The 72089-nt window shown below is 45.0% G+C and overlaps 2 protein-coding genes and 1 pseudogene across 2 annotated transcripts; 2 read left to right on the forward strand and 1 right to left on the reverse strand.

Moving 5' to 3' along the window:
• Positions 1–913: 913 nt before the first annotated feature.
• Positions 914–2335, forward strand: LOC123144874 (phosphoenolpyruvate carboxylase kinase 1). Its single transcript, XM_044564124.1, has 2 exons — positions 914–1781; positions 1900–2335. The coding sequence occupies exons 1-2, from the start codon at positions 965–967 to the stop codon at positions 1953–1955; spliced, it is 873 nt and encodes a 290-aa protein (XP_044420059.1). The 5' UTR covers positions 914–964; the 3' UTR covers positions 1956–2335.
• Positions 2336–23185: 20850 nt separating this feature from the next.
• LOC123144876 (adenosine kinase 2) lies at positions 23186–28626 on the reverse strand. Its single transcript, XM_044564125.1, has 13 exons — positions 28330–28626; positions 27715–27768; positions 27574–27620; positions 27444–27475; positions 27258–27359; positions 27078–27145; positions 26265–26341; positions 25365–25462; positions 25223–25293; positions 24947–25013; positions 24749–24871; positions 24291–24351; positions 23186–23509 (listed from the first exon to the last, which is right to left on the reverse strand). The coding sequence occupies exons 1-13, from the start codon at positions 28419–28421 to the stop codon at positions 23367–23369; spliced, it is 1035 nt and encodes a 344-aa protein (XP_044420060.1). The 5' UTR covers positions 28422–28626; the 3' UTR covers positions 23186–23366.
• Positions 28627–44850: 16224 nt separating this feature from the next.
• On the forward strand, positions 44851–47912 carry LOC123142602 (probable serine/threonine-protein kinase WNK9; annotated as a pseudogene).
• The last annotated feature ends 24177 nt before the right edge of the window (positions 47913–72089 follow it).

A 72089-nucleotide genomic window follows, 5' to 3' on the forward strand; every position in this document is an offset into this window, starting at 1 on the left:
CAGTTGCCACTCAAACACGTACTGTACACCTGTAGAAGCATCAGCACTAGATAACCTCGCCATTAAGCGAGAGTGGCCCGCAATCAACAGATGTTGAGGGCGATGTTTGACGGTATCCATAATCCATGTCCTCTTTTCCAGTTTTTTTCTCTCCAAGAAAATCCTGCTATAAGGAATCCTTGCCTCGCTCCAACCAATGCCTATGGCTACCAGTATTGCACGCACCCCAGTGCACACTCTACGAACTTGAGTTCCATCCCTGCCCCCAGTTCATAAGGAATATTCGTTCTCTTATTTTTCCAGAAAACCCCACAGTAGAAGCTGAAAATAAAATGAGCAGCATCCTGTATTTTTTTTTGTCCTTGGCTTATAACTTTAGGTTTCTTTATTTTGCTTTTCAAAAGGAAGATGTCCTAGTAACTCAATTTTCTTAACGACTATCCACTGCATCTTTTAGCTCAGTGCACTAAAATAATTTTATCGATTTTTTCCTTTCCTAGGTTGATGTTGGTAAAAATTAAAACGTACTATCTCTGTTTATTTTTATAAGACGTTTTAGACTTTCAGACACTGTTCAAAACAATACAAATCAAACTGTCTGAATGTCTTATAAAAACAAACGGAGGGAGTATTTAACTTTACAACTGGTCTCATTATGTTTTACTATAAATATGCTTTCACTGATTCATTGTTGCTTATATGCTCCACACCTAATTCTCCCTTTTCGGAATGTTTGTTTTGAGGAAAAGATTTATTGCATCCTAAAAGAAATTCTTGTTTTTTTTAGCCCGAACGCCCTGCTGACCTGGTAGAGGGTAAAAACGGGAAGAGGAGCAAATGCGGTGTCCCGGACAGGCAGGATCCGAATATTCCGCTCGCCCGTAGGTTGGCCCGTGTCGTTAAATAGGCCACCCCCTCCGTCCAATGGGGCTAACCCGAAATTCACAGGAAAAATCACTGAACTATGAGTGCAGACCTAAACCGAGACTACGAGATTGGCGAGGAGATCGGGCGCGGGCGGTTCGGCGTCGTCCACCGCTGCACGTCGCGCTCCACCGGCGAGGCCTTCGCCGTCAAGTCCGTGGACCGCGCCAACCTCGCCGACGACCTCGACCGGGAGCTGGCGGAGATCGAGCCCAAGCTGGCCCAGCTCGCCGGCGCGGGGAACCCGGGCGTCGTGCAGGTGCACGCCGTCTACGAGGACGACACGTGGACCCACATGGTCATGGACCTCTGCTCCGGCCCGGACCTGCTCGACTGGGTCCGCCTCCGCCGCGGCGCGCCCGTGCCGGAGCCCGTCGCCGCGGACATCATCGCGCAGCTCGCCCAGGCGCTCGCGCTCTGCCACCGTCGCGGGGTGGCCCACCGCGACGTGAAGCCTGACAACGTCGTCCTGGACGTCGACGACGACGGTGAAAACAGCTCCCCGCGCGCGCGGCTCGCGGACTTCGGGTCGGCCGCGTGGATCGGCGCCGACGGCGGCCGCGCCGAGGGCCTCGTGGGCACCCCACACTACGTCGCGCCCGAGGTTGTTTCCGGCGGCCACTACGGCGAGAAGGCGGACGTGTGGAGCGCGGGCGTGGTGATGTACGTGCTGCTCTCCGGCGGAGCGCTCCCCTTCGGCGGCGAGACGGCGAAGGACGTGCTCTCGGCCGTGATGCGGGGCAGCGTTAGGTTCCCCCCGAGGCTGTTCTCCGGCGTGTCTCCGGCCGCCAAGGACCTCATGAGGCGGATGATGTGCCGCGACGAGTGGCGACGCTTCTCCGCCGAGCAAGTTCTCCGTAAGCACGCGCTAATCCCTACCACATCTTTGTCTTTGAACCGGAAAAATCATGTCCTCCCCAGTTTTCATCCGAGATTAGATCCAGGAATTAACATTTGGTCGTGTTTGTAATGCAGGCCACCCGTGGATCGTGAGCGGCGGAGGAGCCCGGGCGATGGAGCAGCCAACCTGAACAGCCACCGGATCCGAGACACGCCAGAGCAGATCGAGGCAGATTTAGACCATGCCGCCCGTGGGACCCCGGCTCCGCAGAGAAGTAGAAATAGTCGGCGATCGAGACGCACCGGCCGACGCTGTCAATACGGTTTTTGTACACAAGGCCGCGCAGATACATACGGTAGTACGTATCGCGCTACGGCAGTAGATCGAGTGAATCTTAGAAGAAGAGCAGTAGCAGCTCCTCTTGGACCTGTTTTTGTCCAGCTTTATCCTTTGTTGTGTGCGATGCTGCATGTCATGATGGATGATGCAGCAGGAGTTTTTGTATATATTCTAGCGTGCGTACGTCTTGTACAAACTAATGGAGTTGGAATAATATAAGATGATCTATAAGCCTAGCTTGTGCTTTGCTTCCCTTTTAATTCAAGCTTGCAATGTGCCTCTCGGCCGTCCCCCGCCGTATCGAGGATATTCTAACAGCTTTAGGTAACACTCCACTCGCTAAGTCTCAAGTTGCAACGAAATCTTCAGTCAGCTGTCATACAAGTTTCTCCTTATTCAAATAGGAGTAATAAACAAGGAGAAACAATCGAAGAGCTGCTAAGACAGCCCTGGTTATGTACTCCCTCCTTTCGTAAATATATAAGTCTTTCTAGAGATTTTAACGTGTGAGTATGACATGGCTCGGGGAGGACACATGATGTACTAGGGTAGGAGCAGAGAAAGACCATGGAAATTGTATAACCCGCTCCTCTGCAGCCTCAAACTCTTTGGATCAAGCTCGAGTGTCTATTTCCCAAGCAACAATAAACTCAAAAGGAGCAGTACAACTGCAACTCTCTCTTGTATCCAGACCAGACCTTCGACGGCCCGGCGAAAATGACCTGACATCCGACTGATGAGAAACCATCCTTTGCCCTGCCTTTTCTTCCGTTCCACGACTCTCCCTCTCGCTGCAAGTACGCGCTGTACGTACGAGTGGTACAACGTCAGGAGTGGGGTATGCCGACCTGTCACGCATCTGGGAGCCTCGCTGCCTCCGCCGGACGATGAGCATATTCGCCGGCTTATTCCCACCCCGGCCCTGCCGCGTACTCGGACAGCTGTCGCAGCCCGCGGTTTCTTCGCCGTGATGCTACCTTCGTCCGCAAGCGAACCGGAATCCAGTGGAGGTGGATGTGGAGCCGGCCGGGCGGCAGCGAAGCGCACGCGGTACGGCCGAACGTGGCCGGGTCGTACGGGCCGGGCCCAACGTGGGCGCCTCCGCCTCGCACGCCTTGACTTTGCTATAAGCGGTTGGGGGAGTAACGTGATAGGCTCTCCGCCTTATTCGATCTCTCCCCTCCTCTCTCCGATGGCCTTGGCGTGTAGGGCGGGGATTCATTTGGCGCTTCCTCTATCGGGTTTCCGTTTGTTAGTACTATGAGCGACCTTCTAGAATGCGTGTCCAATAATTTAGGTAGGTCAGTGCTATGCGCTCATAGGAATGAAGAGATGACCGGACCAACTTGATTGACCGGCAGCGGGCATGGGACCGGACCAACTCGTTCGGCCTCAGCACAGCGGCTGGCGCTATTTCGGACCATCGCCCGACCCTTTTTAGGCTCTGGGGCCGATCTAGGCCCCTGTCACGTCGCCAGGGGTCGGCCACAAGACGTTTAAATTCAAACTTCACGTTTCTCGCTACCAAAAAAGTCACAAGTCCGGCGATCAGCGTCACAAGTCCGGCATCACCATGCCACAGTTCGACGATCAAATGACATAAAAGTTCGATGTTCAAAAGGAAGGATGCGTAGGCAATTCATCAAACGGAGGTGCCGTCCAGCGGCGCGTCCAGTTGCGTCGGACTTGCGGGAATCAGCGTGCGTAGGCTGGTCGGCGTCGGCGAGGCTTCTGTGCTTGACGTCGCTCGGGCTTGGCGGTGTCGGCTTTCTAGGAACCAGGGTATCCGGACTTGCCTGCCTGTGGCCCACGGCACTCCATCCGCGGCCTGGTACGGCCACCTTCAGCATCGACAACGCAAGACCCTCGTGAGGGGCCAAGCCTCGCGAGGCGGACGACGCCAAGACCTCCAGAGGGAGTGGCCTCACTAGGCTGGCTCCTGAGGAGCGGAGATTCCTATGCAGGCGCCCACCTCGTGAGGTTAAGGTGACGCAACCCATGACAACCAAGGCCAGGCGGGCGCCAGCGGGCGCAGTATAGCAGGTTTCCTCTTCGGTGCAAAGAAGGCAAGCACAGTCGCAGAGTCCCGAGGAATCAGCCAAAGGTTTCCATTTCCGTGCTACAAGACCAAGAAATGGCAGGACGGGGGTCATCGCCGAGCCCACCATGACGTCACGACCAGAAGCTTTGCAGCGAAGACCACCTTTCGTCAGGATAAGATGTACTATTTGTCTATCTTCAAAATTGGCCGTTGTGGGATCTCTCCCCGCCTTCATTTTGGGGAAGAGGACCAAGGCCACTATAAATATAGGTTAGTCACCACCATAGATGGGGATCGAGCCATCCGAACCCTCACCAGCCCATACCAACACAAGAACAGGCCTCCTGAGGTTGTTCTTCCTTTGTACTAGTTCATCCTCAGCCCACCTCGAAGCTAATCCACCACAAAGCAGAAGTAGGGTCTTACACCGTGATGACCCACAAGTATAGGGGATCGCAACAGTTTTCGAGGGTAGAGTATTCAACCCAAATTTATAGATTCGACACAAGGGAAGCCAAAAAATATTTGAAGGTATTACCAGCTGTGTTGTCAATTCAACCACACCTGGAGATTAATTATCTGCAGCAAAGTGATCAGTAACAAAGTAATATGATAGTTTTGATAATAGTGACAGCAGTAACAGTGATAGCAGTAGTAGTAACTTAGCAAGAACAATATAAGATAAATTCGTAGGCATTAGATCGGTAATTTGTTGGATGATATTCATCATGAGATAGTTATAATCTAGGGCGATACGGCACTAGCTCCAGTTCGTCAATATAATGTAGGCATTTATTCCGTAAATAGTCATATGTGCTTATGGAAATAACTTGCATGACATCTTTTGTCCTACCCTCCCGTGGCAGCGGGGTCCTATTGGATACTAAGGGATATTAAGGCCTCCTTTTAATAAAGAACCGGAACAAAGCATTAACACATAGTGAATACATGAACTCCTCAAACTACGGTCATCACCGGGAGTGGTCCCGACTATTGTCACTGCGGGGTTGCCGGATCATAACACGTAGTAGGTGACTATAACTTGCAAGATCGGATCTAGATCATGAATATAATGGTGATAACATAAACGGTTCAGATCCAAATTCATGGCACCCGGGCCCAAAGTGACAAACATTAAGCATGGCAAAGTCATAGCAACATCAATCTTAGAACATAGTGGATACTAGGGCTCAAGCCCTAACAAAACTAACTCGATTACATGATGAATCTCATCCAACTCCTCACCGACCAGCGAGCCTACGAAGGAATTACTCATTTCTGGTGGGGAGCATCATGGAATTGGCGATGGAGAAGGGTTGGTGATGACGAAGAACGAAAATCCCCTCTCCGGAGCCCCAAACGGGCTCCAGATCTGGCCTCCCGATGAAGAACAGGAGGTGACGGCGGCTCCGTCTCGTGGATCGCGATAATTCTTTCTCCCTGATTTTTTTCTGAAAAAGAAGGATTTTATGGCGTCGGTTTCAAGGTCTGCGGGGCCACCAGGTGGGGACAACCCACCTGGGCGCGCCAGGAGGGGGCGCGCCCTGGTGGGTTGTGCCCACCCAGGTGCCCCCCTCCGGTGGATCTTTGCTCCAGAAATTCTTATTTATTGTATAAAAAATCCTCACAAAGTTTCGTTCCATTCCAAGAACTTTTATTTCTGCACAAAAACAACACAATGGTAGTTCTGCTGAAAACAGCGTCAGTTCGGGGTTAGTTTCATTCAAATCATGCAAATTAGAGTCCAAAACAGGAGGAAAAGTGTTAGGAAAAGTAGATACGTCGGAAACGTATCAACTCCCCCAAGCTTAAACATTTGCTTCTCCTCAAGCAATTCAGTTGATAAACTGAAAGTGAAAAAGAAAAACTTTTATGAACTCTTTTGCTCTTGTTTGCATAAATAAGCTTAAACAGCAACCAGGTTTTCAGCCAACATTATAACTAACCATGCCGACAATAACTTTTAAAGATTATATTAACTCATATCAATGACATAATCAGCTAGCGAGCAATAATAAGATATCTCAGACAACAACATGTTGTCAAACAACCATGATATAATATGACAATAGTGGTATCTCGCTAGCCCTTTCTGAGACCGTAAAACATAAATGCAGAGCACCTCCAAAGTTCATCCAGCGACTAAACATTGTAATTCATGGTAGAAAAGATCCAGTCATGATGCACCCAACATTAGCTACACACAATGCATAAGCATGACAACAGTGCTCTCAGGTTCTGGCGCTTATTTTAGAAGGTGATGACACAACATAAAAGTAAATAGATAGTACCTTCGTAGAGGGAGGCAGTGATCTGCAGAGGTGCCAGAGCTCAAGTTTTTAAAACAGAGGTAAATGATATTTTGAGACATGCACCCTTCTCGTTTACTTCACGACCATCAGTTATCAACATCTTCCATGCTAAGCACGCTAGTGGCAGTTCCCAAGCGATTAAAGTAAAGGCTTTGACTCCATTGGGAGTTTTTGTTTGATTATTTGTAAGCTTTTTCTGTTTGCAATTTGGGACTGGGCATCCCTATTACCGCCCTTTTCTCGTGTGATGGCGAGTGAATAAACACTCTACCTGAGAATAACCCGCTTAGCATGGAAGATACCGACCACCTCCTGTCGTTCCATGAACGATCCAGGCACACAAAAAAGATATTTATTAGAAGTTTTTAGAGGTGGCACATGCAAATTTACTTAGCACGGCAGGGTAATACCGTATATAGGTAGGTATGGTGGACTCATCTGGAATAACTTGGGTTCAAGGTTTTTGATGTACAACAGAATTCTCACTTAGTACAGGCGAAGGCTAGCAAATAGATTGAGAAGCGGCCAGCTAGAGAGCAACAACGGTCATGAACATGCATTATGCATAAGTAACATTAGACACCAACATGAGTAGGATATGAACACCATGAACATAAATATCATAGAGGCTATGTTGGTTTTGATTCAACTACATGCATGAACATGTGCCAAGTCAAGCTACTCGAACATTCAGAGGAGGATACCATATCATCATACTACATCACAATCATTTTAACGCAATGTTGATATCCAAGATAAATCATTATCCACTCCTAACTACTTATGCATGGCATGAGAATCTATAATCTCTAATTGTCATTGCAAACATGTTTAATTATAATGGGCTGAATCATGGATACTAGGTTAAACATATTTACACAAACAGAACAAGTCGAGTTCATACCCGTTTCTCTCCGCCGCGGCCAATTCATCGAATATCATCATTATTACCTTTCACTTGCACGAACGAACGATGTGAAAATAATAATAGTGCAAGAGTGCCATGGACTAAGCTGGAATCTGCAAACATTTTATTCAAAAGGAGAAGACAAGGTAAAATGGGATCTTTATTAGATCAACAGTTATTCATGTGAGAGCCACTCAACATTTTCATCGTGGTCTTCTCCTCGGTGCAACTCGAATAAAAAGAAAAGAAGTTCAGAGAAACACACTGATTTTTTTTGGAGTTTTTGGTTTTCCTGAACAAGCAAATAAAAGGGAAAAGCAAAAACGAGAAAAACTATTTACACGGGAAAGCTCCCAACAAGCAAAAGAAGAAAAAGGAAATCTTTTTGGGTTTTTTTAAGTACTACAACTAAGCATGCATAAAAAGTAAACTAACTACAACTTTTTTTTTTGTTTTTATAAAGTTTTTCAAACACACAAGAAGAAAGCGAGAAAATTAATCTGAGCATGGATGATACAATGAAAAAGTGTGAATACGGACAAATGAAAATAAGTGAGCATGAATGTAATGTCGGTGAGAAACCCGTACTCCCCCAAGCTTAGGATTTTGGCCTAACTTAGTAAAAAGTTAGTAGCCTGGATGGTAGTTGGGGTACTAAGGAGCAGGCATCCACTCATCCCACTGCTAGGGGTCTTCCTCTGCTACAACCTGGTTGTTTTGGTAGGCGATGATGTCCGCAGACATAATCCTATATCTGCCCCTAGCAACAGGATCAAACAAAGCAGGAGCAGGCAATGGAATAATATCACGAGTCCTCACACTAAAAACCAGGTTATATGGAATAGGGATGCCAGGAGAGTTGTTATCAGTGAAATGGTGGTGATCCATGGCTGCGTGATCTAGGTAAACTTTGGTAAGAGGGTGATCATGAAGGCGTATCTCAATATTGAAGTGAGCCGCCAAACGAGTAGCGAAAATCCCACCATGTATTTTACCCTTGGACTTATTAATGTGGAGGCGACGAGCCACAATAGCTCCCAAGTTATAAGTGTTGTCACCCTCTAGTGCACGACGTAAAATAGCAAGGTCTGGTGAACTGAGTGCACCCACCTTCTCTCTAGCAAGCAAGCATTTTGCAATGAAAAGAGCAAAGTAATGAACAACAGGAAAATGCAAGCCAGTGGTAGTGATAGCTGACACCCATCTCTCATCTCCCACTGTCAAGGTGCGATAAAAGGCCTCAAACTCTGTCGGCCTAGTCTCGGCTAAGCTCCCGTTAGAAGGGATCATGCATATGTTACAAAATTCAGTAAGTGGTATCTGACGGGTTTCAACATATAAGTTAAACTGCACCTTAGGAGGATTATTCCTAGAAAGGAAATTAAAACTTTGAACAAAGATGTTTGTGAGGAGATGATACTGTTCACATTCATTTGCAATGAAGTCGGTGAGGCCGGCATTGGCAGCATATTGTGTGAACTCCTGAAGGATTCCAGCCTCTTCCATGAACTGGGTATGCGGCCATTCGCACGGCCGTACCTCTGCCAACCTCCGAGGATGGAGATCACTGTCAGACGACTCCCCAATAACACCCTTGGAGTTCTTCTTAGAAGCAAACTTCCTAAAGATATTCATCCTTTTCCTATGAACAAAATTCTGAAATTTTAGGTCATAAATTTTTCTCAACAAAACTTCACAAAATTGATAGCAACTACTCATAGGGATACATAGAGGCCATAGCAAGCATTCAAACTACTTAGAACTCTAAGAATTCAACATGCAAGCTCATCTACAGCAGCACCAAGAGTAGCTAATTATTCAAAATATAAACCACTAAAACAAAAACTAATTGGACAAACGGTGGAGTCACATACCAAGCAACAATCCCTCGAAATAGTTTCGGAAACGGAGCTTCGAGCAAAGAGATAGAAATCCGCGGGTTTGAGAGCAAGAACACATGAGAGAGAGCAATGGAGAATTTTTTCTGGAGGTAAGTGATGATGTGGTGTAAAGAGATAAATGAGGGGGCCCACGTGGGGACCACAACCCACCAGGGCGCGCATGGGGGTCCTGGCGCGCCCAGGTGGGTTGCGCCCACCTGGTGCACCTCCCTCTGATATTATTTGCACCAGAAATTCTTAAATATTCAGAAAATATCGTATTAAATTTTTAGAGCATTCTGAAAACTTTTATTTTTGGGTCATTTTTTATTGCACGGGAAATTCAGAAAACAGACAAAACATGGCATTTTATTTTATTTAACTAATAAAAACAGAAAACAAAAAGTAGGGACATAAGGTAGTGCTTACTAAATTCATCAATTGCATACCGCTAAAAAATGATCTATTAATAAGGTTGATCAAGTCTTATTTACAACCACTTTCGATTAGCATGAAACCGAAGAACTATCGTAAATCACTAAGTTACCTCAACGGGGATATGAATGTCCCAAACAATAAGCATTTCATATTTCTTTTGGACAGTAGGTAGAGGTATTTGAAAACTTCCAATAGTGATTGTCGGAGATTTTTCAATACATTAATACCATTCACTTGGAATTGTTTCTTCGGAAAGTGCACTCTATGCTCATTACCATTGATATGAAAAGTGACCTTGCTTTTATTGCAACCAATAACATCCCCTGCAGTGTTCAAGAAGGGTCTACCAAGGATAATTGACATGTTGTTGTCCTCGGGCATCTCAAGTATAACAAAGTTAGTCAAAATAGTAACATTAGCAACAACAACGGGCACATCCTCACAGATACCGATAGGTATGGCAGTTGATTTGTCAGCCATTTGCAAAGATATTTCAGTAGGTGTGAGTTTATTCAAGTCAAGTCATTTATATAAAGAGAAAGGCATGACACTAACACCAGCTCCTAAATCACACAAAGCAGTTTTGACATAATTGTTTTTGATAGAGCAAGGTATAATTGGTATTCCCAGATCTCCAAGTTTTTTAGGTACTCCATCTTTAAAAGTATAATTAGCAAGCATAGTGGAGATTTTAGCTTCCGATATCTTTCTCTTATTGGTGATGATGTCTTTCATGTAGTTTGCATAAGGAGGCATTTTCAAGATATCAGTCAAGCGAGTACGCAAAAAGACTGGCCTCAGCATTTTAGCAAAGCGTTCAAATTCTTCGTCATCTTTCTTTTTAGTTGACTTGGGTGGAAAAGGCATAGGTTTTTGAACCCACAGTTCTCTTTCTTTACCATGTTTTCTAGCCACAAAGTCACTTTTATCATACTTTTTATTCTTAGGTTGTGGGTTATCAAGATCAACAGGTGGTTCTATCTCAACATCATTGTCTGGTTCTTTATTATTTGTTTGAGCATCTTCATGAACCTCATCATTATCTTTTTAATTATCAGAAAGTGAGTGTTCATTACCAGACTGAGTTTCAGCATCAGAGATAGAAGTTCCATTATCATTATCAGGAGGTTTTTCTATTTCAGGTTCACTAGAAGCATGCAAAGTCATATCATTTTTCTTCTTCTTTTTTCTTTCTAGAAGGACTAGGTGCATCAGTGTTAACTCTTTGTGAATCTTTTTCTATTCTTTTTGGGTGTCCCTCGGGATAAAGTGGTTCCTGAGTCATTTTACCTCCTCTAGTTGCAACTCTAACAGCAAAGTCATGTATATTACTCATTTCATTTCATCAAGCAATTCTCTTTGAGATTTAGCAACTTGTTCTAACTGAGTTTGAACCATAGAAGCATACTTTCCAACACCTCTAACATCATTTGAGATTCTAAATAACAAGTCACTCAAGCGAGCAAGCATATCAGAATTATATTTCAGTTGTTTCATAACATTTGCATTGAAGTGATCTTGTTTTCTAATGTAGTTTTCAAACTCATAAAGGCATTCACTAGGGTGCATATTGTGAGGATTGTCATTATCATTGAACTTCATTAGAGAATTTACCTCTACCACCTTAGGCAGTGGTGGTGTATTAAGCCCATGTATTTCTTCAATATGAGGTAATTTTTAACATCCTCAGCTTTAATACCTTTTTCCTTCATAGATTTGTTTGCCTCTTGCATATCTTCAGGACTGAGATATAATATACCCCTCTTCTTTGGAGTGGGCTTAGGCGGTGGTTTAGGAAGAGTCCAATCATCATAATTTTTCAATATGTTATTCAATAATTCTTCGGCTTGTCCAACAGTTCGTTCCCTAAAAACACAACCAGCACAACTGTCTAGGAAATCCCTAGAAGCATCGGTTAGTCTATTATAGAAGATATCAAGTATTTCATTTTTCTTAAGAGGGTGATCAGGCAAAGAATTAAGTAGCTGGCAAAGCCTCCCCCAAGCTTGTGGGAGACTCTCTTCTTTAGTTTGCACAAAGTTAAATATTTCATGTAAGGCAGCTTGTTTCTTATGAGCAGGAAAATATTTTTTAGAGAAGTAATAGATCATATCCTGTGGACTACGCACATAACCGGAAGCAAGAGTATTGTACCAAGCTTTAGCATCACCCTTTAATGAGAAAGGAAATAATTTGAGAATAAAGTAATAGCGAGTTTTCTCATCATGAGTAAAAAGGGTGGCTATGTCATTCAACTTAGTAAGATGAGCCACAACTATTTCAGTTTCATAACCATGCAAAGGATCAGATTCAACCAAAGTAATTAACTTTGGGTCGGCAGAGAATTCATAATCCTTATCATCAATAAATATCGGTGAAGTAGCAAACTTAGGATCATATTTCATTCTAGTATTCAGAGATTTTTCTTTATACTTGCATAATAATTTCTCTAGATCATCTCTATCCTTACAACCAAGAATATCTCTAGTTGTTTCCTCATTCATAACATAACCTTCCGGTACCTTAGGCAATTCATATCTAGGAAGGCTAGTTCTAGCAGGTGTTTCAGGAGTTTCAGTTTCAAGCTCATCATCAGATCCAACAACATCATGTTGTATTACTCTAGCAATTTGTTCATCAAGAAATTCACCAAGTGGCACATCATCATTATCAAGCAAGGTACTAGCATCATCATAAGTATTATCCATAGCAGAAGTAGCATCATCAATAACTTGCGACATATCAGAATTGATAGCATGTGGTGGTGTTGCAAGTTTACTTATAACAGAAGGTGAATCTAAAGCAGAACTGGATGGCAGTTCCTTACCTCCCCTCGTCTTAGAGGGATAAATCTTAGTCTTAGCATCCTTCAGATTCTTCATAGTGATAAATTGATAATAATCCCAAGTGACTCAACAAATATAGCTATGCACCCTGGCAACGGCGCCAGAAAAAGGTCTTGATAACCCACAAGTATAGGGGATCACAATAGTTTTCGAGGGTAGAGTATTCAATCCAAATTTATAGATTCGACACAAGGGGAGCCAAAGAATATTTAAAGGTATTAGCAGCTGAGTTGTCAATTCAGCCACACCTGGAGATTAATTATCTGCAGCAAAGTGATCAGTAACAAAGTAATATGATAGTTTTGATAATAGTGACAACAGTAACAATAACGGCAACAGTGATAGCAGCAGTAGTAGTAACTTAGCAAGAACAATATAAGATAAATTCGTAGGCATTGGATCGGTAATTTGCTGGATGATATTCATCATGAGACAGTTATAACCTAGGGCGATACGACACTAGCTCCAGTTCGTCAATATATGTAGGCATGTATTCCATAAATAGTCATACGTGCTTATGGAAATAACTTGCATGACATCTTTTGTCCTACCCTCCCGTGGCAGCGGGGTCCTATTGGAAACTAAGGGATATTAAGGCCTCCTTTTAATAGAGAACCGGAACAAAGCATTAACACATAGTGAATACATGAACTCCTCAAACTACGGTCATCACCGGGAGTGGTCCCGACTATTGTCACTCCGAGGTTGCCGGATCATAACACATAGTAGGTGACTATAACTTGCAAGATCGAATCTAGAACATGGATATAATGGTGATAACATAAACGGTTCAGATCTGAATACATGGCACCCGGGCCCAAAGTGACAAGCCCCTGAAAGGGCATGCCCTCGCATCATGGAGGTCTACCGCGAACACATTGAGCTAAGTCACCCTAACCACACCCAGTAGCAGCACGGACATCACGACATAATATAAAAATAACGAGCATATCATAATGGCGCAAGTGCCATGGTTCATTACACGCCCCAACAGGGCCCTCTACTCTTTTTTGATGCAGGAGAAAGGAAGAAACAAAAGCAAGCCGCGCGACCACAACAGCCCCCGAGGCCCGGCTCCAGCGGCAATCGAGCTCAGTCGAAGTCTTCCTCTTGTTTCACTGGGGTGCGCCGGCGATGCAGCTCATCGCCCTCCCCGGTCCGAGCCCAGCGGCGTGGCGGCTCGTCGTAGTCGCGATCGCTCGTGCTCTGCCCAGGAGAGGAGCCCCCGCTGCTGGAGGCGGCGCGGCCGTTGCCAAGGGCAAGCTCACCGCCAGCGACGGCGCCATCGTCGTCGTCCTCGTTGTCGCTGTCGCTCTACGGGCAGCACCCCAGGCATCGGCCGCCTTCCCCAAAGACCCTGAAGTAGAGGGTCGCGACGCCGTCGTACCTGAAGTGGAGGGTGCACCTCCCATGCAGGCCGCGCGCGCGGGCAAACGGCTGCCACCCGCGGTTCAGGAACACATTGCCAGCGGCGGTGATCTCAACATCCACCCATGAGGCCTTGCTACAGCAGTTGTCGGCCTGCAGCCAGAGGCCACCAGGCCCTCCGGTCGGCAGCGCGCTCGCGAAGGAACGCGGAAGCTGGAACCAGATGCCCGCTGGCCTCTCCGACCACATGACGAATTCCGGAGGCACGTCGGCTGAGTGGGAGTGCGATCGTGGCGGCCGAATGATCATCGCGCGCCTTCCCCTGTCGCCAAGGTCGCCCCGTCCGCGGCAGCCCCTGCCGCGGGAAGAAGCTCCGCCACGACCGCTGGAGGAGCGCGCCCGCGCCCCCGAGGGTCCGCCGCCGGGGTCGTCGCGTGCTTTCGGGGCCGCCCGCGGCCTCTCTTGGGCGGAGGTGAACCTGGCCCCTCCTTGGGGGCCTTCCCCTTCTCCGCCGCGGAAAACCTCCTCACCGGAGCCATGGATGCTTCTACGAGACGGCAAGATAGGAAGGAAGAAGAACGAGCAAGCAGCGGGAAGATGGACATGAGCAGCCCCCCCCTCCCCATTTATAGCCAGAAGGAGGCCAACCGCCGGCCTCCATGATCCGCAGTAATGATGATCTTTTTTGCATGCAGCAGGCTGTTGTCAAGTCGAACGGTTGCCGAGGCCGCGTGGGGAAGTGGAGACACCCATGTCCCATCAAGCGCCACGCGTCGACCGGGTCCGCATGCGGTTGGGGCCCGCGGCACTTCGCCCTTGCCCTTTGGCTTCGCCTTGAAACCAAGTCCGAGCGCGCCTTGGGCCCGGGGCTACTGCCGGCGTTCTAGGAAGCAGGGTACCCAGACTTCCTGCCTGCGGCCCACGGCGTGGCTCCATCAGCGGCCTGGTACGGCCACCTTCAGCATCGACAACACAAGACCCTCGCGAGGGGGCCAAACCTCGCGAGGCGGACGACCCCAAGACCTCCAGAGGGAGTGGCCTCCCTAGGCTGGCTCCTGAGGAGCGGAGATTCATATGCAGGCGCCCACCTCGTGAGGTTAAGGTGAGGCAAGCCATGACGACCAAGGCCAGGCGGGCGCCAACGGGCGCAGTACAGCAGGTTTCCTCTTCGGTGCTAAGGAGGCAAGCGCAGGCGCCCGAGGAATTAGCCAAAGGTTTCCATTTCCGTGCTACAAGACCAAGACTGCCAGGACGGCAGGACGGAGGTCATCACCGAGCCCACCACGACGTCACGACCAGATGCTTTGCAAGCGAAGACCACCTTTCGTCAGCATAAGGTGTACTATTTGTCTCCCTTCAAAATTGGTCGTTGTGGGATCCCTTCCCGCCTTAATTTTGGGGGAAGAGGACCAAGGCCACTATAAACATAGGTTAGCCACCACCATAGAAGGGGATCGAGCCATCCGAACCCTCACCAGCCCATATCAACAGAAGAACAGGCCTCCTGAGGCTGTTCTTCCTCTCTACTAGTTCATCATCAGCCCACCTCGAGGCTAATCCACCACAAAGCAGGAGTAGGGTCTTACACCGCAAGGTGGCCCGAACCTAGGTAAACGGCCGTGTCTCTTTCCTTTCCCGTTCATCGAGCTAGGCCGTGAGAGAAACGAGTTGAGTTCTTCGCACGCACCCTAGAGTTTGAATCTTTCTTGGGTCTGCGGAGCCCTGAATCCGATAGGCGGCAGCGTTGGGGTCAGAGTGGGAGTTGGCGTCGCCGTCGATGTCATCTGGTTCAGGATGAGGCCACGCTCCGCCAGGTACCACGCCTTGACCTGCTCATCCATCGTTGCCATGTCCACCCCCCATCAGGAAAGCCAGGTCGGTGTTCCCCTTCTTCGCGGCGACATTGGTCCGAAGCAGGTCGAGCTTGACGGCGTTGTTCGTCATCAACACCGACCATCGCGCCTCGGTTTTCTCTTCCCTCTGGGCGGCTCGGGTCTTGGCATCGGTGATGCAATGCTCGATGGACTCTTGCAAACGCGCGGTAGCCGGCTCGGCGTGTGTCGCCTACTTGGCCCGTTTGTTGTCGTCCGGGCGCCCGTCGGCCGCGCCCGGCGTCGGCGTGTCCGGCTTGTACGTCTCCTTGGCCTTGGAGAGGGTGCGCCGGACTTCCACCCACTTCTCGCACTTCTCGATCCGGGAGAACACGTGGAGGTACTTGAAATCTTGGTCGGTGTCGCTGTCCTGCTGAAACATGGCGAACATCTGAACCATCTGCGCCGAGGAACAAGTGTCGACGGCGCACACACACGGTGAAAATGAGCAAGAGACCGGCGGCATACCTGACCCTCGATGTTGGCGCCGCTCTCCGGGCGAGCCGCGATCTCCTCAACGATCCCATGCCATTTGTTGCACGCCGTTTGGATGAGCCCCCAATGGTTCGCCATGGCCTTCGAGCCGCGCTGCATGTGGACGCCGGTGAAGTACGGGTCGACCAGTTTGCGCTCATCGAACTCCGACTTGACGCGCTCCCAGTACGTGTCGGCGCTCTGGTTCGTGCCGATGATCGGGTCGAGGCAGACGATCTTCCATGCTTCGACGAGGCACTCGTCTTCTTTGGACGTCCACTTGACGTGCGGCTCGCCAGTCCTGGCTGCACGCTTCTTTTTCCCTCTCCTCACTGGAGCAGGCGCCGGCTCCTCCTCCTCCTCCTCTTCTGGCTCCTCCTCGCCGTAGTCTAGCTCGTCGTACATGTCGTCATCCAGGTCCATTGTATCTTCTTGGGCATTGAACTCGGGGGAGGCGGCGACGGTGGCCAAGCCGGTCGTGATGATGTCGTCCATGTCAGCCTCCGTCGCGTCGGGGTTGCCGAGATGCGACGATGAGCCTTGTGAGAAGAGCCCGCCATGGCACAAAGGCGGCGTCGTGGAGGATGCGTAAGCCGGTGGGGAGTAGGTGTACGGGGGTACTGGACGCCGGCGAACGCGGGCGAGGGCGTGCGCTGCGCGGGGTGGCCATGTGGAAAGGTGATGTTGGGGTTGAACCCGCCGTGCGCGTCACCGTCGGCGTAGCCAGGCGAGGTCGTGCAGCCCCAGGGAGACGCCGAGAAGCCAGCCGGCGACCCGACGCTCTGCTGGCTCCAGGGAGCGTGTGGGCCGTGGCCACAGGGCGTATTCATCATCCCCGCGTGAGACGCCTCTACCTGTTCCACCGCATGATCCGCCTGCTCCGCCACGGCAGCCGCCGCCCTGTCTCGGGCCTTCTTGGCGTTGAGCCTGTTCTGTCGGTCGGTGGTGACAGCCTCCCGGCGCTGAACCTCCGCCTTCCAGTCGGCGTTTGACATGCCCGAGGGTTTGGACGGCGGCGCCCTCTGCTTCGATTGGGCAGCGTTGGCATCAGTAGCGGCGCGAGGGGCGGCGTACTTCTTCGGCGGCATGGCGGCCGGATGGAGGGGAGATGGAGGAGAATGGCGGGAGAAGGCGGGGGAAGGGGAGATGGAGGGAAACGGAGGGGGGAAAGCGGGAGGATCGGCGGGAAAAGGTCTTTCTCTCGCCGACAGAGCGGACCCACACGCCTTTTCGCTTCGGCCGGCGCCCCTAGGCATCCCCCGGGGGCTTGTGTTCGGCTCGGGTTCGCCGGTTGTTATTTCGGACCAAACCGACGATAAACGAGATCCTGAGGGCGCGATTGGGCCGATTTTTGGGCGCCGGCGCTAAAAAATGGCCTGGGGGTCTGTTGGGGGCGCGGATGGAGATGCTGTTACTGAGCTAAACCTGGTCGGGCCTCGGCCCGCGGGCCGGGCCTCTTCCTTAAACGGCAAAAACGCAGGCCCGGGCCCGGCCCGACCCGTGCTTCGGGCTCAAATCCTAGGCGTGAGCCCGGCCCGTGGACTAGGTCGGGCCGGGTCAGGTCGGGCCGACCGGGCAGGGCTGCCCATGGCCAGGACTACTCGCGTGCTTGGCTGCCCAAGCCGGGATCCTCAAGCCCATTAGGGCGCGGACGGCCTCCTGCAGGGTTTCTCTCTATGCAGACGATGTTGGCATTTTCGCCAACCCATTCAAAGATGAGATCGACGCAATCGCTAAGATCCTTGCCTGTTTTGAGGATGCATCGGGCCTCATCACAAATGTCAGCAAAACTGAGGTGTTCCCCATTCGCTGCCAAGACATCGATCTCTCGGCAATCCTCTCAGCCTTCCCGGCCAAGCTGGCCTCATTCCCCGGCCGATACCTTGATCTCCCACTGCATACCAGGCGGCTCAGAAGGGTTGACCTCCAACCTCTTCTAGACAAGGCCATGGGCAGGTTGCCGGGCTGGAAGGGGAAGAACCTGGCGCGACTGGGCAGGGTCTCCCTTGCAAAGTCCGTGCTATGCGCCATCGCAAATCATCACCTCACGGCTTTCGCGCTTCCCGCTTGGGCAATCCAGAAGCTCGGTAAGATCACTCGTAACTTCATCTGGTGTGGGAAGACTCAGAAAACGCATCTGGCAGACACTCTCTGGTCGACTGGAAGACTGTCTGCCGGCCTAAGCCCATAGGGGGTATGGGAATCACGGACCTCGAGAGATTTGGTTGGGCGCTCCAACTTCGCTGGCCTTGGCTTATGTGGACTGATCCTGGCCGCCAATGGGTGGGCTCTGCGGTGCCCTGCGATGGCACGGATATGGCGCTCTTCAGGGCTTCTACCACCATCTCCTTGGGCAATGGGAGAAAATCCTTATTCTGGCATGACGACTGGACAGGACGGGGTCCCCTGTCTCGGGCCTTCCCGGAGCTGTACAAAATTGCCACCAGGAAGAGGAGAACTATGATGAAGGAGCTCCAGGAGGAGAACTGGATCAGATCGGTGGCCCGTCTTTCATCGCATGCCCACCTACAGGAGTTCATTGCCCTCGCATCAGCTATCTCTCAGGTTGTGTTGAACCCGTACCAGGAGGACTCCATCACTTGGCGATGGACCCCCAATGGCATATACTCTGCTGCTTCGGCCTACGCGGCCCAGTTCCCTGCATCCTACCCCAGGTTCTCCCCAACCAAGATTTGGGAGGCACACGCTGAGCCAAAATGCAAGTTCTTCGCCTGGCTTGTGCTCCATAGAAAAATCCTCACGGCCGACATGCTTGCCATTCGTGGATGGCCGCACGACCCTCGCTGCCCCCTTTGCCTGGGGGCACCGGAGACGGCCACTCATCTCTGCAAGGACTGCCCGTTTGCTGCCGCAGTTTGGTCTCACGTCCAGGTGTGGACGGGAGAGGACTCTGGGGCCACGCCCACGTTGCCCCCTTCGATGGGGATTTCGGACTGGTGGGATTCGTTCACCACCAATTTGCCCAAGGATGACAGAAGAAGGCGTAGCGGGCGTTTTCTTTACACCATCTGGAACATCTGGAAGGAGCGAAACCGACGCATCTTCAATGGAACTCGCCTCACGCACCTAGATGTAGCAGCTATTGCCTTCGACGACATCAAGCAAAGGACTTTGGCCTTTGGCCGCGCACAAGTGGCAGCCGGTATCGGTTTATTAGTGCCATCGTGCTGTTTTTTTCTAGGGGTTTTTGTCCGGTTTCTCTAAAAAAACCGGATCTCTGCTGTACATAAACTATCTTCTTCGTATATGAAACGGCAGTGCTCCTGCCGGATCCTCAAAAAGAACCTGGCCTGACCTAACCTTCTCGATGATAATTTGAGACTATCAATTTCAAGAGTAATTAGATATACGCTGAAGGCCCCTTACAGTTAATCTAATGAGTTCTGTTCTAAAAAGAGGTTTTCAAAAATAAAATCTAATGAGTTCTATTCTGGGGCTAGTTGCGCCGCTAGTTAGGTCAACATGGAGAGCATACAAAATTGACCATGGCTTCGCTCATCGGTACCACTACTGGTACAGATGGCTTAATTTAAGATCCAAGAGTGGTTTTTTAAGTAACAAAGTGTTGAATTCATGTGCTTAGTAGAACTACGAGAGACTGCATGTTACCATGGTCGCCTTGGAATACGGGATTCTCTGGACGGCTGGTTTTTCTATTCTTAGAACTCACTTTGTATAAATTAATTAGTGTACCCATCTCTTTCACAAAACAGGCAGCTTTCAACGGAAGTATACAAATTGAAGCCTGATATGTCCAAATTAAAGCTGGCTTGACGTATCAATTCGATATGTTGTTTTTTCAAATGATGTGTGATCGTACATCTACGCAGGCACATCAATTATATACGTGGGGGACATGATTGAAGAACAATCCAGCTAGTGGACTAGTCAGTCATCAACTTCATTTCTTCAAGGAGAAGCCATGAAAAAGAGTATTATGATTGATTTGATTGAGCAACCTCTCATTAGAAAACAATGGCAGTTTTACGGTCTTTCAGTTAGCCAGAATGCTAGATGACCACAAACAACCTATATATTATGTCTTGTGGACACAATATAGACGATGCCAAACATAATATTTTGCGAGAAATAATTTGGACTAGATATATGTGCAGGACATCAAACACATCATCACTTTAAACTATCAAGGGAGTCAGGTTATATTTCAAGTCGACATCCTTAGCCATTTAATTAACATCTTTTCATCCTTTGTGCATGTACGTATCTCATATGAAGTATCAAGTATTGTTCCGAAGGGTTGTTTTGGCTCTGGTGAGCATATGCTTCTGGATGAACAGTAAATAAATTTATAAAAACTGGGTTTTTTATGGATGTTCATGTTAGTCTAACAAAGCGTGTTTGACAATTTTCACGCGAAACGAGGTAGCAGTGCTTCGTCATCGTCAGTAAAAAGAAAAACAAATTAAAGTGTAACATTTGGCATTCGATTTATTTTTTTCACACAAGTGAAAATGCTTAAGCTTTGCCAGTAAAAATTTGCAGGTAGCATTTGGGTGTGACAATGAACACATCTAATTTTATTTGATTTTTTTTTTACATTTGCAAAAAATATTTTTGGCGGAACGGTGCATATGCTTTCAAAAGCCGAATTGGATTTCTAGAATTGTTCATTTATCTTCTAAATTTGATGTCACGCCAGTACGTGGATAGATGAAGAGATCGGACCTTGTTCTGTACCATGGAATCTGCACCGTGGAGTCCCCTCCATGTGATGGATGGGGCAGCAGCGCGGAGGGGGGTGGCATGTCACGTTGAGGGTTGAGTGAGGGGTGCTTCTCACGGACCGGCAAGACACGTGGTGGTGGACTGGTGGTGCTGCTACACACCGGTGTCGCTGGCGGAGCGGAGGTGTACACGAATGTAAAGCGCTCCCAGGTGCAGCCAACATGCACGGTCGGTGTCTTTCCGTCAGTCAGGAACGTGATGAGACAGATCCTTATCTCTTCTTCTTCCTTGGGCCGCCCTTATCTTGGACAGCATGATTGCGCTACGCTCCATAATACGGAGTATGTGCTCTGAGATAGTACTAGCTTAGCTTTTCCGAGAGTGAGGGGATTGTCTACAAGTGCTCGCCCTTATCTTAAACAACATCATTGCGCTACGTGACCTACCTAGCTAGAGTGAAAGTATGAACTTGTCAATAAGTCATGAGTACCTTGCCGGTTATGCCCAGTGACACCGGCACTCCGGCAGCTCGGTTGAACGATGCCTAACCTAAAAAGCATCTAAAAGCGGATTGGATTAACTTGATCGGATTGAAGATGCTATAACTATGAGCAGTTTCTGTAAGGGTTAGGAAGTGAGCAGTCCATTGCTCGAGAAAATAGAGTATGGTAGAGCGATGCAACTTTCAACTTTGCTATGGGAAACCTTGCATGTGCCGTGTTCGTCAGTGTGCTCCGGTGTCGCCTCAAGATAACCCTTCGTCGGACACATGGCCAACAACAACAAATAGGTGTGTCGCGCGCCCATTGGGACCTCGCACACTCGTACTAGCTCCGACGTCCCTGTCATTTGTTGCGTCGCGCTACAAAGGCGCTCGTTAGTACGTGGTGGGTATTGCGTGTATCGCCACTCACTCGCGCGCCTGGCAACGCTGTCCCTTATCTTCTGAAGATGAAGAGGGCAAACGGGGTAACAAGTCATGATGAGCCTCCGGAATCCGTACCGTACTACCGTTTGTTGGAAGTTGGAGCTGACCTACTAGCTGTCTCGTCGAAGGCAATGGTAGGTACTCCCTCCGTTTCAAGATACTTGTCCTGAAAATGGATAAAATAGATGTATTTATAACTAAATTAAGTCTAGATACAACCATTTTTAGGACAAGTATTTTCGGATGGAGGGAGTAGTACGGTTTTGCTCCGTCGACAACAGGATATGCATCATGCATACGTCCAGGGGCTTCTTTTGCAACAAGCGAACAAACAGAAAATTAGGTCTTTGCTGGAGCCGCCCGCGTACGTTCAGGTTCAGGTTCGGCGCGGTGCAGTGCATCTCCTGATGCATTTCTGGTCACCTGACCTCCGTATGCCCCTTTAAACCTAACCCCGTGCCTTTTGATGTGTGCCCGATGTGATTGATCCATCATACACGTTCTAAGAGTCATTATTGTAGAAAAATACACTCTTTCGGTAACCTTATCCCGTACCTTAGACGTGCAAGTGATGTGATCGATTCATCAACCACATGTGGATAGTTATTACTGCGTTGAGCAAGAAAAGTGTCGAGTATTTCGAAAGGCAAGTTAGGTAAAAGTGACGTGCTCCATACTGTCAGTTAGTTAGCGTGCTACAGATTGTCAGTTAAACGTCATCGGTATCAAGGATTAGAAGTTTATTGTGGGATACGTGAATTGCCAGCGGGAGGCCAATGAAAAGATAAGTGATAATTGACCTTCTAAATTTCCTTTTCCCGCCCCCCTGCTCAACTCTCTTCAAATTTCTATTCCCCATCACTGCCTCCCCACAACCAAAACAAAACATAGTTTATGGAACGAACAACACATTTGATTCTTTTTAATCAACAGTTATTTAAAACGGAGTCAGCCAAGATTAAGCACGCAGTTTGACATAAGGGAAACAAACCTAGCACAGCGAACTATATATAGTTGGAACCTGTACTTGTAGCAGGCAGCAGGGGCTTCTTGGTCTCGAGTCTGAACACGCAGTTTGTCACAAGGAGCGACTTACATTCGCACTGCACTATTTCTAGCCACGACAGGCAAATAATGCCCTTGGTTCACTGACAGACATGCCATTAGCCACATTAGCCTGTAGCCACGCTCTGCCATACTTCTCACAAAACAAACACGTCCATAGAATTCCACTGCATTCAAGCACTATCGTGGTCTGACCACGCTTCCGCATATACTTGGATAAGACGGCCACAAGTAACACCCCATATAATGGCAACCATGCCTTATACCAAAGATAAAAGGTACCAATTATAGCAGTACAACAGATATCCACGGCCTTAAAATATAGGCCGGATCAGATGGAAAGCCTCAAAATAATACAGGGAGAACAAGCCGAACCATTAAGTGGTTAAGTGTTGCTTTCCGTACCATCGCCGAATTTGGTTGGTCTAGTTGAAGTCAGGCTTCTCAGGGTAAGTGCAGCCAGACTGCTGGATGATAACGTTTGCTGCGTAGCAACCGGCCTTTACGCAGTCCTCGATGCTCTTCCCTTGCACCAACTGAGAGAGGAAGCCTCCAACAAACGCATCACCTAATAAGAAACGGGGTGTAACAAGTCAGGGGCAGCAGCAAAATCACAACTGAAACCCAGTATCCAAATTTCAAATCAGACTGTTGTTTCTGCAGCAATTTTAATGAATATATTCACCAAGCATGCACCTGTCTTGGATTGTCATGAATGCTGAATACTCAATATTAAAAATCTCAATCTCAGGTAATTGTGCAGCTAGATCTACGGATGAATATCCGGGAGGAGAGTTGTATACGTTATGCAACTCTACATCTTAGAATTGTGACTCAAAATATAGTGGCATTTCTTGCACAGCTGAAACAGCTCAATTATACATTTGATCAATCAGTGCCATTAACAACTGGTGCAGATGTTCCTTTTTTATATTATCATGAGAATTTCAGTTTTTTTTGCGAAATCATGAGAATTTAGTTAATTAGCTTACGTCAACATTGTTTTGATAAATACTCCCTCCGTAAAGAAATATAAGAGCGTTTAGATCACTACTTTAGTGATCTAAGTGCTCTTATATTTCTTTACAGAGGGAGTACATAACATCATTTTAGTAAGAAGATACCCCCCCCCCCCCGATCCATATTAATTGTCGCGACATGGATCGGAGGGAGTATTAGATTTACATGGGCTTTTTCAATATTTCAAGGCATATAATATACATGAAAACTAGAACCCATCAATATTATTTAATGAAAGCAACTTTTTAAGCAGTGTCCTTATAACAGTGGCTAGTTCTGAAGCAACCAGAAAAATTAAATCAACTCATTATACAAAAGAAAAAGCATACCAGCGCCATTGGTGTCAACAAGCTTCTCCTTGGGCAATAGGATGACAGGGAATGTTTTCACCTATTCAAAAGATAATAATATTTAGGTTTAGCATATTATCTTAACATAGATTGACTCAACTAAATTCTACATGAAGATTTAAGTGCCCGTTCCTTGATGAATAAAATTTTTGATGTGACATTTGAATAAGCAAACAACTGTGACAAAAACAGATTGCTTTGCAAATAGGCCCACAACAGCAGATTTATTGTCAAAGGAAAGAATTAGCTATCCTTAAAATATGCAATTCTCCTATTTTGCCCTACAGCCTATAATTGGACAAAATCCAACTTAAGTATATAGGTTATTTACTTTCAAACAAGCAGTTGCATACCAGCAGGTTGCTATAACCAAATATGTATGAATAAAGGATAAGCCTATAACGCAACTGCCATGCAGCAAACTGAAAAAAATATACCTTCCCATCCTCGGCCACAACTACTGGATCAGCACCCTGAGTAATCACAGCAATCCTCTTTTGTTTTCCAGAAGCCAGAGGCAGTTGTGAGATCTTCAAAGCGATCTCCTCGACATTCTCAGTCTACAAAGTTACACATGTAAATTTTCAGCAGCACAATAAGCAAATAAAATTATTTTACGAGGATTGAGTAATTACCTCCCACCCTCGGACTTTAGAGAAGATCCTTGCCTCAGTTTCATTTCCAAAGATATAGTCCGCATACCTAAAGTGGTAATACACATAAAACATGTCTTAAACAAATGAGCCAAGATCTCTATAAACTACCAAACTTTAACAGGCTGAAAGATTAGCATGTGGCAAAAATAGGAACATCTCTTGACATTGCTTATGCATTTTGAGTTAAAGCTCATGTAAAGTATCTCAAATAATGTCCAAAACATTTAGCATCACAGAGGAGCAGGTAAAACTTACGGAAGAACCTTCTCTTGGGCATCACGGAAAAACTCGCAGATAAAGGGAGCGGAGAGGTTCATCAAGAAAACCTGAAACAACGTCAATTACAAACACTGGCAACCACCACTTCACAGGGAAGTTTTTTGTTTCGAACCTTTACCTTGTTATTGGCAGCAGCATGCTCAGCAACAAGCTGAATAGATTCAGGGGACACCGTAAGGAAAAAGCCAGCAATGTAGATGTATTTTGCTTTCTCAACTGTCAACAGCAAATGTCACGGTTGTCAGGAACTGTCATCCACCAAATTACAATAATATAGCGAAGTAGAAGATGATGTACAACTCAACTACAGTTTCCACACAAAAAAGACACCTCAATTAGTCATTCAGGAAACAAAATATTAATGCTGTGTTTGGATGTATGTGTATATTCAGCCCCCGAATCTTGAATTGGTATTCGCAAGCCTCTAATACAGCCGTTTGGATGGTCACGGTATTGAATGATGGAAACTTGGCTCAATTTCAAGCGGCACTCCCGCACAGTTGAACGCTCTTTCCCTCGTTACAGAGATGCCGACCTCCGTATTGCACTAAAATTGCTCGTCCTGTAAAACTTACCGTTCCGTTCACCCTCCATAAGAAACAATAAGGGGCTCGACCACGGCAGCCAGGAGCTCGACAATGGACGACACTCCCGCGTCGGAAGGAGAAGAGAGGCAGAGGCCAAAAGCTCGACCACGCCGATCAGACAGACACAGAGATGAGGGCCAGGGGACGGAGGCCAGGTTGTGTACGCAAGAATGAGGGGTATGGAGATGACTTAGTAAGAAATTTGCAATACAATACTCTGGGCATCCAAACAGAAATTAGAACTGGTTGCACTCTTTAGATATCAGCTATGCAGTATATGTACATCCAAACAGAAATCTTAAATCACAGTCCATTTCTTTAGAAAATTGCACTGTGGTTACAAGCTATCTAAGCTAATGTCAGCGTCAATTCAGCAATGAGGAACATAATCCAAGCTAAGAGTTCACAAGAGCTCAAAACAAATACTATACCTAGTGCCCAGTTCTCTGGCTTCTTTAGATGCTCAGATTTGTAGCAGTTCGCAGCAGATAAGTTTGCAATCAATGACCTGACCAGATAAAAAGAATATATATTTCAGATATTGTTAGAGAAGATGCTCAGGATCTAAATGTTGTAGAAGTATGGGACAGAATAATCACATTTAAGTAATTAAGAAATAAACGATGTGAAGACTTGTGTGTTTATGCCTTACAAAAGCTATATTGCATTTCGTTTTAAAACTACGTGCATCGCTGAAATTAAATAACTTTGCGCACTGTTCTCATCATATACACGTCCCTCCCAAGTCCCGACAAGATTGAAACTTAACTTCATTGAATTGCAAAATGACATGCACCACAGGATAGTTCAATAGATAGCACACATGTTTGACAGTGTTAAACAGTTTCCCTAATTAAAGCGAGATGCACATACAACTATTACCATTTATACAGAACCTGGATGAATGTATTACATCATCATTCAGAATAGATGTGTACTACTCCCTCCGTCCGGAAATACTTGTCATCAAAATGAATAAAAGGGGATGTATCTAGATGTATATTAGTTCTAGATACATGCCTTTTTATCCATTTTGATGACAAGTTTTTTTGGACAGAGGGAGTATCATAGAGCATATACTAAGTTTTCTGGTGAGTCTTAATTAAGTGAGTTAGTAAAACAACTAAACGTTACAAATATGTAATGAATCATCAAAGAAAAATGATTTCAAATAAAACAGTGTAAAGCCACAAAATAGAAGGAAACACAATAGCTGGTAAGAGGTATTATCATAGGTGGCATACCTTTCGCCACCAACAACACATACAGCACATGTGCCTGTAGGAGCAGCCTCATCCTCATAGTAATGAGCCTAGATGAATACGTGACAAGACCAAGTCAACATCAGTCCGTTAAGGCGTTAACCAATAGAACAGAAACATTTATATGATAAAATGGAAAAGAAAAAAAGCTCAAGAACTAACAGTAACTCCTGCAGCTTTAGCGGCGCTCTTCATCTCCTCACCATACTTGTCCTTTCCAATGCAACCCATGTAACTTGTTGCACCAGGAGTTTGAAGCATCCACTGCAGAATACATGATATAAAGTAAACAAACAGATCTGGCAAAATCTTTTGGCTGGTCATGGTTTACTTGTGTTTTGAGCTTACTTGGGCAACCCTGATAGAGTTCTGCGTGGCTCCTGGAACATCATGGAACATCAAAAAGAAGATATAATCAATCAGAAAAATCAACAAGATGAAAAGAAATAGCACATTATACATGTTAAAAAAACATTACCTCCAGCAATGTATTCAACATTTTCCTTGCTGGACAACTCATCGTACCTGCCAAAAATCACAGTATGAGGTAAGAAATTATGTCACTGTACAAAATAACGGCACTGGGATACCTATGGTTGGTAACGGCATAGATGCTTACATGGGCAAGTGCTTGTCCTCGGCGAGAATGGCATTGTTCGGCTTGACATCATACCTAAAACAGGGGAGGGAGCATGTCAGCACAGTCATGATTACAACACAAGTTACATAATACTCAAACAACAGTATAGCATCAAAGCCAAGCATGAAGCACTGCGTCAAACCCCTGATCAGCATTCCAGCGTCAATTGCACGAACTTACACAGCATATCAAGCGGCTATATTTGGAGAACTATGCCAACAAATTCGGCAAAAAAAAAACAGGAACACTAGCGAAACCTGTCGCGCATGAAATTGGTGAAAAGAGAAATCGCCGGTGATTGACGAGATAACTCATTGATCCATTGCATAATTTTGCATAACTTTGGATAAGAGACATGATATATCTTTCGACTGTCAAAAATGAAATTATTCGTTCGACTCTTGGTCCCGTGCTGCGCCCGTACGAACTCGCGAAGCACTTTTTGTCGTCTCGGATCTGACGAGGAGAGGCGACGAATCCATCGAAGCTAACAAGAGTAGACCGTACAGATCCAAAGACTAACGCGAACGGAGACAAAAAATTCGAAACCACAGATCGGAACGCAGAAAGCGGGCGGGAGAGATCGGCGCGTACTTAGCGAGGAAGGCCTCGTCGACGACGGCGGAGATGTCGAGAAGGGGGTTGCCCATCCCCAGGAGCACACCCTCGAGGTTGCTCGCCGCCATTTTCTTGCTCCTCTCGACGACGGCTGCGCAAGGAGGCGAGAGCGAGATCTGAGGTCTGCGTTGGCGACTGGCGAGAAGTCCGTTGCAGTGGTGGTGTGGTGGTGGGATGATGGGTGCCGCGGGGGTTTTAGTCGGCCTCGACCAAACCTCGCGTGGCCCACCTGTCAGCCTCCGTGGCTCTGCGTGGTTGGTGAGTGTTGCATTTGCAGGTGGATGGGCAGCGGAAGAAGATCTATCCTACCCATCACGTGGTACTGCTACCAACTCTATTTCTCGTATGCTCGCTGACGTGCGGGTCCGAGATTGACACGCCGCAGCGTTTGATTGGTGCGCAGTAGCGATCTGCACTGTGAGTGGAGAGCGGCGAGATTGCTCTTGGTGGGGCAATCGATGCGTGGGTCCTTTTCGCCCACCAACCGCGTAGAAATCGGTCGGTGCTCGGGAGTGGTGCGGGGGTGGTCCCGCTTAAATAAAGAGCAAAACCCCAACCCGGTTGATGGTCTGTGCGGCCCAGCCCAGCGCAGCAATTTTAGGTTCGTGAATGGCTCAACTCAATGCTGGCCAAACGGGTCGGGCCAACCAGGCCGGCCCGCGAGCACGCCGCACGGCCCGCCACGGGCCAGGCATGGCACGGGCTAAACGGGCCGTGCCCAGCACGCGGCACGCCTTGGGCCATGCTGGGCCTGGATGCAAGGCACGCGGGCCGGCATGGCACGACCCTTTTTTTGAAATATATAAATATATATGTCCAATATAAATACCTATAATACTCTAATATGTTCAACATTTTGTAGTGCTTGCATATTTTTGTAGTGCTTGGATCTTAGTTGTACTATTGCAAAGTAGTCTTTGTAGTTTTTGACCTTTCTGTAATTCTAGAGCATGTTTTGTATTTTTTTTACTTCTTGAAGATGGAAAGTTTTAATGATGTAAGCACTTAAAATTTTCAACATTTTTCTGGGTCTTTCCCCCTGTTTTACTAAGGTATTTCACGGAAAAGAAAACGTGTCGGCGTACCTAAGCATGCCACGGGCCGACCCATTTGCCTCTTGTGTCGTTCTTGGTCTGCTGCCTGCAGCGCGTGGGCCGGCACAGCCCGGCCCGGCTATTAATCGTGCCCTGACGAGCCGGGCCGTGCCAGGCACATTTATGGAGGGCTGGGCCGGACCGTGCCAGGCACATTTATGGAGGGCTGGGCCGGGCCGTGCCAGGCTGGCCTGTTTGGCCAGCTCTGGCTCAACTGAGGGCCCTGCTATACATCGCCTGTAGCGACACATTCACGTGGGGCGCCTCTATGTCTCGTTTACAGCGAGACAGACGGCTGCCTCGCACCCAATGGCGGAGCCTATTGGAGGCCAAAGGGGGCCATGACCCCCCTTTCAAATGTGCAAGTACTTTTCTACTACCTACTAGAACAATGCTCGTGCATTGCAATGGGATATAAATATTCTAGTGCATTAGCTTGTGATTTACCTGTCCATAATAATGTGATTGTGTAAATAAATGTTCATCAAATTCTGCCCGTGAATTACCTCATAATTTGATTAGATGTTTGGTAAGTAATTTAAAATGAAATTGGTTCAAAAGATAAGTGAATTTAGGTGATTGATTATCATGTATATAAACATGGAAGGTTGGACGAAGGGGTAATGGGAAGAAAGGTGAAATGTGAACCTTACATTCTTTTTAAGTAGTAGAGATAGTAGAGATACTGCCTATTCTTTTCTAGCCCATCAACGCAGAGCTCACCTCCACATAACAATTACGCAGAGGCAGGCAAGTAATTCTCTCGAAAAAAGCATGTAGCATGTTGTGAGCTTGGACATATTTTCAGATTGACCCCCCCCCCGGCCCAGTTCCTTGTAACGCTCCGCTCACACCTCGTGCAAGCTTACAAGGAGTAGGTCATGGGCTAGGAACGTTGGTTATGCTAGCCAAATTTTGTTTTCCTTCCCTTTTTATATTTTTATTTAAAATTTAAACGCATATATTATTATTTTTAGTTTAAAAAGTGTAAAAACCATGAGTTTGAAGAAAAAAGCTTAACATAGTATAAAAAAATATTAGCGCAGTCTTTTATTAACACAGTACAAATGCAGAAGCTCACATACACATGCATAGACTCTAATCTCTGAAATATTGAACCAGTATAGTATCTTAAGATTGACAAAGTTGCTATAGACGCCTTCGTAGTCGACAAGAACATATGGCCTAACATAAATTAGGAAAAATGCGACCACCAATGCGAAGTCTGGACTTGAACCATGGTGGGTTGGTTCAACGACAATGAACCTAACCATGTAAGCTACGCTTAGTTCGTGTTATCGCAGTCCTAAAATGTTGATAACTTGCACAAAAAAAGTATTCCTTACAACGAAAAAAATGTTCCCATGTTTAAAAAAAAGTAAAATTTTCTTAAAATGTATATACAATGTAAAAAATGTTTGTGTGATGTAAAATGTGTTTCATACAATTAGATAAATGTACATGGCATGTCAAAGAAATATTCTCACATCTCAAAATGTAGCGACCCGACCCGAATGGATCAAGTCTCTGTGCTTAAGTGTCATCCCTGGATCGGTATGCTGACACACACAGTACTCGAGGATTTATAACAGAGGTAAATCACATGTATAAAGTAACGTAAATACTATTACCTCAATCCAAAAAGCGGAAGTAACAAGGTTGTGGATTCCCATCAACACCAACGGCAAAGTTGAGTGTAGAAATCGTAACCCTAACGTATCACTTACTCGTCGTAAGATATCCTGCAACATGAAACGTTGCAGCCCGAAAACGGGTCAGCACATGGAATATGCTGGCAATTCACACCATAGAGAAATGATGAGCAAAGGCTATCACTACATGCATATATGGCTGGTGGAAAAGCTCTATGGTTATAATGTTTTTGCGAAAAGCCAATTTTTCCCTACTGCAAAGGAATAAATTTTATTTAACTATCATGGTGGTTGTTGAACATTGAGAATGGTTGACAGCATTCTCAATCCCAATTAAGTATCATCATCAAAACCCAACAAAATTAATTAAAGCAACATGATGAGATCAACGGGATAATCCAAGAACTAGATACTCAAGATGTCCATAACGGGGGACACGGCTAATCATGATTAGTTTGTACACGCTCCAGAGGTTTGCGCACTTTTCCCCACAAGACTCGATCGCCTCCGCTTGATTCTCGCACTACATGATGTTTGAGAAACGGATGACCGAGACACAGTCTTTCAGAAGCGTTAGCACCTTACGATGGGTAGACCGGTACACCTACATCCCCTACATCTGCTCTACCACTGTAAGAGTTCACACAACTTAATCAACTATGTTAGAGCCCATAATAGCTTGTGGCTGCACACGGAAGTTTCTAGCATGAATAATCTCATGATCCCTTTAAACCTGGGTGGCGGTCCAAAAGAAAACAGACAATCCTGGAATACCCAGGTACCTCAATCCACCCAGATGTGAGTTTTAGTTGCCACCTTAAGTTTAACCATATATTAACAATCTCACATCTGTCATGGATATCTCTCAAACACAATCCACGTCTACAAGCATAGCATAGCAATATAAGCAACGTAGAAGTAACTTCCAAGGGTTTGATAATAAAACAGGTGATAGGTACTACCTCAACTACTTCCCAATACCCACAATTTAATTAGATCCTAACCATGCAATGTTTGAGGGTTGATCTAATGCAACAAAACTGGGTAGTAAAGGGATATGATCAAAGTGTGAACTTGCCTGCAATGTTGATGAAGATGATTCGCACTCATAACTCTTGATAGTTCTACTCGTCACACTTCGTTTAATCTATCGTGAGCGAGCAATAGTAACCACACATAAGCAATCACTCAAAAGATCGGGAAGAACGAAGAAGACAGTTCGGAAAACATCAAAACCAAGCAAATAACTCTTGTAACATAAAACAATTTCTAACAGTACCAAAATTATGTGAATTTGGCCTTATCAGAAAGTTTAGGTCAAGAGCTTCGATTTGCAAAAAGAATCAACTAAATCGGAGTTACGGAACTCAAGTTATGTTCAAAAGAAGTTTGAATATGAATCTGAACAAAATTCGAAATTTAAAAATTCCAAAAAGTTGACGTGACAGGTCAACTAGATAGGTGAAAACAAGGCGAAACTATAGGCGCTGGTTTCATCTAATTTGGATGAACGAGTAAAAAGTTCTATTTGAAAAATCAGGGCCAAGTTGTTTTACAGAAGAAAAATAGTTACGGCTAAAAGAATTTTAGGTCTAACGTATAAATGCAGAATAAATATACCTTTATAAGGTATAGAAAAGACGACTTCGGAGTGAGGAGACAACTTCCAAAAGTCCCGCCGGAGAGGAGAGATATATTTTTTTCTTTAATAAATCTAGTCAAACCAAAATATTGATTTAACCCGAATCAGATGATTTTTGAAGTCTCTATGGGTCTATATTTATTGGTGAAAAAAAAGGCTTAAAGGTCAAAGGCTAGGCAATGTGGGACTAAACGTAGACGAAAAACAAAAAAAAAAGAGAAAAGCGAATGGGCTAAAGCTTCGGCCGGCCGCGCGCGTGCGTGCGGCAGTTTTTTTTTTCCAAACACTAAAAGAAGGAAGAAAAAAATTTAAGAAAAAGAAAAATATTTTTTTTCTACAAACATAACAAAAAAAACAACATGGGCCGGCATGGGTGCACTGTGCACGTAGGCGGCGGATAAAATTTGGGCGGCACGTACAGTTTCTTTTTTATTAAAAACAGAAAGGAAAACTGTATAACGAAAACAAAAATAAAATTGTACATAGGCATATTATATATCAAAATTTTCAGAAAAAGATTTTCTATGATATGATCATTTTTCTAGCGTCCAATAAATTATACAAAAATTCAGATAAAGCAAAGAGTGCTACTGCTGCAATAAAACCTCATAAAAATCATTTTAAAAATACCAAAATGATTTCAAATTAATTTTTCTCTAATTTGCTATTGTAGGGAATCATGTTACCCTATTTTCCATATATATTTGTTTTGGAGAAAAATAATTTGAATAAAACCCAAATACTCCAAATTGAAAATAATTTCCAAAAGAACTTTAAATTAGATCCTTTTAAACTTCCAACTCATATTTCATATGTTTTGAAGAAGTGATTTTATCTTCTCTCATGAAAATCATTGAGTTGCTTGAAGTTTCTGAATTGGAATTATTTTTAAATGATATTCAAATATTTACAACACCCCTTTTCATTTAAATAAATGGAAGAAGTCATGTCATCTTCTCTCCAGGGTTTTGTGATGAAAAGAATTTGAATTCATGGAGATCATAAAAGCAAAAATGAAAGTTTGGGAAAGTCCTTTTATTCCCTCTCATTTAACTTTCAAAAGATTTCGAATTCACTCACTTTCAGTCAATCAATCACACAACAATCCAACAAACAATCAAATCTATCTATTTATTATAACATTCCAAAATTTAGAATTTTGGGATGTTACAAACCTACCACCCTTAAAATGAATCTCGTCCTCGAGATTCGGAGAGGCTAGAAAGAAAATAGGTTAGGTTTGGGGTCTTCTCAAAATCCATCGGTCATCACAGGGGGTCTGGGGTGCTAGCACCCTTAGAAACATTGTCATGGTCCCATCAGTACTCATATACTCCATCCTTAATCTTGATGGGGCCGGTCTTCTCAAATTCTCGAGATAATTCCTTCTCTGGCTCTTCAGGTAGTGGCATAACCTTTTTCTCAATTCTTTTGTCCCTTTGTCTTGGTATGGTCCTTCAGAGACTGGGTCTTCTTAGCTGACGGGTCAGGCGCCAATACTAAACAACTATCGATATCTCATGGTGGTCTTCCAATTATGGTTTCTCCTACAGGAAATGGGTCTGGGTTGATCCTCACCGTATAACCTACGATTGGCAAGAGTTGCCTTGTACAAGGGAAAAATACTTACACCATTCTAAGGTTCAAACAAGGTTTGATCGTCGTCTCTCTACTATAGGTAAGTCACTCAGTTTTACCATCCCACATAGCAAGGCGAATAATAAGAGTAAGTCGGTATGGTGATCAATCCATCCCGCACCCAAATCATTACCTGGTATATGGTTTAGCGAACCTCGCAATCTAACACTCGGTCATCCTCACAAGCATTGCAGAATTTCTCTTGTCGACGAACCAAGTTCGGAAAAATCCATTGATTCTGCAAGCCAAACAAACATCTATCGTTCCTTCCCAACCCTCAGGTTTTGCGTTACTCCTATAAAATCGTCTGTTGATAAAATCGTAACTTCTTCCGGGGTTTTTCCTTCAGCAAGAATGTGCTTGCTTCTTGGCAGGTCCTGGGGCCTGTGGGTTATGGCCCATCTCATCACTGGTAAACCTTGAACTCATCATCGGGGAAACTGATCCTTAATCCAACATCCAACTTCCTAGTATTCTTAAATCCATCCAATTGTACTGTCTTCCTTCCTTCTATTGGCACCAAACTACGACGTGATTACTCAGACTCATCATGGAATTTCCATTGATCCATATTTCCAACATCATACCTCCTTTATATCCAATAGTACTTCATCTCTTCATCCTCGAGGGATATCCCACATACCGAGATAAAAAAACTTATACTTATGAAGTCCATACTCCACTTCGTGGAACATCATTATCCTTTCCAGGGTCAAGCGTCCTTACAGGGGAATATTGGCCATCTCTGCATGGCACTTCTTCAACTGGGAAACATGAAACACATCATGAACTCCTGACAGTCCTTCGGGTGACTCCAACTTGTAGGCCACTTCTCCCATACGCTCCAAAACTCGGTATGGTCCTACAAATCTCGGGGCTAACTTTCCCTTAACTCCAAATCGTTTAATTCCTCGCAGAGGGGTCATACGAAGACATGCTCTGTCTCCAATTTCATAGACTGCCTCCTTGCATTTTTTAGTCTGCAAAACTCTTCTGCCTGGACTGAGCTACCTTCAGTCTATCTCGAATCAACTTAACATTTTCTTCTGACTCCTTTATCACATTTGGTCCAAACAACTGACGGTCTCCAACTTCATCCCGCATCAACGGTGTCTGGCTCCTTCTCCCATACAAAGCTTCAAAAGGGGCCATCTTCAAACTGGCTTGGTAACTGTTGTTGTATGAGAACTCCGCGTAAGGTAGATTATCATCCCTACTAGATCCATAATCTAGCGCACACGCTCTCAACATGTCCTCCAGAATCTGATTGACTCTCTCGGTCTATCCATCTGTCTGCGGATGAAAGGCTGTACTGAACTCTAGCCTAGTACCCAAAGTCTGGTGCAACTGATTTCAAAACTTTGAGGTAAACTGTGTTCCTCTATCTGATACGATGGTCCTCGAAACTCCATGCAGACATACGATCCTGGTCAAATATATCTTGGCCAACTTCGCACTTGTATAGGTGGTTTTCACTGGGATAAAGTGAGCCACTTTGGTCAAGCGAATCAACTACTACCCAGATAGAATCATATCCCGATCGGGTTCTGGGAAATCCGGTAATGGAATCCATGCCAAGCTTATCCTACTTCCATTCGGGTATCGGCATAGGCTGTAGTAATCCGGCTGGCTTCTGATGCTCTGCCTTTACTCTCTGGCATACATCACCTACGACTACATACTCCGCAATAACCTTCTTCATACCAGTCCACCAGAAACGCTCCTTCAAATCCAAATACATCTTGGTGTTTCCAGGGCGAATTGAGTATGGTGAGTCATGAGCCTCCTGAAGTATTTACTTCCTGATCTTTGCATTATTGGGAACATATACACGGTCCTCGAACCATAAGGTGTCGTGTTCATCCTTACTAAAACCTTTGGCCTTTCCTGTGCTCATTCTCACTTTTATCTCGGCAATCTCTTTGTCATTCTTCTCAGCTTCACGGACCTTTCCCAATAATGTAGACTGAACTTCCATTGCTGCAACCAAACCCTTGGGAACAATCTCCAACCGAAGTTCCCTGAGATCCTCGGCTCACTCCTTTGGCAATCCTCCGCTTATGAGGGTATTCGTCCTTGTTTTCTTTATGGTTGTGTCCTATTTCTCCACAAAGCTTGTATGCACAAGGTTTCTTCATATCCTTTCCATAAGGCCTCAATTTCTGGGACACAAGCCAAGACTTTGGCAAAGTCAACTCAAATTCTTTCCAAGTGGTTACTCTTTGCCATCCATTGATGGTTTGGTACATCCTCCACCCAGTAGCAGCAACTCTTTTAAAACACTAAAGAGCATGCTGGGTCATATCCTTTCTGGCTATAGGGTTATTCTCCATGTGATCCTTCATGTTCTGAATCCAGCGGTCCGTCTCCAATTGACTCATCGGTCCACAAAATATAAGCTCATCTCCATTCATCCTCTATTGGGTCCATGGGTTTGGGGTGAGATAAGAGAGATAGAGAGAGATGCACACAATACAAACAAAAGTTTTGAAAAGACAGATTTTTATTTTGTGGCTGTCGGAAAAACATCAAACAAATGACAGCTCACAAACGTCGCATCTAACGTAGGTATAACAGGGGTTTGGTCTTCTAAAGGTCAATAAATCTTCAACGTCATCAAACTCTTCAAGTCTTGTTCATGCCTCCAATGGCTTCTTCCAATCATGCTTGTCCTTCTTAAGTTCTTTTGCCAGATCATCTCTGTTGACTCAAAGTCTCTCGTGACATCCTTGAATATTCTGGAGTTGCATTCCAAACTTCTGGGTTTCATCAACCTCGACATGAACCATGATCCTACTGTCCTTCAGTTCCTGACGAATCTTTGATGTCTCAAGGTTTTGCTCCTCTAGCTTGGCTACTTTCAGCTTCTGGGTCCTGAGTTCTTCACGAAACGCTTCCTTATCAAATACTGTTTCCTGCAGGTCCATCTTAACTTCTTGATGTAATACTCCAAATCCTGGTGATACACCAGCTAAGGTTAAAACTTCATCTTTTGCTGATAGGTGCTCCATCAGCCTTCTACCATCCAATCCTTCCAAGGAAATGCATGCTTAACTCGGCACAGTGACAATAGCATATGCGGGCGATAACTTCATGGATAGCTGTGTTTCTGCTCTTGTCATTTCCATGAGCTATCATTCCATAGTTGATATCTCCTGCCTTAGGGTTTTCTTGTCAAAACTCTGAGTTCTAATGCTCCAAGTTCTGGTCTTTCTCCGATACACCTTGATCTCGGGTATTGACGGCTTCTATAGTCTGACAAAATTCATAAGGGTAGCCTTCATATACCAATCTAGAAATTCTTCAGAGCCTTCAAATTCTCCTAGTCTTCGGAGTCTTCAACCGTTGTAGTTTCCATTATTATAATTCTTCGTAAAATCCTCTTCATTCCAAAGTGGTCTTAGTTGTCCGATATCTTGTCCTTCTTGGAGTGGTCTCATCAGTCGAATCTTCGAGTGGTCCAAAGGGAAAAGGGGTATGGTCTCACTAAAAGGAATATTTGAATAAGCTCAGAAGAGAAGAGAGGTAAAAGATCCTTTGAAAATGAAGTTTGTAGAGAAAATCTTTCCTATGGGCTTGCCAGTTTCTAGGGTCACGTCCTATAGTCAACATGTGCTCTGATACCATCTTGTAGCGACCCGACCCGAATGGATCAAGTCTCTGTGCTTAAGTGTCATCCCTGGATCGGTATGCTGACACACACAGTACTCGAGGATTTATAACAGAGGTAAATCACATGTATAAAGTAACGTAAATACTATTACCTCAATCCAAAAAGCGGAAGTAACAAGGTTGTGGATTCCCATCAACACCAACGGCAAAGTTGAGTGTAGAAATCGTAACCCTAACGTATCACTTACTCGTCGTAAGATATCCTGCAACATGAAACGTTGCAGCCCAAAAACGGGTCAGCACATGGAATATGCTGGCAAATTCACACCATAGAGAAATGATGAGCAAAGGCTATCACTACATGCATATATGGCTGGTGGAAAAGCTCTATGGTTATAATGTTTTTGCGAAAAGCCAATTTTTCCCTACTGCAAAGGAATAAATTTTATTTAACTATCATGGTGGTTGTTGAACATTGAGAATGGTTGACAGCATTCTCAATCCCAATTAAGTATCATCATCAAAACCCAACAAAATTAATTAAAGCAACATGATGAGATCAACGGGATAATCCAAGAACTAGATACTCAAGATGTCCATAACGGGGGACACGGCTAATCATGATTAGTTTGTACACGCTCCAGAGGTTTGCGCACTTTTTCCCACAAGACTCGATCGCCTCCGCTTGATTCTCGCACTACATGATGTTTGAGAAACGGATGACCGAGACACAGTCTTTCAGAAGCGTTAGCACCTTACGATGGGTAGACCGGTACACCTACATCCCCTACATCTGCTCTACCACTGTAAGAGTTCACACAACTTAATCAACTATGTTAGAGCCCATAATAGCTTGTGGCTGCACACGGAAGTTTCTAGCATGAATAATCTCATGATCCCTTTAAACCTGGGTGGCGGTCCAAAAGAAAACAGACAATCCTGGAATACCCAGGTACCTCAATCCACCCAGATGTGAGTTTTAGTTGCCACCTTAAGTTTAACCATATATTAACAATCTCACATCTGTCATGGATATCTCTCAAACACAATCCACGTCTACAAGCATAGCATAGCAATATAAGCAACGTAGAAGTAACTTCCAAGGGTTTGATAATAAAACAGGTGATAGGTACTACCTCAACTACTTCCCAATACCCACAATTTAATTAGATCCTAACCATGCAATGTTTGAAGGTTGATCTAATGCAACAAAACTGGGTAGTAAAGGGATATGATCAAAGTGTGAACTTGCCTGCAATGTTGATGAAGATGATTCGCACTCATAACTCTTGATAGTTCTACTCGTCACACTCCGTTTAATCTATCGTGAGCGAGCAATAGTAACCACACATAAGCAATCACTCAAAAGATCGGGAAGAACGAAGAAGACAGTTCGGAAAACATCAAAACCAAGCAAATAACTCTTGTAACATAAAACAATTTCTAACAGTACCAAAATTATGTGAATTTGGCCTTATCAGAAAGTTTAGGTCAAGAGCTTCGATTTGCAAAAAGAATCAACTAAATCGGAGTTACGGAACTCAAGTTATGTTCAAAAGAAGTTTGAATATGAATCTAAACAAAATTCGAAATTTAAAAATTCCAAAAAGTTGACGTGACAGGTCAACTAGATAGGTGAAAACAAGGCAAAACTATAGGCGCTGGTTTATCTAATTTGGATGAACGAGTAAAAAGTTATGGCTATTTGAAAAATCAGGGCCAAGTTGTTTTACAGAAGAAAAATAGTTACGGCTAAAAGAATTTTAGGTCTAACGTATAAATGCAGAATAAATATACCTTTATAAGATATAGAAAAGACGACTTCGGAGTGAGGAGACAACTTCCAAAAGTCCCACCGGAGAGGAGAGATAATTTTTTTTCTTTAATAAATCTAGTCAAACCAAAATATTGATTTAACCCGAATCAGATATTTTTTAAGTCTCTATGGGTCTATATTTATTGGTGGAAAAAAGACTTAAAGTCAAAGGCTAGGCAATGTGGGACTAAACGTAGACGAAAAACAAAAAAAAGAGAAGAGAAAAGCGCATGGGCTAAAGCTTCGGCTGGCCGCGCGCGTGCGTGCGGCAGGTTTTTTTCCAAACACTAAAAGAAGGAAGAAAAATTTTTTAAGAAAAAGAAAAATATTTTTTTTTCTGCAAACATAACCAAAAAAACAACATGGGCCGGCATGGGTGCACTGTGCACGTAGGCCGCGTATAAAATTTGGACGGCACGTACAGTTTCTTTTTTATTAAAAACAGAAAGAGAAACTGTATAACGAAAATAAAATTAAAATTGTGCATAGGCATATTATATATCAAAATTTTCAGAAAAGATTTTCTATGATATGATCATTTTTCTAGCGTCCAATAAATTATACAAAAATTCAGATAAAGCAAAGAGTGCTACTGCTGCAATAAAACCTCATAAAAATCATTTTAAAAATACCAAAATGATTTCAAATTAATTTTTCTCCAATTTTCTATTGTAGGGAATCATGTTACCCTATTTTCCATATATATTTGTTTTGGAGAAAAATAATTTGAATAAAACCCAAATACTCCAAATTGAAAATAATTTTCAAAAAAACTTTAAATTAGATCCTTTTAAACTTCCAACTCATATTTCATATGTTTTGAAGAAGTCATTTTATCTTTTCTCATGAAAATCATTGAGTTGCTTGAAGTTTCTGAATTGGAAATATTTTCAAATGATATTCAAATATTTACAACACCCCTTTTCATTTAAATAAATGGAAGAAGTCATGTCATCTTCTCTCCAGGGTTTTGTGATGAAAAGAATTTGAATTCATGGAGATCATAAAAGCAAAATGAAAGTTTGGGAAAGTCCTTTGATGCCCTCTCATTTAACTTTCAAAAGATTTCGAATTCACTCACTTTCAGTCAATCAATCACACAACAATCCAACAAACAATCAAATCTATCTATTTATTATAACATTCCAAAATTTAGAATTTTGGGATGTTACACAAAAAATGTTCATGACATTTAAACAAATGTTAGTGCAACATAAAAAAAGTTCGCATAGGTTAGGAAAATGTTTATTTCCATTGAAAAAATGAACGCCGCATTTTAAGGAAAATGTTCACATGTGTGGCACAAATGCCTAGGAACTTTTGAGAAAAATTATGCAAGGTAATGTGTATTTTAAAAAGGTTTATTGCCATTAAAAATACACAATGTGTATTTGTATAATGTAAGCATGTATTGCAAAAAGTGCTTAAATCATTTATTTTAAAGAACGTACATCATGTATTTGAAAAATTGCCAATGTGTATCAAAAAATGTGTATAATGAAGATACCGAGTAAACAAAAAAGGAAATAAAATAAAACCCAAGGAACAAACAAAAAATCAAGGAAAACCCAAGAAAACAAAACAAACCCATGAAAGAAACGTAACAACCAAAGTATAATGAGGAAAGAAAGAGAAAAACCGAAGAAAACCAGTGAAAAACAAAGACAACCAAAGTTAAACAAAGAAAGAGTAAAAAAAATCAGAAAGAGTGGTGAAAAACATAATAAAACAAAGAAGCAAAGCGACCTGCTCTAATGGTCCAGCCCGATAGTCGACCGTCTGTAGGCCATTCCTCATAGACATGAAATCGGTACGGGCGAGACATAGCTCTCACGCAAGGGTATAGGAGATGTTCACGGTCACGGGAGCTCATATACGACATTTCTTTTGTTTTGAGACAGACGATCGTTGCGTATAAAAAGTAGGGACGCAACGCATAGTGGGTTTTCCTATTTTGGCCGGCCCATTGGCAGGCAGTAAACCATTGATCTGCTGGCTTTTACTTTAGCACCGGTTTACTGTAGGGGATATTAAAAAAAATGCGGCCAAATTTTATAAAAAAAATGAAAACGCGAAAAGGAATGATCGTGTATGGTTTTGAAAATAATTTTTTTCCAAAAAAAGGAACAAAATTTTGAGTTTCATACATTTTAATAAAAAAATGAACATATCTTAGAAATTTTCAACAATTTTGAAAAACCTAAATATTTTTTTAAAACGTGAAACATTTTTGATATTCTGGAAACATTTGTTTTCGTTTATTTTTATGATTTTAAACAGTTTCCAAAAGTGAGCAATTTCTAAACTTCCAGTCATCTTTAAAGAACGCAATTGGTTTGGAAAACATACATAAAATTTAGAAATTCTGAATATTAATTGAAAGTGCAAACATTTGTTTTGAACTTTGGAAAAAAATTCAAGTTGAATATTTTTGGAATTGATGAATTGTAAACAAGTGAAGAAAGAAACAGGAAAAAACGAAATAAAATACAAAAGGAAAACAGAAACGCCAGGAAAAGAAAACCAGTAAAAGCCAAACAGAATCTTCTAGAATGTTCCTTTTTTTTCTAGGCTCTTCAGAATCTTCCTAAAACCGCATTATTGTGCTAGTGTTAAATGGGCCAGCGCACACTTTGCTTGGTTAGTCGCTCCCGCTTGTGCGTTATGCATATTATTTGACCTGAATCCTATTTAGCACTTAAGGCACCGGTTTTAGGTAATTTGGCAAACCGGCACACACCCCCTCTACTTCACTAATTTCTATATAGGAAACGGCATGCAGTTTTTTTCCCATTGGCTCAAGTTCAGCTGTTATTTTCTCGGCATTTTTCCTTTCGGTGTTTTCATTCATAGTCTTCGCTCATATTTTTATTTTTCCTTTTTTTTCATTATTATTCATATTTTTGTTTCTTTTCTTTTTTCAAAGCAAGAATTTTTTAAAAAATTGTGATTTTTTTGCAAAACACATGAACTTCTCTTAAATTTGTGACCTTTTATTGAATATGCGGAATGTTTTCTTCCAAAATCCGTCAACTTTTTATAAAAATCATTTTTTTTCCACAATTGATGAACATTTTAAACATTATTGAACCTTTTTTAAACCCATGAACGTTTTTAAAATTTGAGAACTTCTTTTCAAAATATGTGAACTTTTCTTCAAATCCGCAAGCTTTATTTTGAATTCATGAACTTTTTTTTTCTGAAATTCACGTTTTTTTCCAAGCTTTATTGGTGAATTTTTTCCACATCTCCGAACTTTTTTCAACATATGAACTTTTTACAAAACACACGAGCTTTTCTACAAATTCGTGATTTTTTGTGCAAAATCGATGAACTATTTCCATACCCACGATTTAGTTTCAAAACCCGTGATGTCTTTTAAAATTCGTGAATTTTTTTATAACATGTGAACTTTTCTTCAAGTCCAACAACTTTTTTTGAAATCACAAACTTTTTTCCAAAATCCATTAACTTATTTCTAATAATTGATGAACTTTTTCCAGATTTTACATTCTTTTTCTTGTTCAACTTTCCAAATTCATGATTTCTTTAAATTCAATGAACTATTTTTTAAATCCACTAACTTTTTTCCAAAATCCACAAACTTATTTAAAGTCAACGATCTTTTTTTAAGTCACGAACTTCATTCGAATTCGATGAACGTTTTTGATTTATTTTTAGAAAAATATCTCCAAAAGTTAATCGGTTAATGGCTACAGGCAAACCAGGCAAACCGGCGAGCGATCGATTGCTTGCTTTGTTGGGCCGGCCTATGGAGTGCGCATGAGCGCCAGCTCTCCCTGGTGCGTAAGGCGGTGGGGAGGAGCTCTCACTTTTGACGCAACACGTGTGAATAAGGATCTCTACTCTTAATGACGACTTGGTGAATAGTCCGCGCGGTTAATTTTCGCTGGTTTATTTTCATCATACTCCCACCGCCGATTTTTTTTCGTCATCGCACCACCTCTGCCTTACTCAAAAAACCGGTGCAAACAAAACCGCACGTAAGAAAACAGTCAACGAGGCTCATCAGATCTCGATCTGCTTCATCTCTCAAACGACGCCCCAGCCCCGAGAGGAGTCGCCGCCGCCGCCAGGGAACGAGAGGAGCCGCCGCCTCCAGGTCACCGCTGCCCTCGCACTCGCATCCATACCTTCGCCGCCGCCCTCGCGCTTGCGGATCCCTGGAATGCCGCCGATCCGAGACGAGCCGCCGCCGCCGAGGAACGAGACGAGCCGCCGCCTTCATTGCAGACCTGGGCTAGGGTTCCATACGCCGCCGCCGGTGTCTCGCCCCCTCACCACTCCTTCGCGGGCGCCACCCAACCACCGCCACCCTCTCCACGCACCCGCACACACTCACCCAACTCTCTCTCCGCAGCCGCCATCTAGATCTCGGCCGGTTGATTCCGACGGCGCGCATCACACTCCTCCTGTGCTCGCCTCGCGCCGCTGCGTCCACCCATCCGGCTGGATTCGCCGCTCCCCGGTGGCAAGGGCTTTAGTCGCCTCCAACTCCGGCAACTCCGGCGGTTCATCTCCGACGCCTACCCAGCCCCCGCGCGCAGCTCTGTCTCCTGGATGAATTTGTCCTGCTCGAGGACGACCAGTTCTTCCTCAACCTCCAAGGACGCCCGCCATCGTCGAGCCTCTCTCCGTGGGATGCCATGGAGATGAAACTCCCCTCGACCAGGGTAGGTACCAATCCCTCCTCCCCTACCCTTGTCTTCTTCTTCATCTCCAACATCTGATGTCTGCTTGTATTGTGTCAAGGAATTCAAGGGCATGTGGGAGAGAGAGGAGGTCCATGGAGAAGATGCTCTGCTCCAACCCTCCCTGCCTCCTACTACAAGATGTCTTTTTTGTGTGTGCTTGTATTGCAGCAGCCATGTGCGTATCAAAAAAAGGGTCCAGTTTGCAGCAGTCACATGATGTGAACATGTTTTTTCATCACAATTGGATTTTTGGATTTACTAGGCCAATTGGTGGTTGTTGTTGTTGTTGTTGTTTTAGCAGCAGCAGCAGCAGCAGGCCGAGTGACGGTGGTGGCTGTGTGCAGGCCATGGAGGCGATGATGAGCACGAGGGGAAGGCTGCTGCTTCAACCCCGTTAAGGTCTGCTGCTTCGAATTGTCCCAGATCGGTTGATTTCTTCTTGCTTTCCCGTTAAGGATTTCTCCTTGATGTTTATATTATTGGATTGCCTGTATGTTTTGTAACCCGTGGAGTTAGTATGACCTGCCTGGCAACCTGTATTTTACTGAAGAAAATGTTGAACAGTAGGCTTGTTATTTTGAATGCTTGCGGCAAAGGGATGGGCTTGCACCTTTTATGTTCTAGACTAGGCATGCTAATGAAAACATTCCCGTGCATGTAGGTCATGTGCATATAAACTCCAGTCCGCCTCGTTCGTAATGCTTTGCCTGATTCAGTTATGGATTACCCTTTCCGTTTATAAGTTGATGTACTTTATTGAATTGGTTTCTTAGTAACCAACCATGTTGGATTCTGCTGTTGTGTGGAGAAAGTTTGATTGAAATTTAACCACGCATAGAGTTCACCTTTATCGCCCTTTCATTCAGTACATTCTGATCGTTGCAATTTGGAATGATAACCAGGTTCCGTAAGAAGCACAATAAAGTCGGTATGAAGGCTATGAGAGGATGGGCAATACAGATATTGACAGGGCTGGAATATCTTCAGAGTCAGGAACCATCCATTATTCATAGGGATTTAAGGTGTGACAACATATTCATAAACGGTCATGATGGACAAGTGAAGATTGGTGACTTTGGTCTGGCGACATTTTTGCATCAACGGAAAACGAGAAGTATTAAAGGTGTGTGGAATTGTGTTTTTCTAACAGCTACAGATGTGTGAAATATATACATATATTCTGTTTACTGTAGATCTACTCTTAATGATACGACACACTCACAACGTACTTTGTCTTAGAAATAACATTTTTAGGAAGGCTTGTACTAACAAGAGTTGTGTCATCAAAATGCAGGCACATTAGAGTTTATGGCACCAGAACTCTTCACTGGGAATTACAACGAGTTGGTGGATATATATTCATTTGGGATCTGCATGCTTGAAATGGTGACATGTGAATAACCATACAGTGAATGCGAAGGCAAGCCATGGATATACAAGAAAATTTGTGAAGTAAGTGCTTTGGGGTCCACAGAGTACCCATCCTTTTTGAAAGATTATCTATGAAACAACAACTGATTTTCTTCCAATGCTTTTTTATATAGGGTATAAAACCAGCTGTGCTTTCCAAGGTTGAAGATGCAGAAGTAAGAGGTTTCATAGAAATTTGTTTGGCTCCGGCAGCTGAAAGACTTTGTGCAAGTGAGCTCTTGAAGTACTGTTTCCTCCAGAAAGACAAGCCTATCCCAGCGCCTCCTATTTCAGTCTCCCTGGTCTCGAGTGTGACTAAAGATGGGCGGCAGTCTGCCAGTTTCATGCTATGGAAGGGTGAATTCTCACTAAAAGGCGACATGCATGTCAGCGACCATGTTAATTTATCGCTAAGATTTCCTGATCCCAGTGGTAAGTAGAGCACCCAAGAAACCTCTTTTCGACGAACTTGACACTTCATCCTACACTGACACGTCAAATTGTTTTAGGTTGTTTTAAGAATGCCGAGTTCCCGTTCGATGTGGACCAAGATACCAGCCTTTCTGTGGCTCTGGAAATGGTCGACACTTTTGGACGGTGGCGGCGGCGGCAGAGGCTATGGCTCGATAGCGAGACGAGTCTGTTGAGAATAGCCAGCGACGGGTTCTTTTCTTTCGCTTGCTCTGTTTTAAAAAAAGAAGAAGACAAGGGTTCCTTTTTTTATACAGAGAATTTACCACAGTATTGGAAATACTTTGGTTTTGATAATACAGTTTTTAGTGCTAACCAAACAGGTCACTGTAAATAAAACCATGGTAAGTAAAAAAAACTGCAGTATTCTAAGAATACTTAAAAAATACTTTGCTATCAAACAGGGCCTCAAAGTAATTAAAACCATGGTAATCCTAAAAACGGTAGTATTTCCAGAATACTTAGAAAATATAGAGCTATCAAACAGGGCCTGAATCATCAATTGGAGGTGGTAGTATGAGATTTAAAAAATCTGACGGTGTAGGAGATATCTAACTCCATGGCAATGTTCGATGGATGTTCTGCGAATTGCTTGCAAGCCATGAAAAATTACAGTTTAACACAGCATATATATTGTCTTACACACTCATGATCTGGTGATAGTTTTAATTGCCTTGATCTTTGTTTTGTAGTACAGACAAGAATAGCTTCAATGACAGCATCTCGAATCATCAAGTTGTGTGACTTCCCTCTTGAGTGGGTGTTGTATTTTAGCAGGCCTATATTTGAAATAGTTGAGAGCCACTTTTGTTGTTTCTATATGGGTGCACACCAAATTATACCTTCCGAGAAGATTAATGTGCTCATGATTTACCTTCTGAAAAAAGGAACTTGTGATCCATCTACGCGCAATGAGCTGGAGATGGGGGGCACAAAAGGACACTAAGCCACCCCAGATTGTTACGGCACAGTGGTGCCACTGCGTGGGCATCAACACGAGGAGTTGATGCAACTTCAACACAGGGCGGCAGCGGCATGATGACTTCAACACAAGTCCTGGTGAGAAGAACGCGGGAGCTAGGATATAGAGCCAGATGTTGTGTATGTGTAAGAATTTCATCTACGCTTATATTATTTTTGCAGGGTCCTAATGCATTCACTACTCTAATTTCTCCTGGATGCATCAGAACACACTGCTACCAAGTGTAATACTCTTGAAACGAACACATATAGTTAGTATTCTAGGAAATAAAGGAAACTATGGAATAATGAGGACCCTGATCTTCTATGTAAACTAGATATTGATCCTACACGGAATTTCTATGTAAAAATTACTGACATAGTGGAGAAGCGCACCACTTGATGTCCCGAGCCTTCGCACAGCCAGCAAGTGCTTTGGCTGGGCTTGTGTTGGATGGTAGAAAGTTTTGACTCAGGTTGTTGTTTGTTCATTTGGCATGACTACTTGTAGGCGGTATTTTATTGTTAGTTTCAACATTATTTCAACTCTGTTGTTTTGGTCTGTGCTTATTCTAGTATTCTGGCTAGATGGTGTTCACATTGTAGTACCTAATACATCACATGTACTCCCTCCGTCCCTTGATTTAGTACAACTTTAGTATAGTTACACATGCTGACATGTGTTGTTAGTCATTCTTTCCTGTGTATGAAGGACGATAGGATTCTTGTAATAGTTAAGAGTACCATTTTGAAAAATTTGGTGAATTACTGTAAAGATGTTGCAATTTTGCTAGATTATAACCTCTCTCCTCTTGAGTAAGTGATGCAATCTTTTCATATTGGTTGAGCCTTAGTACCTCCAATGTTGACAATTGTCATTGGCATCATATATTAGTATCATTAATTGCAAATGGAATTAGTTCAATTATTTTGTTCCAAAATAATCAAAACTGGAAGTCCTTTCAGTGGCACTTTGTGTAATACACTTCTAGGTTGCCATTCTCTAAGCAATGTTTGTCACTTTGATTTTAATTTGTCTAAATATGATTAGCAATATTTGTTCCTTGGGGTTTGCATGCCCTTGAAATCTGGTATTGTTGTAAGATGATGTATGTTCAAGCAATCCAACTCACTATACAAAGTTCAACATGTCTTTATTCATGCGTCCCAAAATCATTTGTGTAGTCTAGGGACGTAAATATGCCCAATGACAAAAATTAAATGTGAAGCATTGTCTTCCCCAATTCCACATGCACATATGTATAATTTAGTGCAATTGCTATTTCACAGGCAACTAAACTTTCAATTGTGTCGGTTGACTCTTGTGAAAGCGGCACAAAGCCTCATAACAGAAGACGATGGTGTCGTGGTGAGCACCAGCGAGATGCGGGGACGCCGGCAAGGTATCGGCCAGGAGTGACCTGGAGCCGGCGATGACATGTAGAAGCGGCCCAGGTGGAGGGGATTCAAATCTTGATGTTTCCGGTGGGGTGTGTGTGTTTTCCTTAGAAAATTTGATGCCCAAGGAGGTGTAGAGGGGATGGTCGCCGGCGGTGGTAGCACGACGGAGGAGACGAAGATGGCATGTTGGTGAGGCAGCACCATCGATCGTAGGGAACAAGAGCAGCTGGTTGGGCTGGTGACACATGGGGAGGGGGGAGGAATGGGCAAATCATGTTGCGGAAGGAAGTTGTTATTCTTCGTCTAAGGAAAAATATTTTATGTTAGTAGAAAGATGTCCAACTATTTGGTTCAGATTTCATTGACAGACAACTCACGAGAATCGAATGACCCATTTTTCTCCAGGCACTTAGGTGGTTTCAGATCCCAAAAAAACACTGCACCTAAATATATTATTATGTGTATAATTGAGCAATGAATTAATTGAAGCGAGAAATCTGAGAGGATGGACAAGTAAGATGCACAAGGTAGAAAATAAGCAGAGAGGGTTCATAGTTCGAGACCGAGATAGATGGATAGAGGGTGGTGGAGGAATAAGAATAGTGACTTAATGATAAAGGAAATGGTGTATGTGAGTGACTTAATGATAAAGGAAATGGTGTATGTTAGATCAAATTGGTGTTTTTTGGAGGACTGATGCAATTGGTGTTGAAATAATAAAATATGCATGCTCTTGTTGCAACATATAGGTTATGTATGCCCCTGTTGCAACATACATGTCTCATTGGTATCTATCGGTCGTCAATGCCAAAAAATACGAGATTCAAGTATTGGCCTCAGTTGATGCTCGGTCAAACGGAGTGACCTTGCTGCTGTTGTAACCACAAACATAAACTAAAGCAGGTGTTGGATTTCAAGCTGGTGTTAAAGATCTATCCGTTATTTTTGGTCCTCTTTATATAACTTTTGTTTGCCTCAAACTCTACTCTATTTTTCATATAAAATAGTTACTGGGACTTGAGAAGCGTTGAACTTTAGACAAGAGTCTGGATATTATTAATTAATTCAATTATAAGGATGTACCTGGCTATATTGTTTTTGATTTCATGCTCTCATGGAATGATGAAGAATTGCTTGGTTCGGTTTGCAAGGTGAGTATTCTCGTTGCATATTTTTAGATCTTCCACGTGAAATATTAGTGCTAACTACATATATTGCCTATGCAGGATGGTTATCAGTTGAGAAAGAAGTTCTATTATACTTGCTCAAATATCATGCAAATGAAGCTAAAGACAACATTCCTGATATTGCGCAAGAATGTCTTATACACGTCAAGTAGATCTTAATTCATAACAAATTATTGTTGGATCTTCACTCTCTATGTATACATCGTCAAATTACTTTACGCTATCAACTTACATTGTAAGTTTAGTAGATTTAAATTATTGTGATTATGATCGGTGCTGCTGTCAGTTATAACAAGAAATAAACTTTGCCTTCTCTTTCCTCTTCCACAAGAAAAGATCTCAAGCTTTCCTCTTCCTCTCGTCGGCGCCACCGCCGATCCTCCCCGTTTCCGGTGGTCTTTTGGGCCATGGAGGTGCCAAGGATCTCGGCCCCACGCCGGCGGGAGGGATCTCGTTCTCGTTCTTGTTAGGTTCATAGTCTTTGTTGGGACTGTGTGCCGCGGCGATGTCCCTCGGTAGGAATAATGTCTCCCACGTTCTATCCATATCCCGGTGGTGCGTCTAGCGTCGTCGGAGGGCGCACGGAGGTGTGTCTCCGTCGGATCTCGCGGGATTCGGTCGGTGCAGGTCTTTGGTGAATCTTTTTGGATCTGGTCTGTGTTCATCTTTATTTGGATGTTTACAGGTTTGATTCTTCCGTTCTACAACTTTCTTCATCGGGCGATGGTTGTTGCTCTGGTGCCCTTGTGCTATGTGGCCTTAGCACGGCAACTTCTCGACTGGCAACTATAATAAGGTTTGCACGGCTCCAGCGAGGGAGGGGCGATGACGGCGGCGTTGTGTTCATCTTCATTTGGATGTTTACACGTTTGATTCTTCCGATCTACGACTTTCTTAATCGGGCGATGCTTGTTGCTCTGGTGCCCTTGTGCTATGTGGCCTTAGCACAACGACTTCTCGACTGTCAACTATAATAAGGTTTGCGCGGCTCCAACGAGGGAGGGGCGATGACAGTGGCACACCTTCGTCTCGCTCCAGTGTATGTAGTCGTCGCTAGGTGGTTTGTAATTTCTATTATCTCCGATGTTCTTTATACCACCATGTTTAAAGATGAATAGATTGAAAGTTTCCCACACAGAAAAGTAGTTTTCAATTATTACCATTGTTGCTATTTTTTCTATACATATGAAATTTAACATGCATTATATTTATATATAGAACTCCAACAAAATATTTCAAATGCCGGTGGCAACGCACGGGCATTGTACTAGTACCCCTAAAAAAAGTGTGAATAAGGAAATGTCGCCACGGCGTCGCTCAAGTTGGCCCGCCCATGAAACTGCAGCACTTGCATTCATCAATGCAAATATATGGGACTTTAAAAATATATTATGTTTCGGCGAAATTTTATAAGTACATTCCCATTTTAATATAGTTTAGTTCAATTACCCAGTCGTCCGCACCCAGCCGAAGAGGGACTCTTCGTAGGCACCCAGGCCGAAGAGCTACTCTTCTTACACCACCCGGATGAAGAGGCTCTCTTCGTACACATGTAGCCGCTCTGTTCGCCGAATATATGCGCGGTGAATAGTGAGAATATATGTGTGGTTCGCTCTGTTCAAAGAAATATAATGTATTTTGAAATCTTTAAATGAGAATATAGTTTTAAAATTCCATAAAACAAATCAAATATATGCATGGTCCGTTCAAACAGGTATAATGTGTTTCGTAACAAATGAGTGCACATATGTACCAAAATAACAACATGTTTTTCTTTTCTGAAAACCATTAGTGGTATTTTGGTTAAACTGTGAATCTAAAAACTGTTCACGAATTCAAACAATCTTCATGGATTTTAAAAATGCTCATGAATTTGAAAATTGTTCGTGAATTTGGAAAATATTCATGAATTTGGAAATAATATTCATTATTTCAAATTTTAAGTGAATTTAAAAATATTCGTGAAGTAGCAAAATATTCATGAATTTAGAAATTGATCAAGAATTAAAAGAAAAAGGGAACGAGAAAATGAAAAACAAACACAGAAAAGGAAAAGGAAAAAAATAAAATAGATAAACATAAAGAAAATAATAAACCAATAAAAAAGAATAAGAAACAATAAACTGAATGGAAGGATCCGAAAACCGAGCGGAACATCCCCAAAACCATTTCGCTCGTTAATCCTATTCCGCGCATAGCATGATAGGAATCGACCAAACGTGCACCCTCGACTTGCTTTCACTTGTTATTGGGTCGGCCCAGCTTGTTCTTTTCCCACCTGTTTTGGAAAAGTTCTAAAACCTTTCCTCAATCGAATTTTCCTTTTTTGTGTGTTTTCTTTTACCGATTTTATATTTTTTTGTCTTTGTTTTTGCAAAATTTCCTTTTTTTGCAGTATCAATCTGTGGATTATTTTTTGAAATACAAGAACATTTTGTAAAACTCAATAACATTTCTTGAAATTCAAGGATCATTTATAAAATTCAGGAATATTTTTAAATTTTTTTAAATCCACATATATTTTTAAATTCACAAGTATTTGTAAAAACCAGGACGATTTTTTTGAAGTTCATAGACATTTTCTAAATTTGTGGAGATTTCTTATATTCATTATTATTTCATTTTGCAAAAATGAGGACATTTATATTTTTTTTGGAACACTTTACATGTTCTCTCCATTTCATTCAATTATCCTTTCTCTCTATTTATTTTCCCTTCGCTTAACCAGGTGAGCCGAGGCCCAAGTAGGTCGACTACCAAACAGCCGAAGCGAGTGTCATGGGGCGTGCACGTTTGGTCTTCGTTCGACGCATTGCACAATGAGTAGGAGCTCATGTTCCATAGAGCTCCTGGTCGGCTACTTCGGTGCCCCTAGTGGGCCGACCCAAGTCAGGATGGTAGTGGGCCAGCACTATTCTTAAGGTGCCATTTTCTATTTGACACATTAGACACTGAAATGCATATAGAGAGAGAGAGAGGGGGGCGAATAAGGTAAATGTGACAGCCAATTTTACGTAGGAAACATGTCTGAAAGTACTAGTTATCGATTAGAGGGGGATGAGTAGGCGATTTTCATGAAAGTCTTTGAAACAGACAATGCATTCGAAGATGCGGAAGTTAAACAGTAACTAAACAGGATAGAGCGGAAGATAAGCTACACTAGACATGCTGACAGAACAACACAATTGATGTGAAAAGTGAAGACAGATAGCAAACTAGGTAGCAATGAACAGTAGTAACAGTTAACGTGAAGACAAAGACATGATCAAAGAGATTGTCTTCACGCAGATTGTCTTCAAACAAGATTAGCAAGCAAAGGCTTCACGATGCAAAAAAGTAAGTAAAGAGGTGAAGTGATATAACCGGATAACCGAAGAAGACAAGTGATTTGTTTGACCAGTTCCAGCTGCTCTGACAGTTGTACTATTGGAAATATGCCCTAGAGTTAATAATATTTATATTATTATATTTCCGTATTCGTAATTAAAATGTTTATAATCTATGTTATAATAGTCATGATCATAAACTATGCGATTCAGTGAAAAAAATCATATGCACGTGTGGGATGATAAATGGTTAAATAACGCAAGGAAGTGCATGCTTATCCCCCTGACAGTTGGGACTCACCAGGTCGAAGCGTACGTACCATTATCTGTCTGACGCGAATGTGTACGTACATACTGGTCGATCGGTTTCTCTGCAATGATGAACCGTTGGCATGTAAGGAGGGGCACGTGTCGTAGTAGAGCCCCCGACGTAGCAGTTCAGGCAGCCCCGTTTAAATCATGTACACGTATGTACAACCACGCTGCAAAAAAATACGGCCACGTACGTACATACCGGCGGGATCTCGAACGCCTACTCGCGCATACGTATGGCCAAGGCCCGTGTACACGATCAGCAGCAACGGCTTCCTGTTCATTGGCAGCCAACCGGCTGGGTTGGAACGGAGAAACAACGCCGTGTTCATCTGGAGGCAATCGAGTAGGTCGGAATGCGTCCTGTTCAACGGGAGCCAACCGACTTGGACGGAACAGCCAAAGTGGAGCCTGACGTACCGCAATAGAGGAAACATACTTCTGTTCGACCGCCTACTGTCGAAATGGTGTCCTGTTCATCGGGAGAAGTGTGGCGTACCACCAAATGGAGGAAACAAACTTCTCGCCAACCGCCTATGGTTGAAACGAGGTCCTGTTCATCGGGACGGGGTGTGGCGTACCGCAAAATGGGACTTCACGGGCTACTGTTCATCCACCGTCTACTGCCTCGCTCCATCCTTCACGAGCTACTGTTCATCCACCATCGAGTTCCTGTAGCCTCCATCGACTACTGTTCATCCAACCTCCACGGGGGCCTGTTTCTCCACCCCCAACTGGCTGGGGTGTGGCGGCCTCCTCGGGGTCCTATTCATCCTGCGACAATCGCCTACTACCATGGGGTCCTATTCATCCAACCCCATTGGGAACTTTTCATCCACACTCAACCAACCGGCTAGGTCAACTTACCATGTCTCGACTCGTTCTACGTAGCGCGCGCAGTAGCAACGTGCACTCTTCATCGAGAGGCAACCCAACTGGCTATGTCTCGCACGGGGGCTCAATCGATCGGCTTTAGTATGCAGCAGCACAACGATCGATCGCTCGGGTTCGGTTAGCAGCAGCAGCAAAGAAATCGGTCGGGTTCAGTTAGCAGCGAAGGAATCGCTCGGGTTCAGTTAGCAGTGAAGGGATCGATCAATCGGCTTCAGTATGTAGTGGTATCGATCTCTCGTGTTCAGTAGTACAGCTAGTGCGATTTCTCGGGTTCAGTTAGCCAACGCCTTTCGCACACACGCGCGTACGAGAGAAACGCGCAAACCACACTGTATCGCTTGACCCCGACCACCTATCGTAACCAGGAACGTCCCAAAATTTTCCTCGCCCTCACTTCTACCACGATTTTTTACGTCATGGACGGCCCAAAGAATGTCATGCAAGTGCGTTTCCGACCTGCCCAGGACGAAAATATCATTTTTTGTCATAATTTGTTGTCATAGAAGTATGAGCCCACCACATCTATGATGATACGTGTTTTTGTCACAATTATTATTGGGAAACATAGTAGAAAACAAAAAAGATCCACATCTACAACCACCCAAAATCAATATCAAGATGCATAACGGGTTGGGATCACGATCGTTACCATCACCGAGTTGCAGCGGAAGAAGAACGTGTCGGTGTAGATCGTACTTGGAATCCTTCGAATAATCGATGAACAATCCCTCATACCGCCCATGAGTAGTCCCTCGAACTGAAGACCGAAAGCATGACCTCTCTACTTGGTTGCAAGCGTGCAACCTTCACGATCCGACAGCACTTCATCGTTAAGAGCTAATCGTCGCCGGAGAATTAGAGGAAGGAGATTATAACCACACTAGGCTTCTAATTATGAAGACAAGAGGGTTAGTCTAGCTCTAATTAGTCAACTGGGACCAACTAGAACTAGAACCGTAAGAACTAGAGGAGGCTCCAAAACTTGTATGAACAATAGAGTAAAAAACCCTAGTATATATAGGTCGGAGGAGGAGGAGAGCGCAGGCACCAAGCGGGGAAAGTTCCCCCTTGGGGCGCCCGCCATAGGGGGGTAGTTGGACTCCTCCCCTAGTCCAATTCCCCTCCCCCCACACACAAGGAAAGGGGGCGCCACTTCCTTATGGGCCTATGTGGCCCATAACTCCCTCCATCTCTTGGCCTTTTTAGGCCCATTGATATTTAAATTAAATATAAAATGTTCTAAATACCTCTAGACCATTTCATATATATTTTGACATCTTTGGAAACATTTTCCACCTATATATAATTTATCGGTAATACGCGGTATTACCCCATACTCAGCGAAACCCTTCCGGTGACCCCAAACGCTTCTGAATCCCCTCGAAAATATTAATAAAATATTTACACAAATATATTCTCACGCTCCCGTCCTACTAACACTCAGCATATCGTGATTTCCTTAAGCTTGTGACCCCGTAGGTTCGGTAACTCATAGACATGAACGAACCGTTCGTTCAATGACCGACAACGGGACCGTGGACGTCCGTATCGGTTCCTATGAGAACACAAGCGATATTCAAGTGAACCTTAGGTTATCATGTGAGGTTCCCTTTGCTTCTTGATACTTCACAAAACCCGGGATGCATCAACATCCTCCTGAGTCATTACCATGCTCACTATACCGAAATCCTCGTTACTGGTTTTGTTCTTCTTTCTCGTTATTGTGTTTTGGCATCCCCGTGACGAAGTCACGTGTGTCTGGCCAGACGATGAGCGATGCCGTCACACCAAGAGGGACCTAAGAATATCTCTCCATCATCGGAGGAGCAAATCCCACTCTTGAGCTATCCGGCCACTTGTCAAACTTTCCGATGAGCCTGTAAGTTATCGTTATGATCATGGTGTTGCATGTGACGTTTGAGCAACCCCAAAGTCCACAGTATGATAAGAAGTGACCACGATACTCTCATGGTCTAAGGAGCAAAATCACACGTTAATGCTTTGTGTTACTACAATTAAAAATTGATTATAGAGGATATTATCTCAATTCATAACAAACAAGATTGGGTCAATCCAATATGATCTTTCTTCCAACGTCATAATCTCAATGTTGTTTTAGGATTACTGTTACACTTAACGATATTCTAAGATCCGAAAAACATGATCACCAACAACACTTGAGCTAGTCTTAGAGGCGAGACTAGGAACTTTTATTTTATCTGTTTACCATTTCACACGTGCATATGAGTTTTCCACTGAATCACATATTCCAGGATCATAGCAGTTATGGCATAGAATATAAACACTTAATTATGAACATGAAAAAATAATAATAGGATATTATTGCCTCCAGGGCATATTTCCAACAATCTCCCACTTGCACTAGAGTCAATAATCTAGTTAGCACTTTTAACTTTTACACCAATGGCAATCCGATGTGGTATAGACTTTGTCCAATCAAATATGAAACTTTTTAGATCCGTGTGTATCATTTGCATTTCAATGCATCTGTCATGCTTTCAGATGAATTCATAATTTATGTGAAACAAGCTTAGTATATATTGAATCACTGGCGAGACCTTTGATTGCTTAGATTGAGCCATAGAACCACTATTGAGAACAATGTTCTGTTTTGCACAATCATCTAGAAATCATACTAAGTTCATCAATGAACCTTTTGATTCATCACCCTCTATTGTTGCTTCTAAAGCGACAATATACTTAGCCTTCTGTTGTAGAATTCACCACAATAACTTTCTTGGACCAATTCCAACTTACTGTGCCACCATAAATCATTCAACTGAAATCGATTTGCTTGGAGCACCGATCGAAAAATCACCACAATAATTGATGTGACTCCTTATAACAATCTCTTCATTTTCTCTGTATGCGAGAAACATGTTGTTAGTACTCAACGACATTTGTACTGTTGTCCTATGACCAACAATTTGACCATTCCGGTAACTTTAGTCACAACTTACTTGGAGTACTGGACATATCTAGTTATTTACATACCATGGAATTAACTCAAGCGTGATTGAAATCATGTATTTCATTCATCAGTATTTCAAGATACCGATTCTTGCTAAGAACTCCTTCCATGTGACTTTGTCAAGAAACTCTTCTTGGCATTTTTCTTACTAAACTTTAGTACTTTGTGTAAGTGCATCTAGTGCCACCCCTAGTTGGTTTTGGAGTATTGACGACAAACTTGGTTGAGGGACTAATGTGTTTGTGAGAATTGCAGGATAACACAGGTAGTAGTCCCTCATTGATTCGGTTTACCTACCAGAGATGACCCCTAAAAATGTATGAAGACATTGAAGACAATGGTGGTTCGTGAAGATATTCACTCGAAGATAATGACCTGTGAAGACATTCACTTGAAGACTATGGAGTGCGAAGACATAGCTGTTTTGTAGTTTCCTCTTCTTGTTTATTGAGTCATAGGAACCACCGTACTGTTAAGTGGGGTCCAAGTGAACAAAGTCAGATGACTGATGTGATGCTCAACCAAAATCCTATGTCTTCAAGCGAAGACAATGAGAGCAAATCTTAGCCAGAGTTGGATGAGTCAGCTTTGCTTGTAGCCCAAGCCAAGCTGCCGTGTGTGTTTGAAATCCGACCGTTGGACACGTGTCGGTTCCATAGTGACCTAGGGTCATTTCAGACATATCAGGTCGGGTTGCCTCCTGGCTATAAATAGCCCACCCCTACACCATAAATCGGTGGCTGCTCAAAATTAGTGCATGACTTTTGTTGTTCGAGAGCAACCCACCTCCGAAGCCTTTGAGAGATAGAGATCCTTGCGAGGACAAAGCCCAAAACACCCAGAGCCAAAGAGTGTTAGGCATCACTGAAGTCTTTCTGTCCGCGTGACCTGAAGACTTATTACACTTGAGGACTGTGAATCCTCCAGCCGGTTAGGCGTCGCGTTTTGAGCATCCAAAAGTCATTGTGGATCGCCGGTGAACGAAGTTTGTGAAGGTTCGGAAGTCTACCTTGAAGACTTACCAGAGTGATTGGGCGAGGACTGGGTGTCCTTAGCTCAAGGGGAATAAGGTGAAGACGCGGTCTTCTGAGTTCAATCTCAACCTCCCTAACCAGACGTACAGTTGTCACAGCAACTGGAACTGGTCTACCAAATCCTTGTCTTCACCAAGCAACTGGTTCTATCCCATACTTCCTTTACTTTTCAGTTTGTCTTCGTGAAGTCATTGCTTGCTTGCCTGATCTGATTGACTTCACTGTGTGAAGACTATTACCTGTTTGGCTTCATACTGTCTTCCATTCTGATCCACACTACCTAGCTGCTGATAGTCTTCGTGCTTTCACAATACTGCTCATTTGACTATGGCTTGTCTAGTGTAGCCTATCTTCCGCTGCATATCAATAGGTTCATTTCCTCTATTTGTCTTCAAAGACCTCGTGTTTTGAAGACTTTTATAAAAATTGCCTATTCACCCCCCGCTAGTCGATAACTAGCACTTTCAATTGGTATCAGAGCAAGGTGCTCCCTTGTTCTGTGTGATTCGGTTTAACCACCTGGAGTTTTAGCTATGTCGACTGTAGGGATAATCAAGGTCTCCACTGCGTGCCCAGTCTTCGATGGCACTGATTACCCCTACTGGAAGAATAAGATGCGCATGCATCTTGAAGCCATTGACATTGACCTCTGGTTTGTCGTCAAGACAGGCGTTCCCAAGGTCGGTGAAGGTGTCACCGCTGCTGATGTCAAGAGGTTCGCTCAACTGGACTCGATCGCCAAGAAGATCATCTGTGGTCATCTGACCAAAGGACAGTATGGCCATGTGAGTGCACTGGAAACTACGAAGCTAGTCTGGGACTGGTTGTCCAAGGTCAACGAAGGCATCTCAACTCAGAGAGACTCGAGGATTAATGTTCTTCGCAATCTCTTCAACCACTTCAAGAGAAACGACAATGAGAATGTCCAGCTCACATTTGGTCGTCTCACTGATATCACAAATGAGCTTCGCGCTCTTGGCGCCACTGAGATCACTGAGGGAGTCCTGGATTAAGGGGTCCTCGGACGTCCGTGCTATGTGACGTGGGCTAGACTAATGGGCCATGAAGATACAAGATAGAAGACTTCCTCCCGTGTCCGGAAGGGACTCTCCTTTGCGTGGACGGCAAGTTTGGCGTTCGGATATGTAGATTCCTTCCTCTGTAAACCGACTCTGTACAACCCTAGGCCCCTCTGGTCTATATAAACCGGAGGGTTTAGTCCGTAGAGGCAACAACAATCATACAAGCTAGACATCTAGGGTTTAGCTATTACGATCTCATGGTAGATCAACTCTTGTAATCCTCATATTCATCAAGATCAATCAAGCAGGAAGTAGGGTATTACCTCCATCAAGAGGGCCCGAACCTGGGTAAACATCGTGTCCCCCGTCTCCTGTTACCATCAACCTTAGACGCACAGTTCAGGACCCCCTACCCGAGATCCACCGGTTTTGACACCGACATTGGTGCTTTCATTGAGAGTTCCGTTGTGTCATCGCCAGAAGGTTCGATGGCCCCGTCGATCACCTGCAACGATGCGGCCTTGAGGGAGGTCTTTCTCCCTGGCCAGATCTTCTTATTCGGCGGCTTCACACTGCGGGCCAACTCGCTTGGCCATCTAGAGAAGATCGGTAGCTACGCCCAAGGTCACCAAATCAGTTTTGGAAACCTAGATTATGTCGCTGATATCCGAGGAGACTTGATCTTCCAAGGGTTCACGACCCCAACCTCCACTCTGGCCTTAGATCCAGAGCGCGTTGCCAGGTCCGAAGACGGATTTCTTGAGTCCGCCGGACTATCTGCGGCCACCAGGCCCATTACGGGAGAGCCGGAGGAAGTTGTGTCGCCGGCTACCATTAGAAAGCCGAACTCTTCCCCGGACACTGGCTCCGAACCCTCGGAGTCAGCATCGTGTGAGCTCGGCCAAGGAGTCTCTTCCTCGCCGTACTCCACGGACTCTCTCCTCCCTGGACAAAACTCGCCTTTAAGCGAGGCTCTGGACTTGATGCGATCCCTTGTCATTACAGAGGAGCAACGTCCGAACTACGCCCGGCCCGGATTAGGGGCTGAAAGCAGGGACTTCTATGTCCCACCCACCATCCACTTCGTAGCCACTATCAAGGACTTAACTGACATGCTCAATTATGGCTCCGAAGACATCGACGGTATGGACGACGATGCCAGAGAAGAGCAGGCCCAAACCCCGCCGTTTACCGGACGCTGGACGACCACCTCTTCGTATGACGTGTACATGGTGGATACACCCAAAGAGGGTGACGGCGATAACGAGAAGAATGCAGTCGAGGATAAACCTCCTGAAGTACAACCAAAGCGCCGACGTCAGCGGCGCCGCTCTAAATCACGCCGTGGAAAAGACAGTGATACCAGCACAAGAGACAACAATACTCCGGACGATGCTGAAGACCAAGAAGAACCCGTCGAGCCAACCTCCGAACAAGACGATCGGGAAGATGGGCAAGTTAGCCCTAATGAACAGGCCGTAAATGAAGACTCGGAGGATAGCAATTATCTTCCACTCTCCGAGGAGGAGGCAAGCCTCGGCGACCAAGACTTTATCGTGCCTGAGGAACCTCTCGAGCAGGAGCGCTTTAAGCACCGGCTAATTGCCACTGCAAGGAGCCTGAAAAAGAAACAACAACAGCTTCAAGCTGATCAAGATCTGCTCAACGATAGGTGGACTAACATCGTGGCAGCCGAGGAATACAGCCTCGAGCGCCCAACCAAAAGCTACCCGAAGCGTAAACTACTACCTCAATTTGACGACGAGGCACTTGAGCCCGTACCGTCAGCACGTAATGCGGCTGACCGACCACCACGTGGCCGGGATAAACCGACAACTCAAGCGGAACACCAGCCCATACTATCTCGCCGTAAAGGTCGAGACACAATAGCTCGGGGATACACATATGACCTACGACAGGACCTGGAGAATAGAGCAGGTCCGACCAGGTCGATCTATGGATCGCGGGGGCGTGCCCCGACGCGCAATGATGGCCATCTAGCCGAACGTGACAAGCATAATCACGTCCGGGCCGAAAACCGCAGACGGACTCCATCCGAGCTACATCGCGACTTGGCCCGATATAGAGGCACCGCACACCCCCTCTGCTTCACTGATGAAGTAATGGAACACGAATTCCAAGAAGGGTTTAAACCCGTAAATATCAAATCATATGATGGAACAACAGATCCCGCGGTATGGATTGAGGACTTTCTTCTCCATATTCATATGGCCCGTGGTGATGATCTTCACGCCATCAAACACCTCCCACTAAAAATCAAGGGGCCAGCTCGGCACTGGTTGAACAGCCTGCCTGAAAACTCTATTGGCAGCTGGGAGGACTTGGAAGATGCCTTCCGCGACAACTTCCAAGGTACATACGTCCGACCTCCGGATGCCGATGACTTAAGTCACATAGTTCAACAGCCCGGAGAGTCAGCCAGGAAATTCTGGACTAGGTTCCTAACTAAAAAGAACCAGATTGTCGACTGTCCGGATGCCGAAGCCCTAGCGGCCTTTAAGCATAGCATTCGTGATGAATGGCTCGCCCGACACCTCGGCCAAGAAAAGCCGATGTCCATGGCAGCCCTCACGACACTTATGACCCGCTTTTGCGCGGGCGAAGATAGCTGGCTAGCCCGTAGCAATAATAATGCAAGCGAATCGGGCACCTCTGAAGCCAAGAATAGCAACAGCAAGCCCCGACGCAACAGTCATAAGCGTCGAAACAATGGTGACAATACTGATGACACGGCGGTCAACGCCGGATTCAGTGGCTCCAAGTCCGGTCAGCGGAAGAAGCCATATAGAAGGAACAATCCGGGCTCTTCTAGCTTGGACCGCATACTCGATCGTCCATGTCAGATCCACGGCACCCCCGATAAACCAGCGAATCATACCCACAGAAGCTGTTGGGTCTTTAAATAGGCCGGCAAGGTAAATGCCGAAGACAAGGAGAAGGGGTCGCAAAATGAGAACGACGATGATGAGCCCCGTCCGCCGAACACAGGGGGACAGAAGAAGTTTCCCCCCCAGGTTAAAATGGTGAACATGATATACGCTACCCATATCCCCAAGAGGGAGTGCAAACGCGTGCTTAGGGACGTCTACGCGATAGAGCCAGTCGCCCCAAAATTCAACCCATGGTCGTCTTGTCCGATCACCTTCGATCGCAGGGATCATCCGACCAGTATCCGTCACGGCGGTTCAGCCGCACTGTTCCTCGACCCAATCATTGATGGATTCCACCTTACGCACGTCCTCATGGACGGCGGCAGCAGCCCCAACCTGCTCTACCAGGATACAGTCCGCAAGATGGGCATCGATCCGTCAAGGATCAAGCCCACAAAAACTACCTTTAAAGGAGTGATACCAGGTGTGGAGGCCCGCTGCACGGGCTCAGTCACTTTGGAAGTCGTCTTCGGATCTCCGGACAACTTCCGAAGTGAAGACTTGATCTATAACACCCCAGATGTAACTTTCCATATTTGTAACTCCAACTCTTGCCATTTTCGGCTATGTTTTATGATATTCCCTCCGTGGTTGGGTTTTTTTTCGTTTTGCATTTTGTTCTTGTCATGCATCTCATATCATGCCATCATGTGTATCTCATTTGCATACGTGTTCGTCTCATGCATCCGAGCATTTTCCCCGTTGTCCGTTTTGCAATCCGACACTCCTACGTACACCGGCGCACCCCTCTTGTTTCTTTTCGTGAGCGGGTGTTGAACGTTCTCGGAATGGACCGAGTCTTGCCAAGTGGCCTTGGTATACCACCGGTAGACCACCTGTCAAGTTTCGTTCCATTTGGAGGTCGTTTGATGCTCCAACGGTTAACCGGGTAACCGCAAAGTCCCTTTGTGTGTTGCAGCAAAACCCCCCTCCAAACAGCCCAAAACCCACCTGTCGTGGAATTGTCACGGCAGATGTCCTCGTGCAAGGACTTAGTCGTGGAGCCATTGCAACTAGGAAGCTTAAAGGGGTTAAACGGGACAAAGGACACGAGGATTATACTGGTTCGGCCCCTTACGGTGAAGGTAAAAGCCTACTCCAGTTGAGGTGGAATTACTTGGGGTTTCGATGACCAGGGAGCTAAACCGCTTTGCCTGGCTATCGATCTGATGTTACTTGCCCTGAACTGTCGCCGGGTCATCCCTTTATATAGAAAGGTTTAACGCCCAGCGGCTCTCAGAGTCCCGGCCGGCTCATAAACTGTGTACGGCTTGGACTCTTAACTATTCTTGCCTTACACTACAAGTCATGCCACAACGGCGGTTTACCACCACGGGCCTTAAGTTGCCTCCGGGCCTTAGACCTATTACTAAACCGCCATCCTTAACCTGTCCTTCGGCTTCTGAATGAAGAGCTATCGCAACGTAACCCGGCCCATCTCAGGCGGGTTACACCAGTGGCTATATCCTCAACATTAGGCCCCAGATTGATTTGATCCGGTTCATGTCAATCTTCAATACCTTAAGAGAAAATCTTCCGGCTTCTGTTTGCGCGAAGGTTATAACCCGCCATGACGTCATCCTCTGGATTCTTGGTAACCCGCCGTGACATCATCCACCATTAATACGTGTTCTGTCCAACGCATCTCATCGGATCCTTATCTTAATAACTGTCCCGAAAATCGAGGCGCCTTTGCAGTGGATAATCACGTTTTCAGCCTCCTCGTTTCTCGCGCCCACTCATCAGCTGTCCCTTATAAATAGGCCCGACCGGGTCCTCTCTCACTCTTCCCTTTCCATCGTCTTCCTCCTCTCAACGCTCCAGAACCCGAGCTCCGCCGCCGCCGCCGCGCCTCTCGTCTTCCTCAGCCTCGGCCGCTGCATCAACCTGAGCTGGTCCAGAGAACGGCGACGACTCTCCGCAGTGAACCTGCAACCGTAAGTCTTCTTCTTCTCGAACGTCAGATCCGCATTAGGGTTCCACGCTTTCTCCGTGTTCTTCGTAGTTCATCTCGGTTCCTTCATAGTTCCTCCACCGCGATTCCTTTTGATTCGAAAAACAGTACAGACCTCCTGCGGTAGTTGTTTCACACCCATTTTCAACACTAGTAGATCCCTTTTGTTTGCAAAAAGACCTCATTTAGAGCTCTCGAACTTCTCTGTATCAGTTTTTAGGTCTAGAAATTTTCCTTTTCTGGACGATCGTTTGATCCAAAATAATCCCTGCAATCTGTGAAACTTGTTTGTGCAACACTTGGGCAAAAATTGCATCTGTTAGCCATGGCGGCTCATATCGCCGACTTAAAAGAGGCCATGCTTTGTGAAATTTCCGGATTATTCGTAATAGAGTTAAATAACTTAATTGCTCATGATATCCACGGCGGCTTAAGTAACCTGACATAATTAACCATATATCATTAGGCCCTTTCATAAGCCGCCATCTTGAATACTGAACTGAAATTTTCCTCCGGCTTAAGTTTGAAGCGGAAATTTTATTTTGTCATAGGCTTCCATCTTTCACAATGCCGCCCAAAGCTCCCAAGGCGCCCATTACGTGCAATTGGGTTAGATCCAATGTTACTGATAGCACCTTGGCTGACTTCGTGAAAACGGGTTACCTGCCCAAGAAAGAAGTCATGTCCTATCGTGCTCCTGACCCGTCCGAAGAGAGACCACAACCCAAGGACGGAGAGGTTGTCATATTTGCTGATCACATGAGCCGGGGCTTTGCTCCTCCCGGCTCAAAATTCTTCAGAGATGTTCTGCACTTTTTCGACCTGCGACCTCAAGACATTGGACCCAATTCCGTGTCAAACATTTGTAACTTCCAAGTGTTCTGTGAGGTGTACCTTGGAGAAGAGCCCAGCTTGCTACTCTTTAGAGAGTTATTCTATCTGAACCGCCAAAATGAATGTGCCAATGGGCCCAGCCTGGAGCTCGGTGGAATTTCAATCCAACGACGGAGAGATTGTCTCTTCCCCTATGCTGAGCCGCCAAGCCACCCAAAAGATTGGAACCAGACGTGGTTCTACTGCCAAGACACTTCTCCGGCTGATGAGAACCCTCTGCCCGGCTTTCGCGCCCTGCGTCTGGAGTCAAATCACCCCTTGCCAGATAAACTATCTCAAGCTGAACGTCTGCCACTTACTCCCACCATTAACAAGATCAAAGCTCTTCTGGGGAACAGCCTGAATGGCATTGATCTAGTCTGGGTCTGGATTGCTTGGCGGGTGATTCCTTTAAGCCGCCGCCCCGGCTTAATGTGCGATTACATGGGCCGGAAGGATGATCCTCTTCGGCACAGTCCCAACGACTTACCTGAGGACGTCATTGATGACATGACCAAGTCTCTTCTGAACGAGAGCCTGGCAGATTGCGGGAGAACAGGCTTAAGTCCTTTCTGCAAGGCTAACTTGGCCCCAGCGGTAAACTATTGACCTGAACACCTCTCCTTCCATTTTAACGATTTCGTCTTAACTTCAAGGACCTTTGTTGTATTTTACAGGCTAATGATAAATTCTGGAAGGTCAAGTATGACCATGAAGCTGCCAAGAAAGCCAGAAAGGTTAAGAAAGCCGCCAGGAGAGCCGCTCCCCGTAAGAAGGGGAGTAAACCTAGCGCCTCGGACCTGCTTCGTCTGGAAGACACCTCCGAGTCAGAGGTAGCTCTTGATTCTTTAGGCTCTTTTCTTAATCATCTTATTGACATGGATTATCAGCAGGAGGACACCGGAACGAGTCATGAAGTGAATGAAGAGGTAACTATAATTTCCTCCGACTCCGAGCCTTTGCCGAGACGGAAAGTCCGAAGAGTAACCCGGAAAGTAAGATTTTCACATCCTTTAGCTTATCAAGATCCTCAATTTCTTTTGAAGCGACAGATTTATGAGAGCCGGAGGCAGACCCGGACCAGCAAAGATGCAGACCTCTCCTCCGGCTTACCCGAAGCATCAAGAAAGCGCCGGACTGAGGTTATCTCCGACTTATATCCTTTTCATCCTTTGGCGGGCGTCACTCGTCAACCACTCAATTCTTCTGATCCAAACTACCAGGGAACTTCTCCTTCCTCCGACGACTCAATGCAGTCTAGCTTGCCGGCTTTCAAAACCGCACCCAGGTAATGATGATTAGCTTATTTTCTGCTTATCTTACTCATGTTTTTGCGCCAACCCTTTGACTTTCAGTGTACAAGTAAAGCCCAGCAAGAGGACAAAGAAAAATAAGCCAGCCAAAGAGCCGGTCCTGACTGAACCTGATGCTTCTGCTCATGAGCCGCCGTCTGCACCAGCTCCTGGAACCGCCACTGCTCCATCTGATGAACAAGTTATGGAAGGTTCTGATAACCCGGAGATCCCCAGCCCGGCTCATCCAGATGATCCGGACGTTGTAATCACCCGGACCGAGTTTGTCGAACCGGGAAGACCCACCGTGTTGGCTAGATGCTCTGCCAAGGAAGAACTTCTGGAACGCCGCAGGGCCAGGCTGGACATCACTGATTATGCTAATCTGAGCATTGGAGATATTGTCTCTGGCTATATTAATCAAGTGCACAACAGCCGGGACCTGGAAATTGATATGGCGAAGCAAATACAGCAAAAGTCTGAGGTATGTCTCTCTTGCTTACTCCATAGTTATCCTTACCATGCCAGCCCCCAAGTCTATTACTTATGATGAAATATGTTATAGACTTAATACCGGCTTAATAATCACTGCAAGAAAACCGGCTTACCTGGAACACTCAAGGGTCGGTTTAAACAGCATAGTTGAACCGGTCCTTACCTTATTTTAATTCAAGTAGTTGAGCAACTTTATGCATTAGCCCCCAAGTGCCAAGTACCTTTGCCTGCAAAGTGCTTGGGACTTATTTTCATGAACTGGCACTGTAAATAGAGCTTTTCAGCATACATTAGCCCCCAAGTGCCAAGTGTCTTTGCTTGCAAAGTGCTTGGGACTTAATGTTGCATTATAATCACCCTAACTGTAACCCGGAATTTGTACAGGCCGCCTGTAAGAAATTTGAATCGGAAATCTCTGATCTAAAGAACCGCCTAAAGACTCAGGAAAGTGAGACCCAAAAGGCCAACTCCAAATTTGAAGTCAGCATATCTGCACAAGAGAAACTGAAGAAGAAGTTTGAAGCAGAAAGAAAAGCCTGGGCGGATGAAAAAACTGCTTTGCTCAGCCGGGCCGAACAAGCGGAGGCCACTCTTACTGAAAGAACCGCCGAGCTATCCGGCTTAAAACGCCATGTATCTCAGATGGTCTCCGCAATCTTTGGTAAGTTACTCTGTAAGTTTCTAGCTAGTTTACATCGTTCATTTCCCATAAGTATCTCAATTGCCATCAGCTCACCTGACTTTGTAATGCAGGTCCCAGGAGTTCCAATCTCAACCAGAACGTGCTGACCAAGCTGAAGGCGGTTTATACCCAGGTAGAACAACTTTACACCGGGTCACAACGTGCCTTAGCCGTTGTGGCTCTGTCAAACGAAGTTCCCACTCATCTGGCGGATGTACTCAGGCGGCTTGCCGTGCTTCCGCAATGCTTCCAAGAGTTAAGACGACCTTCTGCAAGAGCCGGAGCCATAGCTGCTCTAAGCCGGGCCAAGGAATTTATATCGGAGCTAGACCCGGCTGACATCGCCCTTGGGTATCCTAGCTTGAAGGGAAGATGGCACTCCCTTTGACCAGAAAGACTTCGCCGCTTGTGTGAAGAGCATACGCCCGATGGCCACTTTGATTGGTAATGACACAGACCTTACCAAATATCAACCGGGCTATGACGCGGAGAATCAGAGGATCCCAACACCTCGTTATGAAGCAGTCAGCCTGATTCCTCCGACTCGTAAGCATACCTTCGCCCCTGAAGTTGACCCGACCGGGTTAATTGATGATGAAGCTCAATTTGAAGCCTTGAGTGGCATTGACTGGAAATCATCAACCTTCCAGGACATGGAAACAGCTGGAGGAGCGGGGAGGGATGAGCCGGAAGCTTCAGCCCAACAAGCACCTTTGATTTCTTAGGCGGCTCATGGTTATGTCTCAAAAACAATGCCTCACCTTTTGGACTCGGGGAGTCCTGTAATAGAGTAGGACAAACACTTAATTTTGTCGTGCCATCGTGCACGTGTGTAGCGCTTAACTCTATTTAAACTGCCCATTTATATTCTTCCGGGTTATGTTTGACCCTCTGCTTTCCTTAAGTTTAAAGAGCTGTCTTTAACTGTCCTGCAGAGAAAACAAATCACAAGTCTCTAGGCGGCTTACCGCATGGAGAGTCATATATTTTACATATAACCCGGAATATGAATCAAAGTCATAATAAACCGGCTCTCAATTATGTCTTCGAGATAACCATAACAGCATACTTGCGAGCCTTCAAGTACACTTTCGGCTTATGTAACCCGAATAATGAGGTTGAGAACTCAACTCCGGTTCACCAGCACATATAATGCCTATTATGTGCTATCAACATTATTAATCAAGGTTAAGCCGGTGGAATAAGAACCACCCTTGAATACTTTTGATATCATCAAAAGAACTGGTTTGCAAATCAAGAGATCTCAAAAATTTAGGGGCTTCTGATTCGAATACGACCAGAGAACCGTCCCAAAGGGGTTAAGCTAAGATTTGAATGCGATCATATAGCCCCCAGTGGCTTTGGCGTTGCCGATCAAGAGGGTACCGACAGCTATGTTCTCTTTGGTTCAAATACGACCTATGTTTGAACAGGAAGCCCCCAAATGACCTTGAGAGTTGTTTAACAACGCTGATTCGAATACGATCCACGTCAGTTCCCAAAGGGGGTTGAGCTATGATTTTATTTGATCAAGAAAAACTCCCCAATGAGCTCGGCAATATGCCAATCAAGTGGGCATCGACAACTATGTTCTCTTTGGTTCGAATACGACCTATGTTTGAACAGGAAGCCCCCAAGTGATCATATTTTTAACGGCTAGATTCGAATACGATCATAAGCCGGATCAACCTCCAAGTGACCACGTAATATTACAATGAAAGTAACAATGATACATTTACCTTTGGAGGGAAAAAAGGACAGAGGTCCTGCTTTATTATTTATCATAATATATACATGGCTATAGAAATATGTACATCATGAGAGCCGGTGGCTCAAGTGTAATAAGGCCGAAGCTGAGCTATGTTCCACGGCCGGCGGGTCTCCTCCTCCGACTTACGTGAATCTTTGTGCTCCCGAACATCGATAAGGTAGTATGACCCGTTGTGCAAATTCTTGCTGACCACAAAGGGCCCTTCCCAAGGTGGGGATAGCTTGTGTGCATCTGTTTGATCCTGGATGAGCCGGAGCACCAAATCACCTTCCTGAAAGACCCTGGACTTAACCCGGTGGCTGTGGTAGCGGCGCAGGTCTTGTTGGTAAATCGCCGAGTGAGCTGCTGCTATGTCACGCTGTTCGTCCAACAAGTCAAGAGCATCTTGACGCGCTTGCTCACTATCTGCCTCGACATAAGCCGCCACTCGAGGCGAATCATGACGGATGTCACTAGGGAGGACCGCCTCAGCTCCGTAAACCATGAAGAAAGGCGCGTAACCCGTAGACCTGTTAGGAGTAGTATTGATGCTCCATAATACGGAGGGTAACTCCTCCACCCAACAACCTGGCGTCCGTTGCAAAGGGACCAAAAGCCGGGGCTTGATGCCCTTCAAGATTTCCTGATTGGCTCTCTCAGCTTGACCATTGGATTGAGGGTGAGCCACTGATGAAACATCAAGCCAAATATGCTCTCGTTGACAAAATTCCTCCATGGCGCCTTTAGACAGATTGGTACCATTGTCAGTTATAATGCTGTGTGGAAAACCAAAGCGAAATATCACCTTTTTCATGAACTGGACCGCCGTGGCTGCGTCACGCTTACTAACTGGCTCTGCCTCTACCCACTTTGTGAACTTGTCAACCGCCACCAAGAGGTGGGTCTTCTTATCCTTGGACCTTTTGAAAGGCCCAACCATATCAAGCCCCCAGACTGCAAACGGCCAAGTGATTGGAATCATCCTCAACTCTTGAGCCGGCACGTGAGCCCGTCTTGAGAACTTTTGACAACCGTCACACTTACTGACCAAGTCTTCTGCATCAGCATGAGCCGTCAGCCAATAAAAACCATGGCGAAAAGCTTTGGCCACAAGGGATTTTGAGCCGGCATGATGGCCACAATCCCCCTCGTGAATCTCACGTAGAATTTCTTGACCTTCCCCAGAGGAAACACAACGCTGAAAAGCTCCCGTGACACTGCGATGATGCAGCTCGCCATTGAAAATTACCATTGACTTAGACCACCGGGTTATTTGTCTGGCCAAAGTTTCATCCTCAGGCAATTCTCCCCTGGGTCATATAAGCCAAGTATGGCACTATCCAATCTGGGATAACGTGGAGAGCCGCCACCAACTGTGCTTCTGGGTCAGGAACAGCCAAGTCTTCCTCTGTGGGCAACTTGACAGAAGGGTTATGCAGAGTATCCAAGAAAGTATTAGGCGGCACCGGCTTTCGCTGAGAGCCCAGCCGGCTTAATGCATCAGCCGCCTCGTTCTTTCTGCGATCAATGTGCTCTACTTGGTAACCCTAAAAATGTCCAGCAATGGCATCAACTTCGCGGCGATAAGCCGCCATGAGGGGGTCCTTGGAATCCCACTTGCCTGATACTTGTTGGGCCACCAAATCTGAGTCACCAAAGCATCTTACCCGGCTTAAGCTCATCTCCTTGGCCAGCCGAAGACCATGGAGCAAGGCCTCGTACTCAGCTGCATTGTTAGTACAGGGAAACATCAACCGTAGGACGTAACAAAATTTGTCACCTCGAGGGGAAGCTAACACGACTCCAGCCCCCGAGCCCTCCAATTGCCTGGACCCATCGAAGTGAATAGTCCAATATGTATTATCCGGTTTCTCTTCAGGCACCTGCAGCTCTGTCCAATCGTTGATGAAATCCACCAATGCTTGAGATTTGATAGCAGTGCATGGCACGTACTTTAGACCATGAGGCCCGAGTTCTATGGCCCACTTAGCAACTCTTCCTATGGATTCTCTGTTTTGGATGATATCTCCTAGGGGAGCAGAACTAACCACAGTGATAGGTGGCCCTGGAAATAATGCTTAAGCTTCTGGCTTGCCATGAACACCCCATAAACAAGCTTCTGCCAATGTGGATATCGTTGCTTAGACTCAATAAGTACTTCACTGACGTAGTAAACCGGCCGTTGAACCGGATGTTCCTTACCCGCCTCCTTACTCTCCACCACCACAGCCACACTGACGGCTCGTGTGTTAGCGGCTACATACAACAACAAGGGCTCTTTATCGATAGGAGCAGCAAGGACTGGCGGCTCAGCTAGCTGTCTTTTCAAATCCTCAAAAGCAGCATTAGCAGCGTCATTCCAGACAAAATCATCTGTTTTCTTCATCATCTGATATAGTGGCATGGCTTTTTCGCCCAACCGGCTTATAAACCGACCCAAAGCAGCGATGCGACCCGCCAGACGCTGGACGTCATTTACGCACGCCGGCTTAGCCAGAGAGGTGATTGCCTTGATCTTCTCCGGGTTAGCTTCGATGCCTCTGTGAGAAACTAGAAAACCC

Source organism: Triticum aestivum, chromosome 6D, assembly GCF_018294505.1.
Source record: "Triticum aestivum cultivar Chinese Spring chromosome 6D, IWGSC CS RefSeq v2.1, whole genome shotgun sequence".
NCBI lineage: Eukaryota > Viridiplantae > Streptophyta > Magnoliopsida > Poales > Poaceae > Triticum > Triticum aestivum.

Coding starts and splice junctions, on each gene's coding strand:
- LOC123144874 (XM_044564124.1), top strand. CDS start 965: ATGAGTGCAGACCTAAACCGAGACTACGAGATTGGCGAGGAGATCGGG. Junction 1,782..1,899: donor CTCCGCCGAGCAAGTTCTCC/GTAAGCACGCGC, acceptor TTTGTAATGCAG/GCCACCCGTGGATCGTGAGC.
- LOC123144876 (XM_044564125.1), bottom strand. CDS start 28,421: ATGGCGGCGAGCAACCTCGAGGGTGTGCTCCTGGGGATGGGCAACCCC. Junction 27,476..27,573: donor TGTTGAATACATTGCTGGAG/GTAATGTTTTTT, acceptor ATGATGTTCCAG/GAGCCACGCAGAACTCTATC. Junction 27,360..27,443: donor ACTCTATCAGGGTTGCCCAA/GTAAGCTCAAAA, acceptor TGTATTCTGCAG/TGGATGCTTCAAACTCCTGG.